At 37.2% G+C, this 63,418-nt stretch overlaps 3 protein-coding genes across 9 annotated transcripts; 1 reads left to right on the top strand and 2 right to left on the bottom strand.

Moving 5' to 3' along the window:
- Positions 1-2,772: 2,772 nt before the first annotated feature.
- On the bottom strand, positions 2,773-23,179 carry LOC144451072 (uncharacterized). 2 transcript variants are annotated; one of them, XM_078141843.1, is made up of 13 exons: positions 23,028-23,179; positions 13,959-14,273; positions 13,121-13,486; positions 12,636-12,754; positions 12,032-12,178; positions 11,341-11,494; positions 10,384-10,515; positions 8,179-8,343; positions 7,671-7,966; positions 6,728-6,986; positions 5,507-5,690; positions 3,666-3,775; positions 2,773-3,269 (listed from the first exon to the last, which is right to left on the bottom strand). In XM_078141843.1, the coding sequence occupies exons 1-13, from the start codon at positions 23,101-23,103 to the stop codon at positions 3,148-3,150; spliced, it is 2,445 nt and encodes an 814-aa protein (XP_077997969.1). In that variant the 5' UTR covers positions 23,104-23,179; the 3' UTR covers positions 2,773-3,147. The 2 variants fall into 2 exon arrangements, with proteins under 2 accessions (XP_077997969.1, XP_077997970.1); XM_078141844.1 differs by having other exon boundaries at positions 8,179-8,340.
- Positions 16,548-35,649, top strand: LOC144451074 (arylsulfatase B-like). 3 transcript variants are annotated; one of them, XM_078141846.1, is made up of 8 exons: positions 16,548-16,658; positions 29,255-29,478; positions 30,137-30,323; positions 31,707-31,912; positions 33,028-33,235; positions 33,334-33,583; positions 34,273-34,436; positions 35,339-35,649. In XM_078141846.1, exons 2-8 carry the CDS (start codon positions 29,434-29,436, stop codon positions 35,602-35,604), a joined length of 1,326 nt encoding a protein of 441 aa, XP_077997972.1. In that variant the 5' UTR covers positions 16,548-16,658; positions 29,255-29,433; the 3' UTR covers positions 35,605-35,649. The 3 variants fall into 3 exon arrangements, with proteins under 3 accessions (XP_077997972.1, XP_077997973.1, XP_077997971.1); XM_078141847.1 differs by lacking the exon at positions 16,548-16,658 and adding an exon at positions 28,983-29,084; XM_078141845.1 differs by lacking the exon at positions 16,548-16,658 and having other exon boundaries at positions 29,143-29,478.
- A 7,948-nt stretch (positions 35,650-43,597) lies between these two features.
- LOC144450720 (transmembrane protein 237-like) lies at positions 43,598-59,350 on the bottom strand. Of its 4 annotated transcripts, none has more exons than XM_078141391.1 (16): positions 59,336-59,350; positions 58,851-58,905; positions 57,919-57,978; positions 57,208-57,405; positions 56,078-56,156; positions 55,699-55,811; positions 54,490-54,589; positions 53,934-53,977; positions 53,329-53,463; positions 52,481-52,587; positions 51,887-52,089; positions 50,859-50,935; positions 49,579-49,666; positions 48,211-48,240; positions 46,633-46,754; positions 43,598-45,635 (listed from the first exon to the last, which is right to left on the bottom strand). In XM_078141391.1, exons 1-16 carry the CDS (start codon positions 59,348-59,350, stop codon positions 45,556-45,558), a joined length of 1,506 nt encoding a protein of 501 aa, XP_077997517.1. In that variant the 3' UTR covers positions 43,598-45,555. The 4 variants fall into 4 exon arrangements, with proteins under 4 accessions (XP_077997517.1, XP_077997515.1, XP_077997516.1 ...); XM_078141389.1 differs by having other exon boundaries at positions 55,699-55,824; positions 56,085-56,156; XM_078141390.1 differs by having other exon boundaries at positions 55,699-55,824; positions 56,085-56,153.
- Positions 59,351-63,418: the final 4,068 nt, after the last annotated feature.

Raw genomic sequence — 63,418 nt, 5'->3', positions numbered from 1 at the left:
ATAGACACGTTAAGTTAATTACTGTCTCTTATTCCTGCAGATCGACAATGATGACGTCACGAGCCAGTTGACCACGGAACCCATCCTATTCGAGAAAGGTGAAGGTCAAGTTAGTATCAAATACCAATTTGTCCACAAATACCATAGACGTATAAAAGTTGAGTTCCAGAAAACAAGTGAAGGTCATCAATCCTTTGAAGTTTATTTTAACGGTGAAGGTCATGAGGTCGTTGCAATCAAAAGCAAAAAACTGAAGGGAACAGTTTGTGGTATTCTCGGAAACAACAATGATATCAAAGATGACGATCTTCAGTACAGGGAAAATCAAGAATGGGTTCAGGCTCATGAGGACAACCCCGAAGAAATGGCTAAATTCGAAGATTACTGGCTTGTGAACAAAGGGTAAGACATTAGTTCAGTATCATTCTTGAAATAGCATGATTGAAGGGGGACGTTAATTCGGATTTTCTCTACCTCAATGGCAATAAGTAATTCTAGTGAAAACTTTCAAGTATGATGTAAATGGTTGTCTGAACGTGGACGTATTAGTGATCATCCATACACTGGGTAGACTTGTTCTCAGTGCAGTCTGTGTGGAAAATAGCTTCCTATCTCAACAAACATCGAAAGCTACTCAACATAAACAAACCTCCATAATAAATTACATGCTGTTTTCAGACAATAAAACTGCTGCTAGCTATTAAAACAACGTAAAAAACTCACAATAATGTGTTGTAGGTTGAGTTGATAGAATAAGATTGTAGTTTTAGTATCAAATTCAATTTTTGATTCAAACATAAACTTGAAAATTGTTACCTGAAGTTTTCGACTGCACATGTCAGTCTTTGTGAATAAATTGATCCACTGTTCAGAACAAGTGACCCTATGACCACATTCACCTAATATGGGATAATAAGTACGTGGAAGTTTGCATTTTCAAGTTTGTGTTTGGATCAAAGGCTTAATCCGATACTATGGTTTACCAACATAGATGAATTATTATTTGAGCATTTATTTTTGCTTGCCAAGACTGCTTATATACAAAGCCTAAACTGCTTCGGAGAAAAGGGAAGTTTTTCAAGAGATAAATATGATAGAACAGAGTATGTAAAGTGTCAAAAAAATGTGTATTTACTAATTTGCAAAAAAAAAAAATATGAAAAAAAAAATTCGCGTCGTCGCACCACTTTCGAAAGTTTACCCTGACCAGAACCAGATATATAATTTTTTTTGGCCTTACACGTGATGTGTTCGCCGAGATCGACACTATTTCTTTGAAAGTGCCTTAGTTTCAAAGACAGAATGAACATACAGCATATTTCATGTTTGCGTTCACTGGCTCTGTTTGATACACCCATGCAGAAAGCAATGAGAAATTGCACATTCTACACTTTCAGAACAAGATTGTAATTTCTGACTATATTTTGTCATGAAACTAGATATAGTTTAGTCCTACTATAAGTAAACACACGTACGTGCGGGCGCCAATGTTTTGACATCTGCATTTGATGTCTGCATGGTGGCACATTAGTTCGTTTTATTTGGACAAAACGTCACATGACACTGTATTCATTCAATCTGGTGTATCTTTAAAATGAAGAATGTACAGGTTCTTATTGGTTTCTGCTTGGTTATATCAAACAGAGCAAGTAAACACTAACACGGAACAGTCTGTTTATCCTGTCAAACTTTCGTTTCAGATGCCATGATTAAATGGAAGTGGTAAACAGTCATACAGCTGTCATGTAGCCATAACAACCACATGAAGACGACTCATTTATGTTATCTGACAAATAAAGTGATTGGTGAAGGTTACTACATTTTACTGTTACGTGACTACTTTCAGGGATTAGCAGAATTGTTAATTGGAAATTTACTCAAGAATCAATAACAATTTATTAGCATGCACATGATCTTTCAATTGATAATTCACATGTATTTATTCTTCTAGGAAATTTATTAAACTCTATCTGCAAGCACAATGTTGTTATGGTGACTCCTTCCGATAGTATGCTTGTTCCGAGTTTTCATGTATTGACGTCTGCATTTGATGTCTGCATGGTGGTGCGTTAATTAATTTCATTCCAAAAGTTTGTCGCAAGAAACTGTATTGAGTTAATTTTGCTATCTCGAAGTGTAGCAGTTTCTTATTAGTTTCTGTGTAGCTAGAGCCAGTGAACACTAACACAAAAGGGGCTGTATATCCCATCCAACTAAGTTACAAGATGAAAACCGTCCATGTGAATGTGGTGGTGGTGGTGGTGGTGGCGGCGGCGGTCGGATAATGGAAGTGGTGGTGAATGTGGTGGTGGTGGTGGTGGTGGTGGTGGTGGTGGTGGTGGTCGGATAATGGAAGTGGTGGTGGTGGTGGTGGTCGGATAGTGGGAGTGGTGGTGGTGGTGGTGGTGGTCGGATAATGGAAGTGGTGGTGATTGTGTTTGTCGTACTAGTAGTGGTGGTGGTAGTGGTGGTGGTATCCTTAAAATTTAGAGAAAAGATGTTAAGATTTTTTTCGTTTGTTTAAAGTTTTCAAATGTTATTTGTTTACATGTTTTTGTATCGGTATGCATGTCTATGTTTTTTTTTGGGTGTTTTTTTTTTGTGTGTGTGTGTGTGTGTGTGTGTGTGTGTGTGTGTGTGTGTGTGTGTGTGTGTGTGTGTGTAACTTAGTTTACTGGCCAATAACAATTCATTTGGTTAAAATTACTCGAGAAATATTTTACATGTTCACTAACTGCATACATTTAAAATGATTTTAATATCAAACACATATGAAAGAGTCAAGTGGGGCTTGTTTCGTAATAGGCAAATGTTCAAATAAAAAATAAAAGTTATCGTACAAAAATAGACACCAGGTTTAACAGTGGTAAGCATATCTTGGGAATTATTCGAAGAGAAAGTTTCAAAAAAAGAATCCCGAATCCTCTATGTATCCCTTGGACCAGGATAGCACAATCCTCGCACAAACTGTTTACACTTGAGTTCTATCCCGATACCTAGAGCAATATCCACTTTATAAGCATGAAAGATTGTCCGACGTCATATGCAAATATAGTCTACTCGATAGATGGCTTGATCTCCTAAACATGATCCATAGAATTGTTCCTTTAAAGACAAGGTGCCATTTTGTCATCCACTATACGCCCTCTACGGTATAGAAACTCCACATTCATAAGTTTTTGGAGGGAAAGTATTCGTCCAAGTTAACAGTACTCCACCGCCAACGAATCCATAAATCGGTTCCTCTCCCCACTCCGAACGATAATATCCTGGAAGATTCAAACACATACATTTGAATATGTTATACTAGAACATGGCTTCATTTCAATGTTATAACCACAGAATAGTCGCCAAGACAGAGATAGTGTTCAAACTCCATCGGCCAGATGCTTTCGTTTAAAAGTAGCAGTAAAATGTGTTTGTTTGTTTGTTTGTTTGTTTGTTTAGTTTAGCAGTTCCAATGATTCATGCTATGTTTTACGATTACAAAGCCAGTCTTGAGTACAACGCAACCACTTGGAGTTTGCCACGAGTGATGTGCAACCACGTATAAGTATCTGGAATATGTTGCCACTGATGGCGCTATATAAAACATTAATTTACAACAACAACAACAACAACAACAACAACAACAACAACAACAACAACAACAAAGATCGTCTCACCTGGTACAAGTGGAGCGTCAAAAACGCCAGTCGTCCTTACATTGCCTTCACCCCTTGCACCAATAAATTCACAATGGTCCTGTCCACTTCCACTTCTGTCCCCTATATTTCTGAATAAAATGAAAACAGGTATTAAACCGCACTGCTAAATACAATTAATAGTACAAATTATTGCGGACAAACAGACTGACTATTAGCTGACGATATATATCCACTTAGGCCTGAACTTGACATTGATGAACAGATAGAAGTGGCAGACTCAGACTACCATACACCAGAACACACTTAAACAATCATTCATCCCAGTAGCAATTAAAGTACACAACCAACGGACAGACAGACAGACAGACAGACAGACAGACCTCGACTTTGTTCTTTTATTCTGTATTTATACATGTGATGCTTTTGTCTGTCTGTATATCTGTATGTATGTATGTATGTATGTATGTATGTATGTATGTATGTATGTATGTATGTATGTATGTATGTATGTATGTGTATTTGTGTTTGTCTGTGTCTGCGTTTGTGTCTATGGACACCATATTTCAAGAACTTCATCAACTCTAATGAAACTTGCTACACATCTTTCATATGGTAAATAAAGACAAGAACTGATATATAATTAGTCTATTAATGAAAATGGAAATGTATTTGATTAGCGTTCACGGTATCCTTTATCGCGAGAGGGCGCTAGAACTTTCCCAATCAGGTGGATGCATTTAATACTAGACTAACCTGTGTGTATTTATTGCCTGACGCCTCGGTCATCAAAGCTGTCTTTGCAAGGCCTAGCAGAGTGATTTTGGTGAGTTGTCCAAGATTTTATGTTATGATTCTTGTTTGTTTACGTGTATGCACACTTTGATATATCGGCCAATTTATCACAAACCAAACTCAACACATGCTCGCCCGAGGCATTTTCAAAATGGCGATATTTCCGGGCAAGACTATTTCGATGAGGGTGGGCAAGGGGTATTTTCATACTTCGTAATGGACCATTTGATTTGTCCTAATTTGCAAACACAGTGGTCGGCGTACGGCATAATCAACTGTTTATTTTGACTGTGTGTCTGTAACCCGTAAAAGTACCACTGACTGTACCGTGTGTGGACGTTTTAAGATTCGACATAAGCAACACTATAAAACGCGATCGTCACATGTTCGTATATCCAGGACTTAGCAAAAATAGCAGTCGTACCCGAATACGATGTGTCTTCTTCTATTTTTTCTGGGGGGGGGGGGGGGTGTCCAAGCCTACGAAAGTCAAAGTTTATCGGTGGGAAGGAAAGAATTAATGTTCCTTTTGAACTGGGGAATCTAAAGGTATTAATAGTAAAAGTACATGAAAGATCATCCGTTTAGTTGTCGGCCAATGTCACGGGATATTCGTCAGCTCATAGACCCCACACGTCTATGAGTTGAGAATATGGTCAGCTCAATGCAAATATGCAATGTTGTGACTCGCTAAGTTTAATATCACAAAGGAGGATGGATGCATGATAAACAACACGGTATACCGGTAGTTCACTGGTTACTTTAAAGGTACATGTATTTATGTTGTAAGGGGTACATCATGTATAATAGCTATATTTCAGAATTTTGCATTCCAAGCAACAATGTGTGTAGGCCCAAAAATATATGGTTTTGCCCTTTTGGGAGGCATTCAGAGTAAATCTGGCATGTACGTGTGGGAAATAAAATTGAGCATGGTTTGTAATAAGAATATCAATTTCTGTACGTTCAACAAACCGTGTATCAAGAGGAAAGTTTCTCGTTCAATATCCGTTTCAGTAAGGTCATATGGCAGTCTGACATATGTAGTAGACGACTAGTGAACTTACAGGAACTCTTCGGATAACTCATCGGCTAGAAATATCTTATATTTGGTAGGTGAACAGAGCACAACGCCAACATATCTACCAACGTCATAGGTCGTTCGCTTGACATACTGGTCTCCATAACAATCAGTCCAGCTGTTGTCGTACTGAAATCGATAACTTCTCCATTCACTTGTGTCGACATTACCTGCAGACCAAATTGTAAACTGAGTGTTATGTGGGCAAGAACTCAGATCATTGGATAGTCTGAGATAAGATCGTTAATAGTTAAGTATATCACGCTACCCAACATTTACTATAGCAGCTATGCTTTTGATATTGGGCGATCGAAGGATGTATTATACATAAGCCTTACATTGAGGGCGTTAATGCCAGTGGTTCTGTCATCCTGAGCACCAGTGGTGCTGCCACCCTCAGACCACTAAAAATAGTTAGTGGTCTGAGTGCCACCCTAGGCTTTTGTTCGGCAACCCTCCGAGCGCAGATCCAATTTAAGGTCTCGTCACAAGACTACCCAACATTGTGTAAGATGACACACATTCATTATTCTGTCGCACATACTATGTAGTTCATTTTTTAAAACCAGGTTTCTTGTTATGTTAGTCAAAGATTGTTGCAAATCTTAAACCAGCACTACACTGATGACAAGTTGAAAGCGGGATGCATTGAGAGCATCTGATATTTTGGGTGCGGACCCAAAATCAATTTCACTTTATATATTGCGCTTTGTGTACTACTACACAAATATGTTTATCCATCGGTGACCCAATGCTGTTCAGAGTCTACGATATATGATTAAGTCATTGTTGTTAGCAAAACAGTTTCAAAACATGTACGTTCCAGTTGCTTGTAGCTTTGACACTATGTGAGGCCGTAGTCGTAAAAAACAGTCAAATTTGTGGCAATGGTAGTTCTGTATGTCGTGACGAAATATTCACCGGTTCGCAACATTGGTTTAACGTCATTCTAATTCACTTTACCGCAAACCAAAATAAACCTTCAATTACGTAATAATAGAAACCGTTATTTCTAGCACACAGTAACTGTCAAAATACCTTAAACATACTGATGGGATATACACAATATAGTAATGAACTTGAAATGGACATTTTCTGGAATAAAATGAAAGTTATTTGCTTGTAAAATGCCTAGAAGGCTTAATCAACTCAGATTTGTTTGAAAGTTGGGACTATTAATTTTGTTTATGAAGTATCAAAATGTTACCTTCGGGCAAAGGTGAAAGTGAAGAGGCTAGCTGGCCAATCGTCAAATTCCACTCATCTGCTGTACGGGTTCCAGAAAATGACGTCACAGGCCCAAAACGGTTGCTAAGGTAGAGCAGTAGACCAACAGTGTTACCACCGCCATCGTCGTTGCCATAAGCATATGGTGTGTCCGAACTGTACGGCAGAGGTTCGATCGCTTCTATATCTATACGCCCTCCACGGGCAGTTACAGTAGTATCATCGATGTTGTACGACATCTTATTTTTGAACAACGTATTACAAAAAGATTAGTAAAATGACAAAAAAATAAATTACAAGAAAACATGCATTTAAAGCAACATTTCAGTAAAAATGAAAAGGGTTCGCAAATCATCATCTCAAGCTAGCACATATTAAAAGAACAAATACCGTCATATGCCTACCAATACCAAGGTCGGGAGTATAACAAATTTCATCATGATCATTAATTCAACATACTAACAAATAGTATACGACAGTTCTTTCCATTTCTCTCATTCAATCAATCAATCAGTCAGTCAGTCAGTCAATCAGTCAGTCAGTCAGTCAGTCAGTCAGTCAGTCAGTCAGTCAGTCTGTCTCTATGTATGTATGTATGTATGTATGTATGTATGTATGTATGTATGTATGTATGTATGTATGTATGTATGTATGTATGTATGTATGTATGTATGTATGTATGTATGTATGTATGTATGTATGTATGTATGTATGTATGTATGTATGTATGTATGTATGTATGTATGTCTGATGTTCGGTTTCTCTTTCTTTGTGCGATATTCTGTGGGTGTTGCTGTCATATTATCAGGTCTATGTCTTTTTCTCTCCTTTGTCTTCCTGCCTCTTTTTACATGACCGTAGTTGGACTTCCGAAATCACAACCATGTTGTGTAAAATGTTATTTTCTTTCACATTAGACTTACCAAAAGAGTTCGCGTTATTGTAACATCGTTTGGTACTTCAACGATCCAGTGGATTGGTTCAAAGGTCACCAACACTAAGATAATGGGATTCTCGGGGTGTGAAGCTTTCTCGATATGAACTGTGCTCTGTGTTGGAGATCTGTCTGGTCCTGCTTCATAGACACCTATAACGTGTACTTCGTATTCGTTATTTTCATCGTTCCTACAACTGTATACATCTTGAACAGCGCCCCCTACACTAGCAGTAGCTGCACTGTTCCCTGCATTCCTCCTGATGCTGCATCCACCAATCACCGCTGCGGGAAATAAAGGTAACGTTATACATGTTTAGTACAGAACTATTGAAGACCATTGGATGCTAGTTTGTAGTAGTTGATATAAGTTGTATAGCGCCACCAGGCGACAATTTAATCGTAGGCGCGCCATTCCATAGAATGCTGTTGTCAAGATTTGGAAAGATAACAACAGTTCATTTACAAGACACAATATTGCATACATAATGACTTACGTAAACATGTATGAGTATCATACGTCGGTGACAGACACTGGCAATATCCACTAACACAAATGGCTCTGGAAGCGATACTGCCGGAACAGTAATTATTAATACAGCGTTTTCTTTGGTCCCCTTCGACAACGGGTGGTAAAGTTACAGTATCTTCCCCATCACCTACTGGAGACAAATAAAAGTTCAGAGGCACACATGTAACATGATTTAAACATGAAATCTGGTGCAAACCTGTACGCGAAGTAACTGATAATTTAAACTCACCATGATTTTGGACATTCTACCCCTAATTAGAAGCATGTTTATATAAATTGTCAGTCACCGTAGACGCCATTTTGCCATAAGCATATGGTGTGTCCGAACTGTACGATTTTCGGGGATCCAATCTGACATCACCCATTCATTCTATATACCCCCTTGACCAACTGTGAAGAGCTGGGGCTCTATATCCCGTCTATCACGTGGTACGATTTCAACCAAAAATGAACCTAAGCCACCTGATTCATTGTAATGGATATATTATATAATACAAATGTATTATTGTTGAATTTAATCATTTATTACAGTTTGTCTCAAAAAATCGTTTCAGACATTTCAAGTTTGAAGTATAAACGTATGCTTTCTGTAGGGACCTCTCGTTGGTATGTCTTCAAATGTTGTGTGCTAACGTCTGTCTGTCTGTCTGTCTGTCTGTCTGTCTGTCTGTCTGTCTGTCTGTCTGTCTGTCTGTCTGTCTGTTGGTCTTCTTAGTTTGTTTGGTTTTTGTATGTATGTATGTATGTATGTATGTATGTATGTATGTATGTATGTATGTATGTATGTATGTATGTATGTATGTATGTATGTATGTTTGTTTGTTTGTTGTGTGTGTTTATTTTGTTGTACTAAGTGTCAAACAGAAAGATACGACAGAAGTTACCGTGTGATTGTATTTAGCAAATCTACACGTAGTTGTCATTCCAGCATGCAATGAGTGATTCAGTATCATAAAATAACAACTTACCTATCTTAGTATTGTCTCCAAGATTTGTCATAACAACTTATCTCCATTGACAGTGTCTCCATAGTTTTCCCGTCAATAATAACTTATCTCTTGTCTCCACACTTTGCCAGTCAATAACAACTTACCCCCATTGACAGTGTCTCCATACATGTAGTTTGTCAGTCAATAATAACTTACCTCCATTTCCAATGTCTCCATAGTTTGCCAGTCAATAACAACTTATCTCCATTGACAGTGTCTCCATAGTTTGCCAGTCAATAATAACTCACCTCCATTGACAGTGTCTCCATGGTTTGCCAGTCAATAATAACTCATCTCCATTGACAGTGTCTCCATAGTTTGCCAGTCAATAATAACTCATCTCCATTGACAGTGTCTCCATGGTTTGCCAGTCAATAATACTTTATCTCCATTTCCAATGTCTCCATAGTTTGCCAGTCAATAATACTTTATCTCCATTTCCAATGTCTCCATAGTTTGCCAGTCAATAATAACTTATCTCCATTGCCAGAGTCTCCATAGTTTGCCAGTCAATAACAACTTACCCCCATTGACAGTGTCTCCATACATGTAGTTTGTCAGTCAATAATAACTTATCTCCATTTCCAATGTCTCCATAGTTTGCCAGTCAATAATAACTTATCTCCATTGACAGTGTCTCCATGGTTTGCCAGTCAATAACAACTTACCTCCATTGACAGTGTCTCCATAGTTTGCCAGTCAATAATAACTTACCTCCATTGACAGTGTCTCCATAGTTTGCCAGTCAATAATAACTTATCTCCATTGACAGTGTCTCCATGGTTTGCCAGTCAATAATAACTTACCTCCAATGACAGTGTCTCCATAGTTTACCAAAATTAATAACTTACCTCCAATGACAGTGTCTCCATAGTTTACCAAAATTAATAACTTATCTCCATTGACAGTGTCTCCATAGTTTGCCAGTCAATAATAACTTACCCCCATTGACAGTGTCTCCATACATGTAGTTTGTCAGTCAATAATAACTTACCTCCATTGCCAATGTCTCCATGGTTTGCCAGTCAATAATAACTTACCTCCAATGACAGTGTCTCCATAGTTTACCAAAATTAATAACTTACCTCCAATGACAGTGTCTCCATAGTTTACCAAAATTAATAACTCATATCCATTGCCAGAGTCTCCATAGTTTGCCAGTCAATAACAACTTGACTTACCTCCATTGACATCGTCTCCACAGGTCGCAAGTCGATCTTCCAAGTCAACCATTTCTGACGTCATAGAAGCGATGGTTTCTTCTAGTTTCGTTATAACAACTTCGTTTTCCGCCAATCGCTCTTCATAATTCTCTAGTAAAGAGTCATAAAATTAATAACATAATTGAAAATCATATAAGTTAATGTGTAATATCTATGTGACCTTTGGCTGCCATATTCAAATATCTTAACAGAAGGCAGTTCCATCATCAACATTGCACTCGTGATATCTTTGAGTTTGAAAATCTCTCAATCACAATCAGTCAATCTGATTTCAAAATCAGTCTGACACTACCACAATCACCAACCATCTCCACATCCTCGCATCTACTACTAGCAGCACTACCTCGATTGAAACATCGACGTCACCATATTCATCATCATCATCATCATCATCATCATCATCATCACCACCACCACCACCACCACCACCACCACCACCACCATCACCACCACCACCACCACCACCACCACCACCACCACCACCACCACCACCATCATCATCATCATCATCATCATCATCATCATCATCATCATCATCGCTGTAGGACCATAACACTACTACAAAAGACATTCAAGCATTTACAAGTGGAACTTGTGACTGGGGAAAGTAAACAAATCGTATTAATAACCCTTGGCATAGAAAATGTATGGTGATGTTCATGGTTTAATATGAACAGTTAGGGGCATATTTTACATAATAATATATTTTCACAAATAGTACATTAGAATTTATTTGTAAATGTAACTATTAAGTAAAGATGCACAAAACTGTTCTTATCAAATGATGAACGCCTCCATACATGTACTTCCAACATGCTGAGCCAAGTGCTATTAACCAAATTCATTTGTCTACTTTCTCAGTTTGTCACACGAGTTCCACGTGTTATTGCTTGCACGTCTCCTGTTGAGGGTTACCTTCAGTGGTGACACAGCTTTCTTCTCCACTTCCTGACGTTGCTCTGATCCAGTCATAAAACCTGTGAACTGCTGTATACACGCCTGGTAGATTAGGTGTAGCACAGCCAACACCCCAGCTGACTATACCCAGTAGATAAAAACGGTCTCCACTCTATCGAAAGTTATTTGAGAGTCACATACATAGAATAATGAAAGTAGGAAACCAAAATAACAGGTATATGTTCTAATAGAAACTATACATGGCGTGTAGAAATATCGTGACATTGTGTTAGTCGACCCCAATCTCAGCATAATTTACTGATAGAAACCTTGTTAATGTAGTACAGTTTAGTAATTATTGTTGAAGCATCACTTGCTGCAACTGTAACCATTTAAAAAAAATGAAATTGTGTTGTTAGATATATTGACTTACTAATGATACCGTACACTGTTAACAGTATTACATCACATGTAAGTAAACATGTTTGTATAGCTGTGCACATACTATGATGCAATAAATCCGATCAAATTGATTTTTGGGTCCGCACCCACAAATCAACCCCATCCCCTTTTGATCAAGTTTTCGACCTACTACAGTATAGTAACATCGACCTCTAATAAGCATGTACAATGTCTGATATTTAACAATTTTCAGTGAATATATTGTTGGTTTTCTGATCTAAAATATAATACTCTAGTTTAAACCTACCTTTTTAACGTACGGTCCGCCACTGTCCCCACTACACGCGTCCCTGCCTTCCATACCCCTTGGTGGGCCAGCACAGAACATGTTGTTGGTGACGATATGTACATGTCTATCTCCACACAGGTTATGATCAACCACTTCTAAACGTACCTAGTACAATAACACAATTACATTGTGACTTATTTGTAAGAGAGGAGAGAGAGAGAGAGAGAGAGAGAGAGAGAGAGAGAGAGAGAGAGAGAGAGAGAGAGAGAGAGAGAGAGAGAGAGAGAGAGAGAGAGACAGACAGACAGACAGACAGACAGAGAGACAGACAGAGAGACAGAGAGAGAGACAGAGACAGAGAGAGAGACAGAGAGAGAGACAGAGAGAGAGAGAGACAGAAACAGAGACAGACCGACCGACAGACAGACAGACAGACAGACAGACAGACAGACAGACAGACAGACAGACAGACAGACAGACAGACAGACAGACAGACAGAGTTGAGGGGGAAGTAATTTGCAAGAGATAGTACACTCAACAGTAATAATTCAAATGAAATCAGTGATCAGACATAGACACAAAGACAATCACATTAAACCAACACCATATCACTTCTACATACCTCACGTAGGAGGTTAGGTATATCCTCGGCCTCCTCTTCCGTGTCACCCCATCCAGTCACCCATCCTGATTTCCCGGCATGCAACATATTCTCAGCAGTTTCAGGAGTTGGCAGACAAACTGAAAGAAAGTGAGTTTTGAATACAATACGTAGATGTTGTTATGCTAATATTCGAAAATTGTTAATAAAATTACCCACAATTCATTACTCTGGTATTGTGCCAAAATTGGACACCATTCACACACACACACGCACGCACGCACGCACACGCACACACACACACACACACACACACACACACACACACACACTTCAATGTACTTGATACGTGAAGAAAATGTTTGAAAAACAGTCACTATGCATTATTTTCTTTTAAGTGTGATTTTAAGCACATTGACGTACTTCTCTGGCAGTCTCTTAAAAAAGAAAAGTGACAAACCCCCCGTCAACCCACCCTAACCCGTAATTGTGTTTGTATTACTTACTTGGAATGATAAAGTCTGTATACGCAACTCGCTGTTCGAGTCGCAAGAGGGCGACATCGCCATCGAAAGTACCTACGTTGTAATCTGGGAAAAGTATCACTTCGGCCACATCATAAACCCTTTCGTTTTCTTCTTGTTGATCAGCATTGTATTTACCAAGGTAAACTTTGAGATCAGTCGTAGTAATTCCACTAAGATGAATACAGTGTGCAGCTGTCAGTACCCATTGACGATTTAACACGGTACCTCCACAGAATTGTTTGCCACTCTCAGCACTATACAACATCGCCATCCACGGCCATTCTCCCAGTTGTGTGATTCTTCCACCATGAATCTTGCCACGAGCCAAGGGAATACCACAGTCACCTAGGAAACAGATAGGATAACGTAACACGCGTATGTATGTATGTATGTATGTATGTATGTATGTATGTATGTATGTATGTATGTGTGTGTGATTGTATGTATGTATGTATGTATGTATATATGTGTGTGTGTGTGTGTGTGTACGGTGTGTGTGTGTGTGTGTGGTATGTGCATGTATGCGTTCGCGCGTCTGTGTGTGTTCTGATGAAAGCGACGTGTGTATGCATCGACGGACTGATAAAAAAGCAAAAATCAATTAATCAATCACAAACAATCAATCATGATCAATCCATTCATCCATCCATCCATCCTACCACCTACCAGCCCAACAATCCATCAATCCATATCCACCCACAGACCACCCAATAATTATTCCACATACTATTCAGAGGTCCGAGATCACTCGCTTAGCTAATAATTAATTCTGGCTTCAGTCCATCTATCTGTTAACAAATGAGTACATGCCCCTTACCGAATACACCGCCGCCCACAGGTTCATCGGACTCAGAGACGTCAACCCAGGCTCTTGCTTCAATGACATGAAATCCATCGCTAAGCCTACACGTGTATACACCACTGTCAGCCATCTCTACATCGACTATTAACATACTGTTTCCTCGTAAAAGGTACATTCTGCCGTCTGTGAATGCCCTGGTTGTGGAAATGAACTGTCCATCTTTTGTCCAAGTAGCACTGGCATATAAGTGCGTCTGTGAGTTACATTTAAGCATAAACCGTGCACCTGTCACTGTAGAAATGTTTCCTGGTTTTTCGGAAAATCGTATTCCTGTATGGGTGAACATAAAATTGATACAATGTGACGTTGAAGTTAAAAGATGAATTGTGAATTCAGTATATAAAGAGAAGAACTTGGATGTTACACAACTCGGAGATAAAATGCGTTGGTTTCATTCACTTTCACTTATGGGGATGATATCGATCAGAACCTAGACTGAATTGACCATCATCTGGCCTTGGTAAGGAACTTGTTGTTGACTGTTTGCATTAAATAACGATAACAATAGAAACAGTCAATTCAACAACATTTTTAACGGAAATTGCCGAGTTAGGTCCATACGTCACTTCGGCCTAAGTTGCTTGAATGACGTAGTACAATGGAAAGATGTAAATGTAGTAACGTAACTATTAAATAAAACGGATTATTCTGAAAATCCGATTTCGATTCACCATGGAAAGATGCACTTTAAAACCACAACACCTGTTGTATTTCCTTCATTATCCATTTTAGACAGTACGTTTTCCTGCCATATTCAACTTATTTATGTTCTACTTGCTGACCGTGGAGAATTTATGATCACCTCGTACCAAACTTATCAGCATTTCACAGGTATACTACATGTATATACGGTGTATACTGACCAACTAGTAAATGGTCGGTGGACGGTGCTTCTTTCATGACTTTGTTTACTAACGGATAACAAGTCAGTGTACACAATCACTCTTACCGACTAGCAGGACAGAGATCAGAATGAATGAACCATTATATATATATTTTAGTGTATTTTTGATGGGTAAAAAGTAACGGGAACTAGCCAAAAGTTACAGTTACTGTAGCCTATCCATGGTGCTGATGTGTGCTCTAATAGTACTCGTCTAGAGGAGACGAGGGGGATCAGCGCCCTAGACACGGCTACAGCAACTGAGACAATAACATAATACAAACAAACAAACACCATGGGAGTTGTAACAGTCTGAGTAACTAGACACTGATTGTAATTAATGGACTTATATATTAGACGACATATGTGCAATAGTGCTATTTGATACATTACTCGTTTCCATTGTTCAAAATATTTAGTTTCAAAAATACCAGTCAACTTCGCATGGTGTTTAGGTTACAACAATCCTAACATAATTAAAATTGATTCGACTATTCTTTGCTAATATATTGGAATTTCTCACGCACAAATTACCCGAAATATTTCATATGTTGTGATACCTTTATCAAAATCTGTCAATAAAAAGTATATTAACTGTCATAATTTCGATACAAATTGTACAACAAATTTATTATTAAGATAATAATTGGTAACAAAGAGTAGAATTAAAGAGTTATGTTAGATTCTTATGTCATCGCATACATTTTATTAATAAGAATTACATGTGACCATGGCAAACCTTGTACTATAACTATACCAAACAACCGTATTTCACATATGGATTTTAATCCTAATTCAAGGTGGCCTCTAAACTTGTAATATGTACAGCTAGATTCGGTTAAATGCAAATATACATTGTAATAAGTAAAGAAAGAAATTCTTTTTCAAATTACCCAATGCACAGTAAGTGAGGTCACATATTTGGCTAATGTCTGCGGTGTAATTTCTTCTTCTTAATTTATACATATTACGCACCAACATGGCAAGGTTTATATTTGAGCAAGTCGTAGCTCTAGATGTCAATGCTACGTCGAGTTTCGACACGTCTTGGAACCTCGTAGCATATACGTTGTACATCCAGAGCTAAGCAAGTCGATGCACAGCATATACACAAATAGTCTTGGCAATATAGAGTGTACGATATTGCTCAAATATTTATGTACACCCCCCCCCCAGCTCACCCCCCCCCCCAGCACACCCCCCAGCTTTCAGTTGATTGACATGATTCAATGTGTTTGTGTCGTTTAAATGATATAAGATTATAGCAACAAGAAACAAACGTAACCACGAAAAACCATTAAGTCATCAACTTTGCCCTTCAACGAATTCTACGGTTGCTATGGTAATTTGAGGATAACAGTAGAGACACCTCCCACTTCCGTAATAGTAGATAAAATATTTAAAAGGGCCACTAATCTCTCTGAAGGTCCCGGTAAAATAACAAATCTGTCAATGGCTCTACCTAGGCTTGAATCGTATCCATGGAAACCTCACGAAATACTGAACTACATTTCACATCTGTCAATGAATACTGTAATATCACTAGTGGTACACCAGTGCAATGTGCGATTTAACCTGTAAGTGTTCTGTTTGTGTACACCAGTGGCGAGTTAACCTACGAGTGTTCTGTGTGTACACCAGTGCAACCCGGAAAGTATGTGTGCTCTAGTCTGTAATACACCAGTGTAAGGTGAATGTTAACCTTCGTGTCCTCTGTTTGTTACACAGATAAAGAACAAAGACTTGGCTGGCGTGTCCAGACTAGTAAAACTGTAAGTATTCTAAGGAGTGACAGCTCACCCTAAGAATTATAACGTGGGAAAAACTTGGCGGACGCAAAGGCTTCATAATTCAATCGTGTGAAGTTAAACTCATTTAGTGCGTAGCTTTAAATGATGTTGTAAAATTTAGTAGGTTATGAAAAAGACAGCGATGACAAAGATACTACTAGTATTACTGTATATGTTTACGATGGGATGATATTTGCAAACATTGCTTATATTAATGAAGCTTTAGGTGGGAAGGTTGTTTTGAAGTCAAGAATTTCATGAAGTCAAAATAATGAAACTCGCCTAAGTTTCTATTAAAAGTCAAAACTTGTATACTATATACGAAGTCGATTTTGGATCTGGATTGGGATATACAAAACATGAGATATATGTTATTAACTTCAGTGACTGATCACTCTCCATGCTGAGTCTCAATACACTTTAAAGTGACTATATGGATGAGAAATGCGTAATGAATCTTTTTATTTTAAAAAAACCTACTTTATTTTTTTTTTATTTGAAAAAAAAACTGTAGAGCAACATACACAAAGTCAGTAAACAGTTTGTTATTGTATGTACACTAAAAACATTAATTAATCACGTATGTGAATAATCTGTCTAATTGTTGTAACCACAAATGATATACTGCAACCATGGTTACCTAAATCCTTGAGGGAGAGCTATCCTTCCAATCACTCCAGATTGGGTATCACTACAACTACAAACAATCACACTGTATTTTGTCTCAAAGCAGGGTTTCGATAGAAAATAGCTATTGAGTTCCTTTGATATCCCAATTGTGTGTGGTATAATTAGAAAACATTAAAGTGCCCATTTGAAGGTTAGCTGGATATTCCAAAACTTAGTTATCATTCTTTGGAGATTGCCATCAATATTTCACTGCCAACATAAAACTTAGAAATTATAGTATTTATGTCATTAAAGCCGCAAAGAAAAAATGTGTGTTCCGATAACGCCCAATTTCAAAACGGGGGTGGGGGTTAAGTATGTATTTTTTTAAATATTTTTTGTTTTGTTTTGGGGGTTTTTGTTCGTTGGGGGGGGGGGGAGTGTGGTTCAGGTTGTTACAATGTACGTAGAGGTCAACTGAGATTTCTCATCGATATGTTCACACTTTCCGTATGATATGCAGACGACATTGTGTGCTACACTGTATTCTGCCATGTTGTTTTGATCACAAGATGATAATATCATCAAATCTCACTATTTCTCTCAGGACTTCCAAATTTTTCAATTTTTCAATATTTTTCGAATTACTTTAAAAAAAAGTATAAGATCGGTAGTGAAAAACTAGGTTGGATCGGGTTACCAGAACCAAACAATTATTTTTATTGGGCCTTGGTAAACAAATTATATATTTTTTTCCCATAATGCACCATTCAAGATGGCAAGTTTATAACTGTCTAATCCCAGAAAACAACTGATTAAAATGATATGGAAAATGTGTATATATTATTCGAATACTACTACCATTGTGGTACATATGTATCATATTCATCATCCAGTGCAAACAAATACTGAATAGCTCTACTATGGTGTCAAGAGCGTGGGTCTTATCTGTCAGGAGTACATTTTCCAAAGATGAGATTTGTTTGTGACACACGTGTGTGAAATGTCTTCGGTGTAAAGGTGCCTTGATCTTATGTGTACTGCGTTGTTTCATAGGTCAGTAAGTCATTACATTTACCCCCTAGTAATAAATAATCGCTGCAGTTTAGACCTCCACATTTCATATCATGTTGTGGCCTATTCATAGTAGACGTAAAGGCTCTATCTTTTAGCGTGCTTTACGCAGTTGTAAGTGGTGAAAATGAAATGTTCAACTCTTTAGATTTATTTTCAATATACTGCTTAACGTTTTCCTTGTGATATTTCATCACAAACATTCACACTTACCCCGGAGCCTGGAACACTAGTCTTGCTTACAGACGGAATTCGGGGCTCAATTCTGACATTTTTCCAAAACACAAGAAGGAAGATGGAAGGGGACATTGTCAGAATCGAGTCCGACTTACTCCATGTGAAAGCAGGACTACTGCTGGAACACATGCTGAACGTTCCTTAGTGTTACTTTAGGAGAAATGTTAGCATGGAATGCAGGCTACTTTTTCCTTCCCAAAATACTGTTTTGTTTTACCATTCATCCATAAAATTATGTTTATTTGGTCAACTCATTTTATACCTCTATTAAATTTCTTTTAACTTCGTTTTTATTGAGTGTTGAAGATAATACTACCATGCTTTGGTCGCTTTGGATTGAGATGGTAGTATTGAATTTCATTCATTGAGTCAACGTTAAGGTCAATTAGCAGTGACCAGAAAATGGTAATGTCACGACACACATCTTTTCTACGTGTTGAAGTTCAATTGAACTTGTAACATTCTCATCACGTGTACTGAAACGTCATGCTAGTTATTGATTTAGTCTACTGTTCATTCAATCATCGATTTACACACACTCCAGAAGGTTGAACATTCCAACGCGATTACCACGCATTTGTTTAGTTTCACTAATGTCATTCGGCTCTGGTGGCGAGACATTCGGCACGTTTTGTATAAACTAGTGGATCATTTGCATACATATATCAATGACTTTGGTCAGGGGTGAATCCAAGTTAATCGGGTAAATCAAGAATACGGTTTGCGATCTCATGGATCAACAAAACGATACCAAAATGTCACCTTGAAAGTATCACTGGTGTACTTAACTCATCTACAATTACTTAACCCAGAGACTTGTTTTGTCACTTTCTCAAGAAGCTCTCTACACAAAGATGTAGAGAGTGTGTATAGAGAGCTTGTTAAGATGATACATGTAACACCAAGACAAATCTCTGGACCAACAGATACATGGAGGTTACAGCTTGAAATAATCCTGCTGTAAAATCATACTCATTAGTTTTAACTTAAATGGGAACGCACTCCAGAAAATAAGGGTACTTTCATAAACTTTGGCTTTTAGAGTCATTTTATGATTTCACATCACGTAATAGCGAACTTGCAATCCAGACTGAGCATGCTCAGATGCAAAGGACTATGGGATTATCTGTGGTTATCGCAATACCTAATCTGGAGCTACTGATAAAATAAACCACACAATGGCCAGGGTAACTATGAATTAATTATTCAAAATTGCAAACAATGTAACAATATTGTTTATAATACTACTTGATTAATATTTATTATCACATTTCCCATGATGCAACATTCAACATGGTGGGTTTGCAAGTTCCCTATTGCTCGCTCGTTTGTAAAAAACATCCAATTGAAACTCTTTTTCACTTTTTTCACTTTAACTCCAGTGTGCAGAATATTCATGACTATAGAGTCATGAATATTCAGTGTACATCTAATAAATATCCATGTCTCGTAATACCCATGCTGCATCAGTGAAAGACCAAATAAAGGTGAAAACTCGTTTCAATTTGTTGTTTCTCGACAACCAAGTGAAAATCATGTGATGTGAAATCGTAAAATGTCTCTCCAGAACCTATGTTTATGAAAATACCTATATTTCCTGAAGTGACGTCACCCTTTAAAAGCCAGTGTTACAATCCTAGGTTGTCACATTCGTGTCATCATATCAGTAAAGTGTGTGTGGGGGGGGGGGGTTTAATCTATACAAGCCTGATTCGTGAGTAAATCACTCGTCAGGAGATGCTGATGTATCAAGCACTGTGCTACGGATAAATCTTACCACTGACTTCCTATATATATATATATATATATATATATATATATATATATATATATATATATATATATATATATATATATATATATATATATATATATATATATATATATATATATATATATATATATATATATATATATATATATATATATATATATATATATGCGTGCGTGTGTGTGTGTGTGTGTGTGTGTGTGTGTACTTTATAATATAATATATATAAGGACTATATAGATTACTTATTTTGTTCTGGACCAACTGTTTCTATAACAGTTTTCACACTTATAGATTTAACACTACAATCCAAGTTACGCCTTTAAGGTTGCACTGTATGTGTTATATTCCCGGTCATTGCATTAGTGTTATGTTTAATAGTTCACGACTGTTTGATAATGATGCCAAAAACATCAGAAAAACTAGTGCTCTATATTCTTTATATGTGCCTTTCGTTTTCGAAGAGGAATATGCCAAAGATATATTAAAGAATTTAGTACGAATAAAATAGATTTATACGTCATTGAAAGCAAACAAAACCAACAAGTTGATGGAAAGACCTCCCGTGATGCAATAGCTATTGTGACGCAATGGTGGTTTAACATTGGTTTTAGGAGCAATGAACTGGCATGGTTGGAGGTAAACTACTCAGCTGTGTACTAACCGACAAAGATCAACATCGTCGTGAAAATAGCCTGTTTCAACAAACTATGGATCAAGGAATGGTGATAAATCCTGAGTGGAGACCAGAGACATCATATTGATTACATTTTAGTGTTAGCAAAGAGGTGAAATAGTCTCCATTACACCTTTTAGTTTGACTTCGTGACTCTCAAAATAAATCTGCCAAACTTCCCACGAGATCGAGGCATCATTTACTACAAAAGCAGTAAATTTTGTAAATTACAACATGGAGTACTACTGTGTGGCAATCACCAACTTTGTTAAAATCAAATGTTTTCGCCATAATTATTCCCTACCGCGATTACCACATTAAACCACAGGGGCGTGTAATATTTCATAGATTGTTGTTTTCCAGGTCTACAGACTAAATATAACAACCTTTTGATTAATATATATTCCTACATGTAAGCGGAAGAGACTAATATTTCTTCGTAGTATAGAGATTGATACATTTGTAGCAGCAAGATTCGTACGATATTTCCCTAAGAAAACGACATTCTAAGCAATAAGAAAACAACAATCTATGAAATGTTACACGCCCCTGTGCGTTAAAATGTGTGAGAAAAATGAAAATCAAACATCTGAACGATCAAAATAAATTGTGAAAGGCGCTTTACAACCTAGAGTTTAACATCGCATGCCCCAAAATGAGATAAAGATTGAACTAAATATAATAATAACAATAACGAAATAATCACATGGCGTGAAAGAGTTGTAGGAGATGACGAACACATTTACTAGGTCTTCACTAGTTTCAGAATGATGTCGGAGCAATGCAAGCGGAAACACGAAACGCTTTAATTAAATCGTTAAAAAAATAGCGTCGTCAACGACACGAGTCGAAAAAGTGTCAATAAAATAAATATTTACATCGTTTTCTACCGTCCTTGTGTTAATGTTCAAAGTTCGCAACTTTACGACTTTTCTTGTTTATTTTGGCTAATTTCAGTAACAAAGCTATAATTCATGCCTCTTCCTTAAACTCCATGTACAACGTACAAGATTGAATATCTGCTACGGTGACGTAATATATTTTGCGCTAATAAATTTCATTAATTCAGTGATACAATTTCTACATATAAATCCTAGTAGTAGATGAGAAGTCTGCAGTGGCTAAAATTGATAAACGGATACGGGTAGAGTATTATTTGGCGGGTCTTGTCACGAAACTACAACAAACGTAATATTGTGAAATCCTTGATCACATGACTTTAAATTATCAAATTTCGCAAGACGGTAATTCAATAGGATATAACTCCTCGGAAAAGAATTTACAATGACGTAATTGGTTATCACAATAACTAAAAGATTATCCGGCAACCCCTCGAGCTCCCTCCCCAGTAAATTTGTGATTTTCTACCATTTAGCAAGAACGTGTTTGGTTAAACAAGTGCTAATACAGTTACAGATAAAATTACATAAGATGTCTTTTCTTTTAATTGTAGAACCAATGAAGTGCGAAATTGTTTAATGGAGGAATTTTGGACAGTGATTTCCCATCATTCGTCTCTTTAGGTGTTTATCTATAAAATTGAATACGGTCAGACCACCTACAACTTACGAGTATTTAATATCATGTGACGTATGATATCAACTGCGTCTCGAGTCCTAAGAACCGAAATGACTCAAGAATACACCCATAACCTCTAAGATTAGCAGCAAACCCAAAACGTCTTGTCAGTACTTAAAGAAGTTTCCGAAAGGTTTCCTAATAGCTCGAAGACGTACGGCAATATAAATCAAGAATTCATTTAGTTAGTTTGTCAACTGTCACGTCATTTTTTTTACACAAATGGGAGGGGTCATGCAAACTTCATAAATTATCGGTTTTCTTGTAGGTTATAAAGTGCGTGCCAGTGTTACACAGTTCTTGAATGAGTCTGTACAACTCTCAGATGGCAACGTTAACGGTAAAGTTCAATCCCGACAAAGTTGGTCAATTCAAAGAGTGGGAATGTTATATCTGTCGTACTTACGTGCATGTTGAGTCTTGGAAAACTGGCATAACAGAACTATAAGGCAGCAAGCGAGGACAAAAGCGTGGCAGTGCATTGCAGTCAAACGTACGTACTGTTACATCAACGGGCAAGTTCTCCGGAGATGTTGAACACACCCACTGTCGGCTCATCCTACTTTGGCATTTGGGGGCCACATACAGTTCATTTCCTGTTACGCGATACGACCTTTTGTTGCTTACGGCCACCATTCTACGAAACTGACGTCACGACGTACATGGATTACTTACAATATGAATAGCTGGCAAGAAAAACAAGAACAGCATGAAGACAAAGGAAATGAACACCCTAAACACTGTTTTGAACTTTAATGATAGCTTATTGTGAATTAAACTCATGTTTTACGAAAGTTCATATCTATATTTTCAAACTAGTAGGCAAACCAAGATGACTCCTATATGTCTCCATGTGTCAAATCTCTACTTGGCGATATATATATATATATATGGTCGCTGGTTACTGTGCTAATTTAGGAGGCAATAACGTTGTGGACGTTGGCGTATATATAATTAGTCGAAATCCACCAGTGCGAAAGTCTACGGACCAGACTGACGGGTGCGAAAGTCTAAGGACATAGTCAAAATCAGAGACAAGGGTGCGAAAGTCTAAAGACATAGTCGAAATCCACCAGTGCGAAAGTCTACGGACGTAGTTGAAATCCGCCAGTGCGAAGGTCTAGGGATATAGTCGAAATCCACCAGCGAGATGGTCTATGGCTATAGCGATATATACTTGCCTTTACATGGAACGTCTACAGCCTTGGTCTGGTCTTAGTGGATGTTGTGTTTAAAACCACTTCTTTCGGATATGTAGGCTGGTAAGTTACATGTTTCGATCTTTCTTGTTACCTACCATTCTATGTAGGTGCATTTAGGATAATATTGATTAATTTGTAAATCCTAATCATCTATGATATTTTAAAAATAATATAAATTTACTGTACTTAAAGAGAAGGCCAGTGCTAATGACGATGTGTTTGCGAAACAAATATTTTGCTACAAATGGCTGCTACGTAACATCTGGACTGTTTACGATACACGCGGTTAGTGTATTCGGCATGGGCCTATAACACCCTTCATCACTCGTGTACTGATGGGACGTTCGTACGTGCCGTCTACAGTGTGACCGTCCCAAGACCATTGGTTAGGTACATTAGGCACAGTACTTCGACCCATATGCCTAAATCAAAACGGTGTCTTGTACCGTGATGTACCTTTTAGACTGTTTTACACATCGGTCAACCTTGAATGGTCAAATTGAAGTTGACAACCACGGACTCCTATTACAATACTAAATGTCCATACATGACACTCAGTTGATGAAGTGATCTTAAATGCAATTCATCGTCTTTACAGTTACATTGCCGGACAATGTCAAATTCAGAAATGCTAGACTTTGGCTAAAAACAGAATTCGTTCGGATATGTCATTAAGGACATTTTGATTGAAACTACTGCCTCACTACGTACTGCCCTCTACAACAGTTCACGCACTGTCGTTACACTCTCTAAACTTTAGGAACAGTCAAAAGTTCATTATTTCGCAAGAATTCGGAAAAATACATTCCAATTAAGAGTAGCTACTTTGCCTTCGGAATCACAATAAACAGCTTATCTTCGCCAGTGACAAAATACATAATTATTTATTTGATAAACGATTGTCTTCTCTTAAATTATATGACATTCCGTGCATCAGAATTTCAGCGACAACCTATAACACAACATTTCTTTATGAAATTCCTAAATTTAATGCCAGTCCTTTGGGAACAATATTTCCTGTGCCCTTTTTTGACCTTGACATTGCACCATTACTTGTGTATCATAATTTTAAGAACTTGACAGCGAGCAGGCAATACTACTAAACTAATAAACTGTTTTGTGACTAGCAAGAATGCGGACACAAAGGCAGGGGAAAACACCCGGGGGACAGGGCAGAACAGAACAGAATAGAACATAACATAACATAACATAACATAACATAACATAATGGCGGATTGTTGTGGAGGTGCATGGAAATCGAATGCGATGACTTTTTCATTGCCGCCGGGCTAATCGTCGATGTTGGTCACTGATGAAAGAAAGTTCCGAGGTCTCGTTTATACTTTTCCTTCTTTTCGACATAACCTCTCGATATCTCAAATTTATAACAAGTGTTTGTGGGAACAAACGAATGTTTAGTTTTCCTCGACGGAATACGTGCTTTTCATCATGTAATCCGTAGAAACAGTGGTCACAGTCATGCCGCTGTAGAGGGACAACAATTAATTTGTTATCCAATTCCCTAAACAAGCTGGATCGAAGCCCTGAAATTTAACAGAGAACCAGATGGTTACATCATGGCGCTGTGAGCTTATTGAAGCGTAGGCCTAAATACTAACAGCCTTTCGCAGGAGCAAGGGAACAATGATGACAAAGGGGAACCAGATATAAACTAAATTCCTCATGTGAAAACAAGAAAATGAAACCTTTCAACTCTAGAGTGTGCGCACATTGCCCCTTTAAGTTAAACTGTCAGCGCTCTTAAAGTTCTCATATGGATGAGGATTTGATATTTATTTTGGATTTTTAATTTATAAAACAATTTTATCATGGCTTCCTACTTGAAAAATCAATGTGAAACAACCTATACCAAGTCCTATTTTGTAACTCAATACATTGAACAATATTAATACATGTAAGTTAGTTATTGTACGTACAATATCAATCTTTTTACACATATTTTAGGATTTTGCTGTGTGTTCAGTTACAATCACAGATTTGTTCAATGTTGTTTCACTTTGATTTTTCAAGTAGGAAGCCATGATAAAATTGTTTTATAAATTGAAAATCCAAAATAAGTAATTGGCAAATATCATGCCACATGGTGACATGGTATAAACTAGTGCCCATACTGACCACAATTTGCATATTATCTCTCTGTTATGACAGTATCATGTTCGATCGCGAGAGTGTGTGGTCTGCTTTCCTTCACACTTAAATGCATCTGCTATACAGGCATGTGAAGGCACAGCTAGCAATGAGAAGTCTTTTCTGCCCTAACGGAAGTTTTAATACATTTGTTTAATGATGAGAGTATTAACTACCCAATCAAAAGTCATTATAGTTAATGGTGCTGCCTACACAAATTATGCATACAAGAGTTTAATATTAGCACCCTTGCTAGCTGACAAGTGTTAAATGTATATTCGATATTTCTGTGCTCGTTGGTATTTTACGCGTAAGTTACTTAGCGCCTGACTGTGTTTTACCTCAGACCACTAAAAGAAGTGGTCTGGGGTTTTACGTTTACGTTGTTATCAATTTGTATAGTGCATATTCATCACTATGAAACATCATACCTTAACATAAATCTGATTACCATTGCACCCGTGTACATGTCACTAAATTGCTAATTTGTTATCTGTCAAAGCCAATCCGATTCATTCTTGACTTGACTGAGTTTTGTCATCATATAGCAAGCGTCCAACCTCCACTGAACTTATCTGTTCATGACCAGGACAATGACATGTTGACTCTGCATTGGCACTTTCCGACAAATGATGCAAACAGATGAAATACCATATACTTGTAGTTGCACACGGCGGCGACGACGACCGTCATATTATTTGTACAAATGTCGTTTTGACAACCTTTACCATTGAACTGTTACAACTCGTCACGAGGACTAATCTAATCAAAGAGTTTATTACTGTTTTTGTAGGTTATATTTTACTTAGCAGTCAACTGTTACAAAGTTTACCCTCGTCAGTTAAAAACATAAACCCGTTTTGATTTGTCGTCAAAACAACTCGACTAGATTGAGTACTCGTTGTTTTGATAATAAACCTCGATGTTTTTAGAGGCTAAGTAAACGGATAGCTTTAAGTAAATTGTAACATAAATGAGTATGTTTGTTTGACATAGTCTACGGTAGGTACCATTCATCGAGTAACTAGTGCTTAAGTCAAGATGAAATGTTTGTTGTTACTCTTAGTCTTGCGATAACATGGAGATTCTATTAAATGAAATGGAAACCAAGTTGTTTGGTGGAAAGTGAATGTGATGATAGTCACATTCAAAGTGATAAATGAGTTATTCGTTATGGAGTTAATATCACACAATAACATACTCTGAGACAGCAGTACGATTTTCTGTTCAATTCAAAATGATTTGCAAGCATTTCAGCTACAATGATGTAATGCCCATATGTGTTCGATTGATTGAAAACAGAATTTAGCCATCGTACAATTATACTTTTTTGAAATATACCAAGTACGAAAACAGAGAATGAAATGTTGCATATTGTAACGTGGGGACAAACTGTAAATTATTCACTCATCATCATCATCATCATCATCATCATCATCATCATCATCATCATCATCATCATCATCATCATCATCATCATCATCATCATCATCATCATCATCATCATCATCATCACTATTACAACATATATCTTCATCACCACCACCGCCACCATGACAACCGAAGCACTGAAGTTAACACAGCGACCTATTGTCATGAAAGTAAAACATGTCTTAAATCCTCTTTCTCCCAACTAGTAATAGCTTGTTTACAAACAATACCCCTTGGGAAAAAGAGGATCATGACATTCGAATAGATTGGGGGGGGGGGAAGAAACTAGCACTTTCACCACAAAATAGACCTGTGGTTCTGACGTCCATCTCCAGTACGATTGAAGTGTGAATGTATAGGGCCTCAATTTGTAAATTCATTGACATCTTCAATGTGACGTAAGTAGGGCAGTATGATATAAGAAGACCTATGAACCCGTCCTACATTTAGGCTATGTGTAAAAGTGAGCACCTACACGTACAATGTTTTTTATTGCGCTCTGAGTTCTCTCTGGGTGAAGATACACAAATTCCTGCGATTCCATCAGTGATACAGTATTCCCTACGTTATGTCCAACATTGATGTATATATTTGTATAAACATAGCTGTAGATGTAACATGGGATGACCCGTACACGTATTAGGTTATTGTATGTAAACGTACAAATGTCTACATGTTTAGCCATGTGCGATTCTGTTGGCAGAATCAATTCCCCGATCTGGCAATGTCTCTATACTCCCGAAACACTCTTTCTCTACATATCCATGAGTAAAAAAACGATACACAAGGGAAACTTCACCGGGCACTTTTAAAACGGGAACTACTTTGTTCGATTTAACGGAGAGACTATCAATATCGTGCACTGTGGGCCGTAACAGAACGAGAAAATATATTTGTCCCATAACTCAAATATTGTTTGACTTGATTCGTCAGATCTAGACTGGTTTTCTAAGTAGATCTAATTAAGACAACACTTTATACTTTTACCATTCAAATATCAGTACTTTATACAATAAGTGAATATCAAAGTTTTACTGATTGGTAATGCATTCACCTGTACTGTACATGTTAACATTGCATTGTAATCTTTTCTCTAAGTTGAATTGAATTGTGTTTTCTCAGACACTTGGCTATGCCTTGCATATTATTTCAGAGGTGAGTTTCGCGAAATAAAGAGACTCGGTCCTGATCTCCATGACAACAGTCATGTGATTATATTTCGAAGACTAGATCTATTGAAATTAGTATTTCCACGAGAGTGTGTACCATTCCATTTGCCAAAGTAGTTTGTTTGTTTATATTACTTTACTCTTCTATTACCTCTATTACCTTATTGACCGAAAACTGGAGCGCTACAAAGTATGGCTCATAACAAAACCCATGTGTATGATACATTCAGCGAATGACCATCGTGTATCTTAGGTCACGTGATCTCTAGCTCTACAGGACCTACCATGTTATGATATTCCCGGCATAATAATGCTATTTTGATGATTTAGTTGCCCAGTTACAATTTCGTGCGTAATATTGGCATTGTGTCTTAGTGAAAAGGGGGGGGGGGGTATTTTAACAACTATCTGAGAGTAGTAGCCTAGTACGATGACGTCACTTTAATCCTCGTTCAGCAGATCAATTCATCTCTCCTACTGCAAGCTGTGCACAGTGATACCTATAATGTCTACGTATGTATACAAATTTATGGATTATGTCTACTGCAAACATTGTAACAGCTAGCTCAGGCCATTGCCTATACATTGCGCTAGCTGCTCGCTAACGCTGGTATCGATACCATTGATGATGGAGCTATACTAAATAAATGCCAACATGAAGCCTTCTCTTGTCGTATTTTTAGTGTTCTTACAAGGAATACTGCCTATCTATGGTAAGACGCGACAACCTCACATCGTGTTCGTGCTAGCAGATGAATTGGGTTGGTACGACATTGGTTACCACAGTCCACGAATCCAGACACCATATTTAGACAAATTAGCAGGCGAGGGAATCAAATTAGAAAACTACTATGTACAACCAATGTGTACACCAACTAGAAGTCAGCTGATGACGGGTCGATATCAGGTTTGTAGACAATTTAACATACTTTTAATTGAATATGGATATTGCTGAAATCAGCTGCCAACTATGACCTAATGGTGGAATCAATTCGGTCACCTATTCAAATACATTCTCTGATTATCACATTTGATTCACCAACAGACCATTTCCACGAAAGCCAGCTGTGAATGTTTTAATCATCATTATTACGCTATTATAGTTTATTTCAATATTAATTATTGAAATTAATAAACATATAATTGTTAGGATATATTTTTATATTTTCATGAAATTTTGAGCGTCGAAGGCATGATTGCAGGTGGACTAATCTAACGACATGATGGGTGGTTGGTGTCACGTGACAGAGTAGAATTGTCATGTGATAATTAGAACCATCAAGGAATTTTACTGTCAACTCAAAATAGCAGTGAGTGAAATAGGATAGAGTTGTTTAAGACTTTTTGAATGTGTCCATGTATTGTGTCGACGATGCGGTTCGATTGTGAATCCAATCATAAGTGGCCGTTGAGCTAGTGATCTCCAATCTCTGTCAATTGGGACTCCTTCAGAAAGCGAGGGAAACCCACCTTGGGAAACTGTTGATTTAAATCCAAACTACTATAAATCATCTTTATTATATTATCATTATTATCTATTATTATTTATTGTTTTCAATTTAAAGATACACACAGGACTGCAGCATAATGTTATAAATCCAGACCAACCCCTTTGTCTACCGACAGACGAGATCACGATAGCTCAGAAACTGAAAGAGGCTGGATACACTACATCTATGGTGGGTAAATGGCACCTAGGACATTACCGCGAGGCTTGTTTACCAACAAAACGAGGATTTGATACTTTCTTTGGTAAGTTTGGACGTATGTTGTTTCCTCACCTGATATTCGGTGTAGACCAAATCAATGGTCTTCACTGCTTTTGTGACGTCCATGTATGAATAGATGATACTGTATCATACAGTTGACATGTTTGATTCAGATTTAGATACCAAATCGCGTAAGTATATGATGAAAGAGAGCTATCAGATACTATTGTCTATTGTAGTGTCAAATTCAATTTATTGCATTAGGTCTCTTGTCCAATGAGCACACTGTTAAATAACAGTACAAATGACGTCACAACAGAACAACTATACAACAGCATGTTTAAGTGTTCATATAGTTCGACACAAAACCCCAACAAGGTTGGAGAAGGTACAAATGACAATTAAATGAATGAATCAATCAATCAATCAATCAACCAATCAATCGATCAATCAATAGTTAATCATTGTCAAATCTAATTTTGAACGCTCTGTAAATAAACCTAGCAAGATTTCTTGTTTGTCTTACTTTGCATGAATTAATTAATTGAACAAATTTATACATATTCGGAAACTTCCAGAAATATTCTCTTTTCATATCTCGAACAAACTAAAATGAAGTGATATTCATCTTCCAAAAGTTCACAATGTCTACAAACTCTCTCATCTAAAGGTCAAATCATGGCGACCACAGGTTGTATTATTACATACATAGCAACCATGGTCGTGCTAACATATGGCTGTGCAGATCACATATCAACCAGAAATGATAACAACTGATTTCTGTATCAAATCACTATACTGTGACCAGATTTCCAATTTCCAAAACAATTGGGCAGAATATATCAGTATGTCTCATATAACATGTACATCAAAACTAGAATAGGTAGTATATACAGTATGCCGTTTGGTATTAAATGCAATGTTCAATTTTAATACTGGACAGGTGACAGCAATTCATATTATAAAGGTAAGATGGACGACACACACTGTAAATAACAGCTGTTCACGTCATGTATCTATTAAAAGAGTGGTGTATTTTTATCACGACAAAATGGTCTGTGTACATACAGCTATAATATAATATCACTTAATCATGGATAACCATACGCCAAACTAACAGGTGCATTTGCGCATCTAAAAATTCCAATGATGTAACCATGGGGATGAGAAATGGGTATCTATTTTGGATTTTTAATGAAGAAAGAAATTGTAGTGTGTTTTCGTACCTGTAAAAAATGAGAGAAAATGTCATCATTATCAGTACACAGTGTACGAACTGTGTCTAACCATAAACAAAGAAGACTTCCTTGTCTGGGGTATAAGTGGGGCAGTTATAGCCCCCTCCTCTTTCCTAACCTGATTTAACCATGGCCATGGACAAATAAATACAAGAGAACTAAAATCAAATGACTTGTTGTCTCTCTAGGTTTCTACAACTGTGCCTGTGACTACTACTCCTATGAGAAGGGCAAATTCTATAAATTTGAAAACAATACTAGACTGCATATGATTGGTCAAGACTTGTGGAGGGATGACAAAGAGTTTCTAGCACCACAGTATCAAGGAAAGTACAAGACTATGGTATTTGCTGAAGAAGCTCAACATGTCTTGAAAACACATGACCCGGATGTGGTAAGTCTGTAGACTTTGTATCATGCCTTAAGAACCCATGACCCAGACATGACAAGTGTGTAAACTTTTGGACAATTGTACTTGCCCTTGACCATAACCCCGATCACTTTTTTCCTTGTCTGTGCCCCAATGTACAGCTGGCATATACATGTATGAATAACAATTAGTCGTGGAGCAGGAAGGCGGGGGGGGGGGGGGGGGGGTGACAAATTAATTTTGGATAAAGTGTAAATGGGTGACTCTTCAAAGCAATGGTATTCACGACTTTGCACTGACATTTTGAAATTGTCCCTACCGGAATACTTTCAGTTGCAAGCGATGTTTTATCAGCCATCATTATTATTGTTAAGTTGTGTCATCTGCTCACATACGTAGATCCACGCAATGTTTTTACATGATTGTCATTATACAACACAAAATGTTTGTCTTTAAAAGTTCATCTACTCAGTGCATAGGATAATATTACAAATTATAGCTACATTTACACATTATATTACATCACACTAAATCACATTACATCACATTACATTACATTACATTACATTACATTACATTACATTACATTACATTACATTACATTACATTACATTACATTACATTACATTACACCACACTACCCTACATTACATTTCATTACATTACATTACACAACACTACCCTACATTACATTACATTACATTACATTACATTACATTACATTACATTACATTACACCACACTACCCTACATTACATTACATTACATTATATTACATTACATTACATTACATTACATTACATTACACCACACTACATTACATTACATTACATTACATTACATTACATTACACCACACTACATTACATTACATTACATTACATTACATTACACCTCACTGCCCTACATTGTATTACATTACATTACACCACACCACACTACATTACATTACATTACATTACACCACACCACGCTACATTACATTACATTACATTACACTACATTACATTACACCACACTACATTACATTACATTACATTACATTACATTACATTACATTACATTACATTACATCATATTATGCAAGTCTACTAATAACTGGCAATTATCATATTCTGTACGTCATCACTATTTTCGCAGCCACTGTTTCTGTACCTGGCGTTTGGTTCTGTACATCTACCGCTACAAGTTCCTCACAGATTTGAAGACATGTATCAAGATGTGAAGGATGACCAGAGACGCGTTCTCCTTGCCATGGCAACCTGTCTGGATGAAGCTGTAGGAAATGTGACAACGACTTTGAAAGAGACTGGTCTGTGGGACAACACTATCTTCATATTTTCCACAGGTTGGTATTCATTGCCAAGTTCAACTATCATCTTAGCAAACACTAGCTTTCTATTTTTCACAATTTGGCATGTCTTAGAATTTTTTATATATCCCTAGATAACGGTGCGGCCACGGCGTATGGAGGATGCAGCTGGCCACTTAAGGGGGGCAAAATGTCTCTCTTCGAGGGAGGTATCCGAGCTGTTGGGTTTGTGACAAGTCCTTTACTACCAATGTATCTGCATGGAACAATTAATCGTGAGCTTATGCACGTAAGCGACTGGTTTCCCACCTTAGTTCGAATTGCTGGAGGTAAATTAAATGGAACCAAACCACTGGATGGCTTTGACCAATTAGACACACTTTTGTAAGTTCTGCACTTCTCGGATTTGACACTGTTATCATGAAATTGCTATGTGAATCTCTATTTAGGAGAGGGGGGCGGGGGAGAGGGGTGCTGTATGAAGACCATTCACTTTTATTTGGTATAAGACATGTAATTATGGTATCCAAGATTGAAGACGTGGATATTTTAATGAATCCAGGTCTAAATCACAGTAAGAAATGCTCTATCAAACAGTGTGTTCAGACTTGTAAGCGTGTGGAGGGTTTTTAATAATAGTTTTGACTACTGCGGCCTCCCTCAACGTCAGGGCCGGGAGATGTAATCCATATGCCTTAATATTTCATAATTATTATCTTCAAAGTTGAAAATATTGTGCTGATACTCATTCCAAGCATTTCTTTAGTATTTTACATAGTACTAGGGAGACAAACTATTTTTTTTTGAGCCAGGGAGTCCAATGATTCAGTCGAGTCACGTGTGTTTGTGACAATTATATACTAGTGACTGCATGAGCCTACAATTTTGTTCCATCGAGACTCTTTTATGTTTCTTTTAGTCAGTTTATTTGATCAGATATTTTGTCAACCTGTTCACACTACTTACACAAGACTACACTGTACTGTCACTGCACCACAACCTGTACCAGGATGACCTAGGATTATAGCATCGACTTGATTTATATGGATATGATAAATTTATCATTTCATCAGGTATGGCAGCAACTCTCCACGAAGAGAAATCCTCATCAACATTGATCCCATGATACCTTGCGAGGGATGTCCGGAGAAGACCGAATGGGACCATAAGAAGTTTGACGTTCACGTACATGCAGGGATAATCCTGGAGGATTGGAAGTTAGTGACTGGTAATCCAAGTATGTCATCACAATTATTATAAATATTTTTCATATTTTCAAAAATCGTCAAACACGTACATGTGGTGAGTATGTGACGACGTTCCACCTTTGGCTTAATTTACCCCTGGGGGTTGTTGACAGTCAAAAGTGGTACTGCGGTCTCGTACTACCCTTGGACAGAGATGGTGGTTAGGTGGGCCAGAGGTAGGGTTAAGGTAGGTAAATTAGACTTTTCGTGTAGTGGTAGGTTTTATAAGCAATATATCTACACATGTGTCCATTTTTATTCTCTTCAGCCATTCTCTATACACGAGGATGATTTCGTCAGCCAGAAGTAAACTTATCTACGTAATCATGCACAAACAAGAAAAATCCGGAAAATGTTGAGTTATTCGTAGAGCGTCTGATAAAGCCAATTTTCATCTCTATAACGCTGTCTTGTATTAATAGGAGATCAGAACCTGAAAATGACCTCGATTGAAATTCAAATGTTAATTTTACCAAAGGCTGTTCACTGAAAACATCAATATAAATTATATTTTAATGCAAGGTGTCAATTATCATGCTGAAGTATCTAACCATACAGTTGTTGTTTGTTTGTTTGTTTGTTTGTTTGTTTGTTTGTTTGTTTTGTGTGTTTGTTTTTGCTTGTTCTTGTTATAGTAGTTTTTCTTAATGATTGGATTCTTTTGTGGAGCAATCGCCGTGGAGCATACGCCGCAAGTTACCGAGAAAATCGTGATTTGCTCTTCGGGAATCATCGGTCTTTGCTTTCCACAGCGACACCAAACAAAGAAGCAAAGACCGACGATTCCCGAAGAGCAAATCACGGTTTTCACGGTAACTTTCGGCGTATGTATCAGAAATGCGATGTACCACCTGTACACCCACGCTAAATGTTGATTTATGTTTTATTGCAGATCATAACTATTGGGTTACTCCACAGGAGATTCCAGAAATGCACAACATTTATCTGAACGAGCCTGGTAAAATGGTATGGTTATACAACATTGCATCTGATCCTAACGAACAGAATGACTTATCAGACAGTTTACCAGGTATTGTGGATGTACTCCTGGACAGACTAGCTGAATACAACGATACCGCCGTTCCCGTTCTTTACCCGGATAGCGACCCGTATGCTGACCCATCGAGACGTGGAGGCAGTTGGGGTCCGTGGGTTTAAGATACATATATGAACAATCTAGTGGGGGAGAGGGGATAATCTAGTGGGAGGGGGATTGATACGAACTGAAGACTCTGAGCCTAAGACACTCAAGTTGAGCATACTAACGGATCACGGGAGGACGTCCTTCTGCCCCGTTGAGAAACCAAGCTTGTGCAGAAAATTGTGTAATACAAAAGTTTTGTTAAATATTGAATGCTCAATTTTCGCCTCTTTCCAACGAAATACTGTATACTGCATGTTTAGTTTCTGTCAATCGTGAAACCTGTTCATTTCTTCATTTTTTTCTCATATTCGACATAAAACTCTTTGAAATAATAAAAGTGCACTGCAACTAACAAATTCTATCCAAGGAAAAGTGGGAATATGTTTAATGAAAACTACCTAGTAGTCAATATTGTGGATTTGCAACACTATAAATATTTCTTCATAGATATAGAGTTTTGCCTTGAGTCAGTATTCAGAATGATTATCATGTCCAAGTATTCGATAAGTAGTTCCACGACTTAAACGAGGGACTTTAATGGCGAACTTCTTGAGAAGTCTGGAAATGCGAGGTAAAAGTCATAGTTGAAAATCAGAAGTTTTGAAAAGGGCTTGCATGGAAAATATGTTGCTCTGTGCCCATGTCTACTTATAGTTCATCAAGGTTAAGTCCTCAATACATGCTAGAATATGTCCTTTAAATAAATTGTCGTCATGTGCACACACACACACACACACACACACACACACACACACACACACACACACACACACACACACAAACAAACATACACACACACACACACACACAAAACTGAGATAGTACTGGTGTACATTGATGACAAAGAAAAATACTGTATACTGCATGTTTAGTTTATGTCAATCAATGTGTGTGTGTGTTTGTTTGTTTGTTTGTTTGTTTGTTTGTTTGTCTGTCTGTGTGTGTCTGTGTTTTTATGTCTGTCTCTGTCTCTGTCTCTGTCTCTCTGACTGTCTCTCTGTGTGTCCATGTGGTTACATAAATATATGACGTTACTAGTATCACAATGAATTAGACAGCAATTAGTAATAATAAACAAAATGATGACAATACTTCCATGGAATTTTGATGGGATGGAAAATAAGTAAATTCAAACAATTATAAGTTAAAGTAGACAAACACGTTATACAGACTGTACTGTTATAACTGGTTTCTCTGTGGAATACGATTTTACAAATGTGAACAGGTCGGGAAGGGGGCTGATAACACGCCAATCGTGCAGAGAAGATGGGAAAGGGCTTGTTACCAGGAATCCAATGAAAAGATGAAGAGGAGGAAAAGGACAGCCAGAGAAAAACGAGGTTGATTTTTTACGTTTTTCACTCCTTTTTTATACATACATATATACATACATACATACATACATACATACATACATACATACATACATACATACATACATACATACATACATACATACATACATATACAATGTACACACATACATACATACATACATACATACATACATACATACATACATACATACATACATACGCCGAAAGTTACCAAGAAAACCGTGATTTGCTCTTCGGGAATCATCGGTCTTTGCTTTCCACAGCGACACCAAACAAAGAAGCAAAGACCGATGATTCCCGAAGAGCAAATCACGGTTTTCTCGGTAACTTTCGGCGTATATTTGAACAATAGAAACCCTTGCAAACTTCCAGAGACGATTACAGAGCTTATAAGTCCCCTATTAACACATCGGAACCATACCCATTACCTCTAGGCTTCTATCTTGCCTGTGGTGCGAACTGATTCCCGTAATTTTTTGTTTCACTGCCTCATGAATAAAAAAACCCCAGAATTCTTATAAACCATTAGAGACCGATGCTTGAGGGCACCCCATTACGGCGTACCATACAGACCCAGGCCGGGATGGGTTGATTCTGGGATCACCTGTTGCTATTAGCAAGACAAAGAAATGTCATTTTTCACCATTTACGTGATAAGTCGTTTTCACTGTGCCCATGGCCCAAATAAAAGTGAAGTTTTTAATGCAGAAACACAAAACTTAGGAGGGATTTTTGATAATTAAAAATAAACATATATCTGTGATGTGAAATTCAATGAAATACAAATATGAATATAAGGTAGATGGCAGTATACGTTGTGAAAGCCCAATTCTTCACAGACGTAAAAAATTCAGACAATTTGTCTTTATGGTCCGTTGGCCATGATGAGGCGCCCTCATGCATCGATCTCTAATCGCGTTGAGACAAGTCCAATAAAGAATTCTGATTTTTTTTATTCATGAGGCGATGAAACAGAAAATTAAGGGAATCCATGAGCACCACAGGCAAGATAGAAGCCTAGAGGTAATGGGTATAGTTCCGATGTGTTAATAGGGGGCTTATAAGCTCTGTAATCGTCTCTGGAAGTTTACAAGTGTTTCTATTGTTCAAATGTACGCCGAAAGTTACCGAGAAAACCGTGATTTGCTCTTCGGGAATCATCGGTCTTTGCTTTCCACAGCGACACCAAACAAAGAAGCAAAGACCGATGATTCCCGAAGAGCAAATCACGGTTTTCTCGGTAACTTTCGGCGTATATTTGAACAATAGAAACCCTTGCAAACTTCCAGAGACGATTACAGAGCTTATAAGCCCCCTATTAACACATCGGAACCATACCCATTACCTCTAGGCTTCTATCTTGCCTGTGGTGCGAACTGATTCCCGTAATTTTTTGTTTCACTGCCTCATGAATAAAAAAATCTCAGAATTCTTATAAACCATTAGAGATCGATGCTTGAGGGCACCCCATTACGGCGTACCATACAGACCCAGGCCGGGATGGGTTGATTCTGGGATCACCTGTTGCTATTAGCAAGACAAAGAAATGGCATTTTTCACCATTTACGTGATAAGTCGTTTTCACTGTGCCCATGGTCCAAATAAAAGTGAAGTTTTTAATGCAGAAACACAAAACTTAGGAGGGGTTTTTGATAATTAAAAATAAACATATATCTGTGATGGGAAATTCAATGAAATACAAATATGAATATAAGGTAGATGGCAGTATACGTTATGAAAGCCCAATTCTTCACAGACAATTTGTCTTTATGGTCCGTTGGCCGTGATGAGGCGCCCTCATGCATCGATCTCTAATCGCGTTGTGACAAGTCCAATAAAGAATTCTGATTTTTTTTATTCATGAGGCGATGAAACAGAAAATTACGGGAATCCATGAGCACCACAGGCAAGATGGAAGCCTAGAGGTAATGGGTATAGTTCCGATGTGTTAATAGGGGGCTTATAAGCTCTGTAATCGTCTCTGGAAGTTTACAAGTGTTTCTATTGTTCAAATGTACGCCGAAAGTTACCGAGAAAACCGTGATTTGCTCTTCGGGAATCATCGGTCTTTGCTTTCCACAGCGACACCAAACAAAGAAGCAAAGACCGATGATTCCCGAAGAGCAAATCACGGTTTTCTCGGTAACTTTCGGCGTATATTTGAACAATAGAAACCCTTGCAAACTTCCAGAGACGATTACAGAGCTTATAAGCCCCCTATTAACACATCGGAACCATACCCATTACCTCTAGGCTTCTATCTTGCCTGTGGTGCGAACTGATTCCCGTAATATTTTGTTTCACTGCCTCATGAATAAAAAAAAACCAGAATTCTTATAAACCATTAGAGACCGATGCTTGAGGGCACCCCATTACGGCGTACCATACAGACCCAGGCCGGGACGGGTTGATTCTGGGATCACCTGTTGCTATTAGCAAGACAAAGAAATGTCATTTTTCACCATTTACGTGATAAGTCGTTTTCACTGTGCCCATGGCCCAAATAAAAATGAAGTTTTTAATGCAGAAACACAAAACTTAGGAGGGATTTTTGATAATTAAAAATAAACATATATCTGTGATGTGAAATTCAATGAAATACAAATATGAATATAAGGTAGATGGCAGTATACGTTATGAAAGCCCAATTCTTCACAGACGTAAAAAATTCAGACAATTTGTCTTTATGGTCCGTTGGCCATGATGAGGCGCCCTCATGCATCGATCTCTAATCGCGTTGAGACAAGTCCAATAAAGAATTCTGATTTTTTTTATTCATGAGGCGATGAAACAGAAAATTAAGGGAATCCATGAGCACCACAGGCAAGATAGAAGCCTAGAGGTAATGGGTATAGTTCCGATGTGTTAATAGGGGGCTTATAAGCTCTGTAATCGTCTCTGGAAGTTTGCAAGTGTTTCTATTGTTCAAATGTACGCCGAAAGTTACCGAGAAAACCGTGATTTGCTCTTCGGGAATCATCGGTCTTTGCTTTCCACAGCGACACCAAACAAAGAAGCAAAGACCGATGATTCCCGAAGAGCAAATCACGGTTTTCTCGGTAACTTTCGGCGTATATTTGAACAATAGAAACCCTTGCAAACTTCCAGAGACGATTACAGAGCTTATAAGCCCCCTATTAACACATCGGAACCATACCCATCACCTCTAGGCTTCTATCTTGCCTGTGGTGCGAACTGATTCCCGTAATTTTTTGTTTCACTGCCTCATGAATAAAAAAAACCCAGAATTCTTATAAACCATTAGAGACCGATGCTTGAGGGCACCCCATTACGGCGTACCATACAGACCCAGGCCGGGATGGGTTGATTCTGGGATCACCTGTTGCTATTAGCAAGACAAAGAAATGGCATTTTTCACCATTTACGTGATAAGTCGTTTTCACTGTGCCCATGGTCCAAATAAAAGTGAAGTTTTTAATGCAGAAACACAAAACTTAGGAGGAGTTTTTGATAATTAAAAATAAACATATATCTGTGATGGGAAATTCAATGAAATACAAATATGAATATAAGGTAGATGGCAGTATACGTTATGAAAGCCCAATTCTTCACAGACGTAAAAAATTCAGACAATTGTCTTTATGGTCCGTTGGCCGTGATGAGGCGCCCTCATGCATCGATCTCTAATCGCGTTGTGACAAGTCCAATAAAGAATTCTGATTTTTTTTTATTCATGAGGCGATGAAACAAAAAATTACGGGAATCCGTGAGCACCACAGGCAAGATAGAAGCCTAGAGGTAATGGGTATAGTTCCGATGTGTTAATAGGGGGCTTATAAGCTCTGTAATCGTCTCTGGAAGTTTGCAAGTGTTTCTATTGTTCAAATGTACGCCGAAAGTTACCGAGAAAACCGTGATTTGCTCTTCGGGAATCATCGGTCTTTGCTTTCCACAGCGACACCAAACAAAGAAGCAAAGACCGATGATTCCCGAAGAGCAAATCACGGTTTTCTCGGTAACTTTCGGCGTATATTTGAACAATAGAAACCCTTGCAAACTTCCAGAGACGATTACAGAGCTTATAAGCCCCCTATTAACACATCGGAACCATACCCATTACCTCTAGGCTTCTATCTTGCCTGTGGTGCGAACTGATTCCCGTAATATTTTGTTTCACTGCCTCATGAATAAAAAAAACCCAGAATTCTTATAAACCATTAGAGACCGATGCTTGAGGGCACCCCATTACGGCGTACCATACAGACCCAGGCCGGGATGGGTTGATTCTGGGATCACCTGTTGCTATTAGCAAGACAAAGAAATGTCATTTTTCACCATTTACGTGATAAGTCGTTTTCACTGTGCCCATGGCCCAAATAAAAGTGAAGTTTTTAATGCAGAAACAAAAACTTAGGAGGGATTTTTGATAATTAAAAATAAACATATATCTGTGATGTGAAATTCAATGAAATACAAATATGAATATAAGGTAGATGGCAGTATACGTTATGAAAGCCCAATTCTTCACAGACGTAAAAAATTCAGACAATTTGTCTTTATGGTCCGTTGGCCATGATGAGGCGCCCTCATGCATCGATCTCTAATCGCGTTGAGACAAGTCCAATAAAGAATTCTGATTTTTTTTATTCATGAGGCGATGAAACAGAAAATTACGGGAATCCATGAGCACCACAGGCAAGATGGAAGCCTAGAGGTAATGGGTATAGTTCCGATGTGTTAATAGGGGGCTTATAAGCTCTGTAATCGTCTCTGGAAGTTTGCAAGTGTTTCTATTGTTCAAATGTACGCCGAAAGTTACCGAGAAAACCGTGATTTGCTCTTCGGGAATCATCGGTCTTTGCTTTCCACAGCGACACCAAACAAAGAAGCAAAGACCGATGATTCCCGAAGAGCAAATCACGGTTTTCTCGGTAACTTTCGGCGTATATTTGAACAATAGAAACCTTTGCAAACTTCCAGAGACGATTACAGAGCTTATAAGCCCCCTATTAACACATCGGAACTATACCCATTACCTCTAGGCTTCTATCTTGCCTGTGGTGCGAACTGATTCCCGTAATTTTTTGTTTCATCGCCTCATGAATAAAAAAAAATCAGAATTCTTTATTGGACTTGTCACAACGCGATTAGAGATCGATGCATGAGGGCGCCTCATCATGGCCAATCATACAGACAAATTGTCTGAGATAATGGTTAAACAACAACAACAACAACAACAACAACAACAACAACAACAACAACAACAACAACCACCACCACCACCACCACCACGACTACCGCAATCAACAACAGCAGTAGCAGCTCTGGAAATATGCGCTCCGACAACTTCAATACTGCGTTGGTCGAATGCGAAAGTTCTCAGAACATATTTCTTGAGTTACAACAACTTAAGAAATAATGATGACAACTTGATTGACGATTATTCACTCGTCACTTAGCCAATAAAGGCACGGTTTGAAAGAAACTACGATTTCCTTTATTTCCAGGACAATCCTGTGTGTATCAACAAATGTATCTTCTATACAATGTGTGTGTGTATGTATGTATGTATGTATGTATGTATGTATGTATGTATGTATGTATGTATGTATGTATGTATGTATGTATGTATGTATGTATGTATGTATGTATGTATGTATGTATGTATGCTAATTCTATTTCTTTAGATTTTTTTTGGTCATTGAGGGCATGTCTACTTATTTATGTGACGATCTTTACGCTACAGGGTAGTGTTCAAAGTAGTGCTGACTGTCTTCGTCATCGTTGATGTATGAATTGACCTTGACTTTCAGTCTATCCTGACTATTCTGCAACACCGGGACAAGCTGATCCCCAACCATTATCCCCATCTAGTTTGCTGAGGATAACATAAATATCGTATATTCTTGGGTCATCTTCGTAAGAAAGCAGATTGATAGGAACTCCTTTACTATCAAAACTCCCCATATCAACAGCAATAACCTAGGTATATAAATGAGCTTTAATGATGTCAATAACTATTAAAAAGAAATCAAACCATCTATCTAAAGCAGTGCCATTATCTATTGAAGCACCTAATATGAAAGGGGAATACCATAAATGTTGTGAAAGAGTCATGAAAAGATACTTCAGAACCGAACATTTTTGATAATACATGTATTTCATCAGTGCATCAGTAACCGTTCCAGTAGACAGTGGTGAATTCCATACCATCATTTGCCTAAACATCTTTCTGCTCTCTGTCCTTTTCCTCTGGGATGTTCTTGATGACCATCATGGCGTTGCTAAGCACTTGTGGATCCAAGGAAACATACCGACTGAGTAAGATGCCATGTGAGAGATACTATAACTGATGTCACAAGATCTGTGAGAATACCAGTACACACACAGACACACACACAGACATATATATATATACACACATACACACAGACACACACACACACAGTGACACATACATACATACATACATACATATATACAATGTACATACATACATACATACATACATACATACATACATACACACACGCATACATACATACATACATACATACATACATACATACATACATACATACATACATACATACACACACAAACACACACACACACACACACACACTGCAACATGTCTTAAATATTAAAAATGTTGCTTTTAATCAGCTGGTTACAAAAAAATGTAATAAATATTACTTTAATCTCATTGCTCAAAATGAAATGTGATATGCTAAAATGTCAAAATCATGCTTAATTAAGTAATAACAACTATTGTTGAAAGAAAGTTAAGAAGTTTGTAATACACTATACAAAGTAATTTGTGTTGACATAGCTTCATCAGTTCATTTGGAAATCTTTTATCTGCAAGTATGAATAAATATCCATGTATACAAAAACACTTGCATGACTAAGTTGTATCAAGTGATGAGTACTTAGAGCTGCACTAGCTGCAACTTGAAGAACGTTTTTTTGAAACTGCTTGGTTAGATTAACAACTTCATCGTAATATTGTACACACTGAACAGTATTGAATCACCTGTGGGTGAACATATTTGTGTAGCTGTACACATATTATAGAGCAATATATCTAATCAAATTGATCTTGGGTCCGCTTCCTAAAATTAACAACCTAAAGGATCAAGTTTTCAACTTATTACTATAATACATACAGATAAAACAGACCTATAAATAACACATAAAGTATATACTTAAAAAATTTCAGTGGAGATAGTTTGTTTCTGATTTAAAAAATAATACCCCAATTATAGCTAGTGTAGGTGTAAGAGTTACAATGGCTACACTCTATGAAACAAATCCTCAGTACCAACATATACAATATATATGCATCTTTCTATGCAATAATTGGTCTATATCATTCATTCATTATTTTCTTAGCCTGTTCATCTCACGTTTTGTAATTTTGCTTTGCTGTCTCAGTAACTACTTGTAACGTTAGAAATGGCAAACGATTAATTTAGCCATGCCCTCAATGGCAGTTACCAACATGCCTGTTTGTAGATATTTACATAATATTCACTATATGTAAATTATGCCACTCTTATGACCATCTTAACGACAGCACATTTAGATATTTTAATGTAGTCAATTAGGCTGACGTACGTTATCACTCTCCATGAAGACCAATCAGTTTAAGCATATAATTGTCAATAGTTTGACATTGCTAGTGATGTAAGCTGTTAGTAAGACAATGAATCAAAATCACAGATCGCGATGTCAACAGGCTACAATTTTCATTGTTCAGTTGATAATAATATAAGGGGCCTTGTCACTTTGAAATATGGACATCACGACTCGAAAATGAACTACAGTGAAACGTTTTCAATAGGATTGGCGTCTCTGACAAAACAACCACTATATACAAGATAAAAGATGTATTTTTAAAGACTTGTAGGATCATTATTTTTTGATTTCATACATTTCAATTCCACTAAAAATTTGTCCTTGAACATCTGGTAATTGAAAATAATCATCTTTTACATTTGGTATACAAAAATATCATTGTAGTGTTTTTTAAGTAAAATACGAGAAAAAAAAATCTTTTGTACATCAGTTTAGACAGGACGGCTTATAAGCTTAACGAAGAAAACAAAGTGTGCACTTACAACCCATTATCATTGTTGAAGAGAATTGGCTGTCATCAGAATGTTGTTTTATCAGTGGTGAACAATTCTCGGTACCTGTCATCACTTTTTACCTCATGAGAAATGGTCAAAATAGAACAACAAGTCTTATTTTCACAAGCACACCTATAGTAATGCATGTGAAGCGAAAGTTATGGTGTCGATCTAGAATTTAGAAATCAAATGTTCATTATTTTTATGATGCGCCTAGAATTAGAACTGGTTTTGAAATAGTCTTGTAGTATGGCCTCAGATCTGAACTCGGAAGATTGTCAAATAAAAAACAAGAATGACCGTACCTCAGGAAAGCCTGTGACTTGAGGTCACTTTTAAAATTAGAAGAACTGCCCGAGGCTCAAGCTCCTAGACTAACTTTGAAGGTATCAAGAAGTTTTCTCCTTATCACACTATCACATGAATATCAATTTGCTGAGATACACAACTGTAGACCACTGATAACATAAACGTTCTGATCACAAGCAATTCTTATCAACAAAGATAACAGTTGTAAAAGTCCTACAATATATCACACGCCATGTTGTCGTTGATTCATTTCATGATCAACTGTTTCGTCCCACAATGGTTCGTCTGTCTTCTTGAGATGATCTGAAATAAGAACATAACGATAACAAATTGTCATTTTAATGTCGGTGTGGTTATTGAATACAAAAGCTCTGGAAGGTAACAAGCTTGTAGTAAAAGTCCCTGGGGGGTCAAAAAGTTATTCTTTTAAATTTGATGAAGTAACAAAAGTAAGAAATGTGTAAGGTATTTGCAAGACATTGAGTGGTGCGTATCAGAGGAATACGTGTACAGTTTTGCATAGATGGATGGAATGAACCTAACAAAGTTTCCCCTATGAGTATTGCTTATTGGATAAACATACAAATGTACCTGGTATAGTTTGTAGCCCAACCAAGTATGGTCCCAATACACATACGAACCCAGTATGGCCCCAATAAACATACCTTGTGCACAGCTTGTAGCTGGAGTTACAGAAACTATAACCCAAACAAGTATGGCCTCAATAAACATACCCTGTGCAGAGCCTGTAGCTGGAGTGAGAGAAACTATAACCCAACCCAGTATGGCCCCCAATAGACATACCTTGTGTATAGTCTGTAGCTGGAGTGAGAGAAACTATAACCCAACCCAGTATGGCCCCAATAAACATACCTTGTGCACAGCTTGTAGCTGGAGTGAGAGAAACTATAAATCAACCCAGTATGGCCCCAATAGACATACCTTGTGCACAGCCTGTAGCTGGAGTGAGAGAAACTATAAATCAACCCAGTATGGCCCCAATAGACATACCTTGTGCACAGCTTGTAGCTGGAGTGAGAGAAACTATAAATCAACCCAGTATGGCCCCAATAGACATACCTTGTGCACAGCTTGTAGCTTGAATTAGAGAAACTACAACCCAAACAAGTATGGCCCCAATAGACATACCTTGTGTATAGTCTGTAGCTGGAGTGAGAGAAACTATAACCTAACCCAGTATGCCCCCCCCCCCCCCCCCCAATACACATACCCTGTGCACAGCCTGTAGCTGGAGTGAGAGAAACTATAACCCAACCCAGTATGGATACAATAAACATACCTTGTGTATAGTCTGTAGCTGGAGTGAGAGAAATTATAATCCAACCCAGTATGGCCCCAATAACTCTCATCAGATTCAGTATCCTCCATACATACAGCCTGTACTCTGCATCTTGATCGTCCCTGTAAAATGTTCACACAAAACGTATATCTTGGAATTAAAATTTTACAGTAACATGTAATGTATTTAAAGGGAATGCCACTCCAAGAAATTAAGGTATTTTGGGGTCCTGAAGAGTGTTTTCATGATTTCACATAAATTTTGCTTGATTGCCACCTATATTGCTCTAGCAGTGGTACACTGGTACACCAAGTTTATGTAAATACTTTATTTTCCTTGAGTTCAAGTTGAAATGCAATGCAATTCACAAAATTAAAAATGCAAGATGTTATAAATGGAATGTGTTCAAAACCTAGAAGACTGTAAAGCTAAAGAATCCCTCTCCAAAATTACTAACCAGCAATAGTCACCCTAATGTTAGCAATGAACTAGTCTTGTAGTTGTACTAAGACCTTGGATCTGAACTTTGAGTTACAACAATTAATGGTCCACCAACTGTATCTCTTGGTCTGTCTCAAGCTGTGCTGAAACTACCTACTAGCAGCATGTTTCTCTATTTGTCACAGTGTAATCTTTCATTCCCTGATGTTTAATTGAAACAAATTATTGATAAGACCAAGGTTGGCTATAGTCACTACACAGATAATATGACACACATACACTCACTCACTTCACTCAGATGGTAAACAAACAACTCCAACGTTTGATGTTAAATTAGCAACTAGAACACAATACAACATTGCAACTTTGTTTATTAAACCAGATTAGATATCCCACAGTGTCCCTATCCTGATGACTCTACTTAAAACTCCACTGGTGAAATGTACACTAATTAAACATCAGGGGGTGAAAAATTACACTGCCATCAATAGAGAAACTTGCTGCTATAGTAGGTAGTTGTAACACAGCGTGAGACATGCTAAGAGATACAGTTGGTCGAACATTGTGACCCCAGTGGTGACCTTTGGTTGCTTCTCAAGTTAGTAGAACACCCTGAGAGATCTAGCAGCCAGACTAGCTATGGGTTGGCCAGCATAGCTTGATGTAAATATCAGATTGTAGGAAGAACAAACCATTCCACTGACTTACCCACTGAGGTGAATGAAATAACCATAAAAATAATGACAACAATATCTTGTGAATTCCCCATTTTTTTACAATGAAAACTTAGATGTTAAACAAGATAAAATGGGCATTGGTTTCTTTTACTTTCACTTATTAGTACAAAGCTGGCAACAATACTTCTGCTATATGTGTTGTTGACTGTTTCTATTGTTACTGGTTGCATAACAATGCAACCAGTCAACAACACATTAAAGAGCGTTCCCTAGCAAGGCCCAAAAGTTACTTCCACCTAAGTTTGGATTGAGGCCAGCTCCATTCTAATGAGTGAAAGTAAATGAAACCAACACATTTCATCTTGTGTAACATCCAAGTTTTTATCAAACATAGTGAATTCATGAGTTATCCTTTACCTATAAAAACGATAAATACACTGAAATAATGGGAAGAACATACCACAAGGAAGTTTCTGGGCAGTCTGGTTCACTGAAAGATGGAAAAATATGATAGATTTAATACTTTCGGTCCAAATTGCCAACACTAACATTATGGGAAACAGAGCATGCCCCCCCCCCCCCCCCCAAAAAAAAAGGGGGGGGGGGATTTGCCATATTTGCAAGGTTTTCATTATAGGTGATACATGATTCACATCAACAAGAGGTCCTCAGGTTTTCTTACCCAGGTTCCAAGAAAAAAATATGGTACAAGCTGTAAGATTACATAATATCTATGCAAGCTGTACTAGAATTTAGAATTGAACATACTAGTTACAGGCTAACTTACCAGAGTGGGGAATCTGTTGTACCATACAGCCCTATGCTAAGTTATAGTTACACACTTACCATAGTGGGGAATCTGATGTAAGATACAGCCCTATTCTAAGTTATAGTTACAGACTAACTTACCATAGTGGGGAATCTGATGTAACATACAGCCCTATTCTAAGTTATAGTTACACACTTACCATAGTGGTGAATCTGATGTACGATACAGCCCTATTCTAAGTTATAGTTACACACTTACCATAGTGGGGAATCTGTTATACCATACAGTCCTATTCTAAGTTATAGTTACAGACTAACTTACCATAGTGGGGAATCTGATGTAAGATACAGCCCTATTCTAAGTTATAGTTACAGACTAACTTACCATAGTGGGGAATCTGATGTAACATACAGCCCTATTCTAAGTTATAGTTACAGACTAACTTACCATAGTGGGGAATCTGATGTAACATACAGCCCTATTCTAAGTTATAGTTACAGACTAACTTACCATAGTGGGGAATCTGATGTAACACACAGCCATATTCTAAGTTATAGTTACAGACTAACTTACCATAGTGGGGAATCTGATGTAACATACAGCCCTATTCTAAGTTATAGTTACAGACTTACCATAGTGGGGAATCTGATGTAACATACAGTCCTATTCTAAGTTATAGTTACAGACTAACTTACCATAGTGGGGAATCTGATGTAACATACAGCCCTATTCTAAGTTATAGTTACAGACTTACCATAGTGGGGAATCTGATGTAACACACAGCCATATTCTAAGTTATAGTTACAGACTTACCATAGTGGAGAATCTGTTGTACCATACACTCCTATTCTAAGTTATAGTTACAGACTTACCATAGTGGGGAATCTGATGTAACATACAGCCCTATTCTAAGTTATAGTTATAGTTACAGACTTACCATAGTGGGGAATCTGTTATACCATACAGTCCTATTCTATGTTATAGTTACAGACTAACTTACCATAGTGGGGAATCTGATGTAAGATACAGCCCTATTCTAAGTTATAGATACAGACTTACCATAGTGGGGAATCTGTTATACCATACAGCCCTATTCTGTCATCCAGTGCAGCTATGCTCACTGAGAAGATCAAAGTTATCAAATACACTGCAAATAAAAAAAAAATTACATAATTACACCACACACACACACAAGTCAAATTTATCATATATGAAATACAGGATTTACTACTCTGGCAATCGAGGTCTCGGTTTACTCACATAGACATAAACTAAAACTATTGTTGTGACATGTTGATATAAACCATTCAATGGATGTTAGTTAATTGTATGAAGTAGGGTGGAATGTATGATCTTGTGGTGTACGTTTTTGAGGAATTCCAGTGTTTTCACTATCTTGATTACAAGGTGATTATAACTGTAAAACAGAGGCACTGCTATCATCACTTGTGTAATCTACCACATCGACAAACAATATTTTTAGTTTGCGTTTATCTTAGCAAACCGAGACCCTGATTGCCAGAGTAGTACACCCTGATTGTTATACATCATGAAGAAATGTATGCAAGTCATTTATTCTGTGGTGCATGAAATAATCAAAACATTCAAAGTTGTCAAAATCTTCCTGATGAGGCCTAACAAAAAAAATTATGTGGTTCCGATTACGGTCAATTTTAGAATAGGTTCAGATAGTTATGTTTTCCGTTGTTTTCCATATGGTCTCTGTGTTATTGGTTTCTTCTCATCAGATGTACAGTCAGTACAGATTGGAAGAACAGTTTTATATTGTCTTTTTAAGTTTCTTGCGAGGGCTCACAATTTTCACAATTTTATTATTTTATTCTCAAATAAAAATAAAAAATACATAAAAAAAAGTTTAGGGTCAGCAGTGAAAAACTAGGCGAGGTCGCGTTACCGGAACCAAACAATTTTTTTTAGACCTGCTGGCAATATGACAAAACTTTGTGATGTGTGAGTGCAGATGTGGTGTACTTGGGGTTTTTGTACAAGTGCTTACGGTTTTCTCTGTGACCATACTTTCACATGTGTAGTGTGTGAAAGGGTAACAGAGATCACTGGAGAATGAGTGCAAATACCCCATTGAGTACCTCCACTGGAACTCACACAGAACGAAGTTCTGATGAACATTGAAAAGTAATCACTGTTCATTTCAAGATGTGGTCAAAGCCAGGGCTGCAACATGAAGCAGAGTTATGTACACAGTAATGACATTTGGGGACTGAGTACATCGGGGCATGGCATGGAAAGTTATTACAAAGGTACAACTGAAGATTACTCCACAGCAATGTATAGCACATGGTTAAAATATATTGACTTACCAAGTATTGAAATGGCACCTGACTGAAATGTTAGAAGACCTTTGAAGAATTTTCTGTTAGGTCTTGCCAGGTCATACCTGTCAAAATAGAAACATAAATTTAGAATTACGTGTAACATATTATCTAGAATATCCATGGTAACTTACACCTGAAGTTTAGAATATCCATGGTAACTAACACCTGAAGTTTAGAATATCCATGGTAACGAACACCTGAACTTTAGAATATCCATGGTAACGAACACCTGAAGTTTAGAATATCCATGGTAACGAACACCTGAACTTTAGAATATCCATGGTAACGAACACCTGAACTTTAGAATATCCATGGTAACGAACACCTGAACTTTAGAATATCCATGGTAACGAACACCTGAAGTTTAATGGCATACTGTGTTTGTCTCTACAGATTATGATTTTGTCAAGGAGCCAAGCCATACAGAAATTCTACTGCACTGTTACAATTGAACTGATGTTGGTTTAGTATTTCACAGTCACTCATGTAACATGACATTTATTACACACACTCAGACAACTTCTAACGCAAAAGAAACAATTACATAGGTGCCGTGCACAGTGGAGATGTAGTAGTGGTAAAGTTGACTATCAGTTAGAAAATAAACAATCAGAGCCATTAAAATCATTAAGTCCATGTGTAATGTTTTCATTAGAAGCCTGTTTTACTGCACTGTGAAAGAATAGCAATGCTTATCAGTGTTCAATGTGATTGGGCAAAGGATCCTACTGTGTTTTTTGTGTCTCTGTTATTATTAGTCTAGAGTTGAAATATGTCTACCTGTGTATCAAAACGTAATGTCCCATTAGTGAAACACCAAACCAACATCATTTCTACTGTAAGAATAGTGATCTTTATCACTGTGCTTCGGTAAGGGATCCTGCTGGTGTGTGATGTCTCTGTTATTAAAAGTGGGAAGTTGAAATGCGTCTATGTTTATGTAAAAAATGTTCCGTCCAATGAATGATATACCAAGGCGTCAATTTCCTTGTAAAAATTAGTCCAAGTCTTACCTGTCAAAGGCAGAGATAGTACACACAGCTAACAAGAAGTAGTACATGGACATCGCTGGCAAGGAAAGTCTGTAGTAGTTGGTTAAAAAGTTGGTGTCTCCATCAGCACTGAGAGAATAAACAACAACACACTGCCATAGAGCAAAACCAGCCAGTATGCCATGGCAAAACAGGGATATTGTCATGAACCCTCGATGCACTGACTGTTGAACAAAACATATTACACAGATAACTGTTAAGTGTAAATTCTGATGTCTTTGCACAAGATAAATACTGTGACATACACTTGATCTTCATCTGGAATTTATTTCTACACTTTTCATGCATGTGATTTTACCATGCATATACCTTTATAAATTAGGACAAAACACCAAATTTCTCCTTTCAGTGAAAAATTAATTTCCTTGAATGAAAACTATTGTAATGTTATGTTAGTTTTAACTCACCAATGCTAACTCTGGTGATGTCATAGTTTTAACACACCAATGCTAACTCTGGTGATGTCATAGTTTTAACTCACCAATACTAACCCTGGTGATGTCATAGTTTTAACACACCAATGCTAACTCTGGTGATGTCATAGTTTCAACTTACCAACGCTAACTCTGGTGATGTCATTTTTGTAATAGGTTCCACTCTGTGCTCCTCCTCAGTTTCTTTTACTCTTGCAAGACGTGACTTTTGTGCACTTTTGAAACCACCTACAAGAACAACAAAGGAGAATGTACTATGTGTTATTATCAATGCACTACATCTTGAAGAGACAATATTATTTCTACCTCACCATTCTGTAAAATCCTGTATACAACCCACTATTGGGATGTGCAGCATATGCAGCCACGCACACTAAGTCGTCATATGTATTCTCTATTGTCTTGTTCCTCTAATGTTACGTAATTTAGTTTGTATTCTATCGTTCAACATGTAAATTTTTGATATATTTGCTTGTCCATCAGTTTCACTTTTAGTTTGTGACAATGCGTCCATTTTGTAGCTTTCATTTCGTCTACCTTTTCGCTTAGTGTATGAGTTTCATTTTACGTACTTTTATCATTTTGTATGATTGTTAATGTAGTGATGCTTGAGGGCCTCAATAGAAAGAAGTGTTTCATTTACCTTAGTACTGTCACATTTATTTGAGCTACCCTGAATAATATATATTTTATCCTCATTAATATTATAAAAACATGTAAAATTCGTTGCTCAAACTGCAAATCAACAATAGTCTGTCTGTCTGTCTGTCTGTCTGTCTGTATATCTGTCTGTCTGTCTGAGGACACAATATTTCAAAACTACAGTACCAATTCAAATGAACTATGATACACAAATTCTGAACAGGAATTGCAAGAACTTTGGTTTTGGTTTTGTATATGTAGGCTGAGCCTTGTAATTGAAGCTATAGAGAACTCCTCATTGAAAATAGTCTTCAGAAACATACTCACTTTTTCTTTCCATAAAGAGTAATCCTGTAGGTTGGCTAGGTAAAGTAGTTGTATGAGATGGCATTTGTGCATCAGTAGCTCTGTCTTTGTCTTGTGTTATCAAATCTTCATCATGGACCATGAAATCAACAGATACTGAAATCGACAAAAATATAAACTATGAGTTCATCACAACAACACAGATGAATATGTATCAATACATGCCAGTCTATATCATACACTTATTGCCTGGCTACGATGGCACTAGTAGACACCTATCACCTCAAGTGCTGTTATGCAGGGAAAGCCAAGGGAATAGTTGCTACACACATTGTAACAACACGTGGGGTTAAGACATTTACTAGAGCCCGAATAAGACCAGGCTCTCAGTGTTTCATAACAAATCACATTCCCAGGCATGTATTCTTTCCAAAGTCAAAGCAAAACATTGATAGAACTCCTGTAATGCAGTAGTAGTGCCCTATGGAAAGTAGAAAAAGAATATGCCGTCTGTATGCAAATTGAGGTCAATACAAGCCACTAGTCTTTATCACATGACATAGTCTAAGCCAATCACTGAAGTGTATTATAAAGAGTGCTATCATACAGTAGATGAATTAGCATACCTTCTCCATCAGCTTGATAGTCATCGTCCGCTGACATGGCAACCCTGTAACAACAAAACAATACAGACAGTCAGGGCTTGGATTTAACTTTTATGCTTGCTAGGAGAACTGTTTCAGCTAAAAAAAAATTTGCGGATTTCCATTGGACTAATAGCTTACCACCTTACACATTTGGTAGTGTGGATATGATGTTTAGTAGTCTTTGTGCCATGTATTTCTGCTTCTTTCTAGTCCTGACTTATTTTGCATATTTTTAGAAATATCTCTACCACTGTACAATACCCAAACTTCCTGTCACAATAGTTAAATTCTACCAACTTTACACACATACAATGTAGTGTTTAGACCCATCAGTTAACATGTTACCATCATTTACCGATAACCCTGAAAAAAATGTTCCCCCTGTAATTTTAACTCCATTGGTCACACTTTGTTATCACAATACAGAGTTGTTAGCCAAGCTCAGCTAGAGCTGGGTAGGTTTGAACCATGACTGCAGTGGTAAGACTTCAAGAGATCAATGAGTTAACAGCTCAGCAACCCTAAGTTATGTTACCTTGGTGTTTTCTTTTTCTTCTGTTTTCTTCCTGACGGTGGTTTAGACCTCGGTGTTCTGGATGTTTCACCTCCTTCATCTCCACCTTCTGGACTATCTTCTGTAAAAACATACATGTACTTACAGTAAGTACTTAAACACAACCATAAGGGTGCTTTGTGAAACTATTATGTCTTTTAAATCCTACAATATTGCTGAATACACATACTCATCTTTAAGGTCCATGACAGTCTAGGATTGAATTTTGGGCAGAGAAAAACAATTGTCAGGCAGAGATAAAGAAAAGCTGGTCCTGAACAAATGACCAATCCTATCTAATCTGTACAACTCCATTGCTAAGAAATCACTAATGTACAAACATGTGCTTCAAACATTAGATTTACATAACATAGCCAATTCTCAGTACCTACAACAGCTTTCTACCTCAAGCTAGAGGGTCAAAATAGAATAAGAAGGTCGACTTATTCTCACTTGCATTTATACTTATAGTAAATTATGCATGTGAAGCGTGTGGAGTGGAAGCTATGGTGCCAACCAAGAAATTGAATGTACATTACTTTTATCAAGCACCTAGGCAGTAATATTCTATTTCAGGTACTGAGAATTAAGTCTTCTTTATTTTTCTAAACGTATGCACTTGGAAATGTATATACAGCTGTAAAACTTACAATGATCTTCATATGAACAGGACAAAAATGTTAATGACAATACATGTACTAATTTAAATTTACCATGACTAAGTTTTTAGAAAGAAAACAGTATGCACACATCACATATGGTTATTAAGAAAAGTCTACTGTACATACAATATATACCATGCACACCAAGATATTGTCTTTGAACAGAAAATATGGATTATATACCCTGGTAGTTCTACGTCACAACAACTCATGTCTGCATCACTGGTTATGTGGTGCCCAAAATATGAGTCAAAACATTCCAAATTACTTTTCCAGATTTTGCATGAATCATGCTTGACGAGGTATAATTATATCATTCCCCAATATTTTTCTTAATTCAGCTGGAAAGTACTTGTGTCCTAAGGGTTCGTCTAGCGACTCGATCGAGGCGAGTGAAGATTACACTGTGATCAAAAGAGGAACTTGCTGCTATACTAGTAAGTAGTTTTAGCACAGCTTGAGACAGGCTAAGAGATACAATTAGTCAAACATTGTTGTAACAATAGTAAGTCATAAATACTTATATTACCTTTTGGTTTTGGCTTGCTTTTCTTCCTTGGTGTTTCTCTAGGTGTTTCTATACTACCATTTTGTTCCTGTTGTAGTATTTCATCACTTATTGATCTTGGTACTCTCTTTGAACTGCTGCCAGATTCTGAAATCAATATACTTATACTTTACACTGTATACACAAATTAATTAAAGGGCAATTATTTAAATTAAGCACAGTCTGCCGATATCAATTCCAGGTTCATTCACATAGACTTATAGTCCTTAATTTCTAAATTGGGTAGTCATGATTCCATTTGGCATGTGATCAAATTTTCAATACTTCTAACATTCCAGACATAGACATTGTACATTGCAAATAATTTTGTGAAATACAAATTAGTAGCAAATATGTAGACTTCATACCTTTGACTCTCCTCCTTCTTGCACTGGGTGAAGACTTCAAATTGTTGATTTGACCAGAGCCTCTCAACTCTGCTGTAATGATACATATAAGATGGCAAACATAAATTGTAGAGCTAAGCTTATAAACATATCTCTCGTAATTACAGACATTTTTCTCATGGCAATGCCAATCAGTTCATACATGTAGTATGAACACTTGTTATACAGAAATGTATTTTTTGTCATACAAGTACATGATTAAATAAACAGTTCATAGACCCCCCCCCCCCACCACCACCACCACCACCACCAACGTTGATGAAGGGTCTATGAACTGTTGAAAGAACTAATCTATATGTCTTATGAAACATTTTCTGTTATGAAGTGAAAACATTTTTTTTCTTAAGATTATGCTCTTATAGGATGTTCTCCATAGAAAAACTATTTTCTAAGTGTGTCACTTTAAAGCTTTGTCTGAAATCATCTCAAGTCTATGCACTGAAACTTTATATATATTATTACATATAGACCAGAGATTACTTGCACTACCATTGGTGTGAGCGCATAGTAAATAGTAGTGGTATTTTCACTTCAGTGCAATACCAAAAACATTATTGCATACTTGCATGCAAATGACAACGTGATCGTTCTCTACACTTGAAATCACATGACCTTGCTATATGATGTTCATGCTTTTTTATGGAAATTTTGCCGCTTCAGACAAACATATGCAATAATAACAGAACCCCTAGTTCCAGTGTGGGTACTCAGTGGGCAAGGTATTTGCTCTCGTGCTTGCAGTGTTTTCTGCTGCACATTCACTCGCTATATCGTGAAAGTACAGGCGCAGAGAATACTGCAATCACTCATGCAAAATCCCTGAGTACACCACACTTGCACTAGCTTGTCATGGGGTTGTGTTATAGTACAGTCCAGCACATAGAAAACATCACCTGAGTGTGCGCATCACAAAAGGATCATTCTTGCACAATTGGGGTGATGCATTGATGTACTGTTGTTGTTGCACCATCAAAGCACCTGCATTGAACAATGCTTGCATCTCTGACACAAAATAAATAACCAAATGACCTGTAACAGTATTCCTTAAAATCTTTTATTTCAAAACAAGTACAGATAATTTTACCTTCAGCACCACTTTCAAAGTCATATCCATGTCGAAGTTTAGCTGATGTCATCTTCTTCTTTCTTTTTCTTGGAGTCTCACTCAGAATATTTTCACTGCTTCCAGAAAGAGACGGAAGTTTGTCTTCAGCCTCTCGTTCTTCTGCAGCATTGTGGCGACTGGTACTTCCAGTTGCAGGTGAATCACTGGTTTCAACACCTGAAAAGAAATATGGGGTATTTTTTGTAAACCATCCAGGAAACCATTTATGGACTCTGCTTGTGTAACTTTTGCAATAAATAACTAAGTACAAAAAACAGCTGTAAACATCAGATTTGGTTTCACATTGAGGGATGCCTAATTTAATGCAGCTTGCAAAACTTGACCTGATGTTTATAGCTGTTTTTGTACACATACACACGTATATACATGTAAACATGTACGTATATAAAAATGTACCAATTGTATCCTTTCGATCTGGCAAAAAAACTAGTCTGTAAGTTACACCGTGACAGGCTGAGGGTGCACTCACACATCAGTCAACCGGGCCCCCTTTCATAGCAGGCCGATGAGGGCTGAGCGACAAGACATATCTTACAGTCTAGTGTTAAACGATCTTTAGTTCTTGGAATCTGATACTATAACAGATTTTATATCCCATATTTCAACTCCTACACTCTGGTTTGCCTACAAACATTTTACAATACTTCTATAATTAGTGCAGTCCAGTACCTTCTGATGTTGGCTTCTTCTTTTTCTTGCGTTTACCACTTTTTGCAGCTAAGCCAGGTTCTGTAGGCAGGAATTTATGAGTAGGGCAATTATTTTTTAAAGCATAACTGTTACAGTGGAATATACTACATGTAAAGAAATTCTTCTGAAAACAGAAGTCAGTTATTTTTGTTCACTAAAGTAATATTTTAGAAGACTATGAAATCATAAAAATAACCCCAACAGAGACCTATAGCAATGTGCTGGAAGATATTCTGTAGAAGCTGCAACAATTTACCAATGATGTCAATCCTGATAACATTGTGGGCAGCACATTCAACCTGGTAGGAGAGCACACAGAGTTTAATGCCACACAGGACAAAGATATAACTGGTTTTGAACAGCCAAAAGAATGAAACGAACATCAGCAGAGCACGGTTACTGTCAGAATTGCTCAAATTGATAGATTTTATTGCTTGCACAAAATGTATACACGTGTCACGTGTGTACTGTTTGCAACCATGACGTCACTCTGTGATTCAAGCTGCCCCCCCCCCCCCATGCAAACCCAATATTAGATTTATACCACCATACATGGCTAACTAAGTTACTTACATGTCTAATAAAATGTTTGTATGTGTTTGCGTAGTGTAATATTCTGGTCAGGTTTGAAATAATGACCTTTGTATTTACAGCCAAGCAAAATATCGTAAATAACAATCTGAATATAATGCTATAGTTGCCACAACTAGACACACAAAAACTTTATGTAAGTTGTTAACAATGATGTGTAATATTTCATGGGGAACAGCGGTGTTGAATAGTACAATTGTACCTGAGCCTCGAAAGAAAGGAACACAAAACGACCAAATGAAACACAGGTTAAAACGTCAAAACCTGCTTACTTCAAACAACAGAGTACTCTTGCAATGGGAGATTAAAATATTACATACCTGGGTCGCTCCCTGATGTCAGCGGCGGTAAAGATCTCGGTTTCGATGATGTCGCCTAAAACGTAAACACAATGTACAGTACATCATGTAAACTTTGCATTAGCAAACTTGAGAACACACACATGTAGTAAAGTGCACGTATTGCGAATTAAGAGATAACTTGTAGATGTTGCACTGCATAAATTCAATGATATCTAGTTAAATAGTTCGACTGGTAATTAATTGTCCACTAAAACTTTCAACGTACAATCCTCTGTATCTTCAAATATGTTGATGTTGTTAATGTTATGTTATGATATTGATAGTTACGATCTGTACGACTCCCGTTCTCGGGCTTAGAATGACGCATTCGTGACAGTCAGCATGGGAATTCAGATGTATACATACCGAAATAATAGTAATCAATGCTGTTCCTTATTTTACTGCAATCAAAATGGAGCAGTCTTTAAAATATAAACTTAAGTTGAGAGACCACAAATACTCACCACTGCCGCCGCCATTTTGAAATTCCAATGATTAAGCATGCGCACAAGACTATAATTTTAACCGGTGACACAGTGAGCCCTCAACGGCGAGAGTCTGGTCTCAGATCAATTCACATTTAGAGGACAATGTGAGACTAGTCTCATATTGAGCCTCAGATTCTCTCATCACGATGACATCCAACAAAAACCGTCAATCAAAAAAAAAAGAAGAATACTGTCACAATTGTATTTAACACTTAATCAAATTACTGTTTCTGTCTCGTTTATAGGGGATGTTTGATGCCAGTTTGCTGTCAAGACAGTTTTGGGACAACTGTGGGCGCTCTAAGTCAGAACAAAAAAAAATTAAACTCAGGAAAAAGAAACACTTTCCATGCCTGTCATTACGTGTACACGTTTCCAAAGCAGCTCAAACTTTACTTGGTCCGATGGAGTTTGATATTATTCTTGAACATTGATTTTGTCTGGGCGACTATTCTGTGGTTATACAATTGAAATGAAGCCAATCGAAGTTCTAGTGTAACATATTCATCAAACGTATGGTTTGAATCTTCCAGAATATTATCGTTCAGAGTGGAGAGGAACCCGATTCATGGATTCGTTGGTGGCGGAAGCTAGTTAACTTGGACTAATACTTTTCCATCAAATATTTACTTACGAACGTAGAGTTTCTATACCGTAGGGATGCAACAGGATGACAAAATTGTCTTTAAAGGAACAAATCTACGGATCATGTTTAGGAATCTAGTCATCTATCGAGTAGTACACTATATTTGCATTTGACGTCAATAATAAATAGTAATATTAATTAATCAATCAAACAATCAATCAATTAATCAATCCCTCCCTCCGTCCCTCTCTCCCTCTAATAATCCCCTCTCTCCCCCCCCTCTCTCTCTCTCTCTCTCTCCCTCTCTCTCTCTCTCTCTCTCTCTCTCTCTCTCTCTCTCTCTCTCTCTCTCTCTCTCTCTCTCTCTCTCTCTCTCTCTCTCTCTCTCTCTCTCTCTCTCTCTCTCTCTCTCATGACTGTTCTGAAATTTCAAAATCTGAATCCCTATACTACGAAGAATATTGAAGACTAAGTAGAAGTGCATCGAACGATCTTGATATTGATCTTACCAGTCATGCCGGCTACGATTTTCATCAAAAAGTGGAACAGAAATAAAGGTAAAAGATAAAAATCAGACTGGTTAGATAAATAATCTGCATACATAGTTCATGGTTCATCACAAATCATACATATGCTAAGAAACTCATGAACCTCTAGAAAATCATTAGTCACTGAATTTCATTTTTTTTAAAATAACGTCGTTATAAAACAAAACGTTCAAATCACAGCATAGTGTAACTGACCTGTACAGATTTCAGGATCGTTGCCTTTATGAGTCATTTAAAAAAAATAATTCGAAAGATTAGCTATGTTTATAACATGATTCCTGGTCAACTATATCAGGGTAAAATGTAGCAATATTAACGTTGAGGGCAGTAGTAATAATGACGTATACAAGGAGGAAGTGAATTAAAATATTTTATTGGGAAAGCGTCGGGAATTACTTATATTGTTATTTTAACCGTTGTAATTAACCATTTTTAACCGTCTTAATTTATGGAAATTATGCAACTCTTTGCGGGGTATCTTTTATTTGTCTATCCTCCCTCAGTGGAGGATGCTTTTATACGCTAAACAATTGTACAAGTGTGTGAATAATGTTTATGCATAGTGGAGGGTCTATGGTTTATAATAGCTGGCAACCTCACCACACACTTAAAATACATGTAACACTGTCTGGGCAAGCAATTATAAGTGGCCATGGACGGTTTATTCATCATTCAAAGTATTATTCATAACAAGTGCATACATCCATAAATAACAAATACACTAATGAACTTATCATTTATCAACAAACATGAAACTGTGTCATCAACAACTTCTTTATTTGTTTTTGTTGTCGAGGTCGTAAGTCTTTTCATAAATGAAAAGAAAAAGCGAATTTGTTTGTTTGTTAATTATGCTAAGAATGCGCACAAATGCCGTTTAATATGGAGAACAAGTTACCCTAACAGATATATGAATTCCCCTTTAAATATCCCGACGTAAATTAAAAGTCGTGATGTAAAACGTCACAGTACATGTATCATGCTCATGCGTCATGTTCAATTAGATTTATAAATTAATTCTTTGGATTGCACATTATTTTCAAAGCAGTTTAAACTGGTATGTCTCGAAATATGTTACCATGGTAACCGATTGTGTATCATCAATTTTATGAACTTAACAGATATAATGACTAATTCAACATGTCAATACAGTTACTTTGGCAAATTGCATTCTTTCGAGTCAGAGCACATTTTTCCGCAGACGCAGACTTTTCCTATTGGCGTTGCGCATGCGTTTTGGACGGTGCCGCAAAGAGGTATGTAGTTTTACGGCGGTGGTAAATATAGATAGTATGTAGGTCTATAATACCTGATAATTAAACGACTTCTCACTTTTTGTTTCAATATATACACGATTTCAATGACTAACCCTTCCTTTGTTGGCTATGTAGTTTTATAAATTATCGATTTGAACCAAAGAAAACAAACATATTTTAAAAGCTTTATGTACAATTATTTAAGGTAATATTCATTGCTGACTATCCACATTTATATCAAACTGATTCTGTGTGTTTGCCAACTGCCTTTGTGACAATGGGGAAATGTACTCACTAGTACAAATGGAACAAGTTACTGGAAAATGTGTCAAGCAATTCCCGTGATACAAAATTCGAGGTAGTACAGATTAACACTTCTTGTTTTAGCATTCTGCAGTTCGTGGTACATGCATACTTGCGCAGTCAATTCAATTATACTTTGGTAAATTTCACTTGTCCACATGTCCATTATAATACTAACCATCCTCTTACAACTGACTTTTCACTCCCCGACGTTGGTGACAACGTGTAAGTGTATGTCTGTATGATGAGGGAAATGTTGTTCAAGCTCGATGGCTGACGATTGTTATGTACGATAGGCCCCTACTAACGTGTTCTTGTAAGTTTTGAAAGAACTGCATTTCAGAGTCATCTACACAAGGATATGAATCTCCTAACATTTTCTTCAAATTTCTGACTCGTTTGTCCTGACCGATGTAGACATGGATCACTTTAGTCTTGTCTTTGGAATGGTGCATATATGAAAGTTCTCTTTCCTCGGAACACCTCTCGTCATCCATAGAGCTCTCACTGATGATAATTAGATGCAAGGGACAACTCTTTAAGTAGACGATATTCCTTTCTGGTTGGTGGTAAGCATTTACTCTTACAGCAACACGATTGTGGAGACGAACTTGCAAGTCACGTACTAGGATATCCTTTACCCAGCTGTCGTCATGTTTACTGCATGTAGTGTAAATGTCGTACATCTTAGGTTCAAACTCTGTCAACAAATGAATCAAAGGAAGAAAGTTGTCAGCTATTTCGTGAAACAAGTATAAATCACACAATTTTAGAAACCTCGCTTCTGTTACCCATGGGAATGCGAATTAACTATGACAAAGCCATTCAACGGATCGTGCTAGCAATGTACATTCTATGCATAAATAACCGATCTATATGCAACTGATTGAACTGTTTTTTACCTTCATATTTTGTGACGCTATCTTTGTCAGTGCACAGATCAGTGTAAACAAACGCGAGCTCATCGTCCTGAGAATAACAAAAGGTTCAAAGACATTTTTAGGGGAAAAAAATTGAAAATAAAATCACATTTCTATATGATAAACAACACATAATTTATAATAAATGACACACTTGTTTAAATACTGCATTTCGCAAAAGTACGAATTTGGCGTTCCATATACACGCCAAAATGCTGTTGGCACTACTTAATGTATAATTCCGAATGTGACATTCATGACTTTTGTTTCACAAAAGAACTTGTGACGTTCATACAATAAATACAAATTTGCATATCTTTACCATTGTCAAGCATCATTCAACTTGTGAAGCATCGATTTGATGCCGGTTAAAAGATACACAATTTACAATGACACAATGACAATACCCAGGAGTTACTTAGAAAGTGTTCGTCTTTATATTACAT

This window comes from Glandiceps talaboti, chromosome 20 (assembly GCF_964340395.1).
Source record: "Glandiceps talaboti chromosome 20, keGlaTala1.1, whole genome shotgun sequence".
Classification (NCBI taxonomy): domain Eukaryota; kingdom Metazoa; phylum Hemichordata; class Enteropneusta; family Spengelidae; genus Glandiceps; species Glandiceps talaboti.
This window is presented reverse-complemented; position numbering and strand designations above follow the sequence as displayed.

What these genes read in the sequence shown, in the direction of transcription:
- LOC144451074 (XM_078141845.1), top strand. Translation starts at nt 29,227, where the DNA reads ATGAAGCCTTCTCTTGTCGTATTTTTAGTGTTCTTACAAGGAATACTG. An exon ending in AGGATTTGATACTTTCTTTG is followed by an intron (nt 30,324 to 31,706) that starts GTAAGTTTGGAC and finishes TTGTCTCTCTAG; the next exon opens with GTTTCTACAACTGTGCCTGT. An exon ending in GTTAGTGACTGGTAATCCAA is followed by an intron (nt 34,437 to 35,338) that starts GTATGTCATCAC and finishes GTTTTATTGCAG; the next exon opens with ATCATAACTATTGGGTTACT.
- LOC144451072 (XM_078141843.1), bottom strand. Translation starts at nt 23,103, where the DNA reads ATGCACTGCCACGCTTTTGTCCTCGCTTGCTGCCTTATAGTTCTGTTA. An exon ending in TGATACTCATACATGTTTAC is followed by an intron (nt 7,967 to 8,178) that starts GTAAGTCATTAT and finishes TATTTCCCGCAG; the next exon opens with CGGTGATTGGTGGATGCAGC. An exon ending in TGACGCTCCACTTGTACCAG is followed by an intron (nt 3,270 to 3,665) that starts GTGAGACGATCT and finishes TGAATCTTCCAG; the next exon opens with GATATTATCGTTCGGAGTGG.
- LOC144450720 (XM_078141389.1), bottom strand. An exon ending in ACTATCTCTGCCTTTGACAG is followed by an intron (nt 50,936 to 51,886) that starts GTAAGACTTGGA and finishes CTATTTTGACAG; the next exon opens with GTATGACCTGGCAAGACCTA. An exon ending in AGCTACAGACTATACACAAG is followed by an intron (nt 45,636 to 46,632) that starts GTATGTTTATTG and finishes TTCTTATTTCAG; the next exon opens with ATCATCTCAAGAAGACAGAC.